Here is a 72,089-nt window from a genome sequence, read left to right as displayed (position 1 = left end):
CAATATAATCCTTGCGGTCGCCATTACCTGTACGCGCATTCCAATCACCAGTTAACAATGTAATACCAAGATTTTCATAAAGTAAAATATCGTTTTGAACAATATCAAATAAATCACCATTGATAAAGTTATAAGCAGGGGAACCTTCCACCCATATATATACACCAGCTAAATAAATGTCATCTGTAAGATTAAAAAATATTTTATCAAGTTTCAACCAAATGATAGTGTCAAAATGATTCTGTACAACGGTAACCCCTTTACTTATTTCATTTTTAATGTATACTAATACCCCACCACTAGATCGCTTTGCTCGCCGGTTCTGAAATTTACGATAGAAATTAAAAGTTGTATACCAATCTATATCAAAATTAGAATTTTTATTATCCCAAGTCTCAAACAAAAATATAATATCGTTATTACACAGTTTCTTTATAAAATCATTGTCCTCTAATTTAGATCTATTAAGTCCATTTACATTCCATGATAATATGGACAGTCCAGCCTCATCGAGTCCCTACTTCCGGTTCCCGTTCTGCATCTGGCTTCTGTCGGACTCTTTATCGCTTACTGGTACCCCGTCAATAAAAAGCGTGTCGTAGGCTAACCAAGCTTGACGACCTTGTTTTTTGGCATTTTTAAGTTTCGGTAAGAGTGATTTTCTCCGTGCTACAATTTCTGGTGGAAATTGCTCGTGAAGATAAAATTGAGTGTCATTAAGCTTGGTTCTGAGGCGACGCACCATTTCTCTATCTTTGTAGAAGGCAAATTTAGCAACTATTTTGCGTGGATTACCGCTACGTTGATTATAATCTCCCATGCGATGGACACGTTCGAACTGTAAACTGTCCGCTAACTGCTGAGCGATGTTCAAATGGTCAACAAAGAATCGGCGTAAAGTCTGCTCACTATTTTCCCACGTTTCTTGTTTAGGTTCAGGAATATTTCCAAAAATTAAATTGTTACGCATGCTCTGTGACTTGACATAGAGTAAATCGTCCTTGACCTGAGCTTCAGTTTGATGCATTTGATCCAATTCGCTCTGTGCCTGACCAAGCGCAAATTCAAGACTATCCACCCTTGAGTCAATATTAGATACCTTGTCATCCATTTTTTGGTTACTATCATGTACAAAAGTCCATAATTTTTTAAGGTCGATCTCAAAACTGCTCACCTTTTGCTCAAGTATGTCCAAGGTATTGAGACGCTGGTCAACATGATTTAGCTTCAGCTCTATTCTTCGCAAATATTCAATGATAGCATCCGTATGTGTGTCAGTGCTGGTAGAAATATCCACCGGAATAGGGAGCGGGGGCACTGATGTCAACGGAGGTGTTGAATTAGGGGGCGGGTCACTTGAAGCAGCTTGTTTAGGGTCCATGATTAAGGAATAATTGTCAGTTTCAGATAATGATTCCGACACAAACACCGTACTATCCAGTGATAACGAATTATCAAACAACACGCTATTGGCGTTATGTAAAGTTTCTGCCAAACTACTATTACAGTCTAATTTATCCGGGGGCGACCGGCCATGTCTAGGATTTTTTACCTGTTCCCCACCCGTATTGTCACTGCTATGTTTACGCTTTTTATCCGATTTATTCCTTTTTCTATTTCCCATTTGAAGTTTTAAAATATAAATAATAATACACCATCTTTTACTTCCATAATAACATATCTAAGATTGTATTTTAACACTAAAATATCCAAATATTTGACAAAAATTTTCAGCGAAAGAAAAACCGCGTCCATTCAAAATTGATCACGTGACACATTACTTATTTAAAGCTGTTGTGTTTGTATTAAAGTCATACAGATCATTTTAAAGCAAATTTTTCCTTGATTGTATCACATGTTAAGTTATGATGAAACAAAAGAACAATAACAAAGAAAAAAACTTGTTAACTATTTTAATTAAAATAGAGAGACATCTGGCTATGTTTTGTTTTTCTAATAGTAAATAACTTTTGAACTTTTTAAAACATTGTAAATGTTAGACTTCGTGCAATCGTGCTATAAATGTTCTGATTTTTTACACTTATGTTATAAAATAGTTATTTCCCCTTTTAAGTAGTACATGAAATTATAATTTGTTACATTTTGAATTACATATACACAGATCATATCAAGTAAACTATTAGTGATTGAATTTTCAATATAAAGAAGATTTCAGGCATAAGACTTTAATAATTTTGCTTTTGATAATTATTCTTTATTGATATTTATGAAACTAAATCTTTAATATTAACATGTTGATACATTGGTTGTTTTGAATAATTATAATTTTAGTATATAAAGTTACATTTCATTGGTATGATTGGTAATGCACGGAGGTAAATTAACAACATTCTGTGCTTCAAAATTAACTCTTTAAGGTGATTCCGCTTTGTCAGCCATGTTTGTGTTCACTTAAGTCTGTCCAAAGTGAAAGTAGGCCAAAATTTATATAACAACAAAACTCTTATTGTAAAATGATAATCCATTTGAAAGTACACTTCCAGGGACAATTATAAACAAAAATAAAAATGATAACAATACGAATATTTACCTTGAATGCTTTTCATTTCTGAAGACCAAAAACATTCTGTTGCAATGTTTTATGCACATTTCATGAATGGCAAAATCCTTTTTAAAGTCTGTTTTAGTGCAAACAAAAGCTATTTTTTTGCAGCAAATACAAAAATCTTTCAAAACTTAACTCCAAATAAATCAGTATCTCACGTCCTTCTAAGCATATGGCCTCCATTATTTTTTGTAAAAAAGTAGTGCACGAAAACAATCATCATTAATAGCCTTATGAACTACAATTAAAATGAAAACACAATCAAACTTTAAAATCTAATTTTTTATGTTTAACAGTGAAGTCTGTCTGCTTGTCATGTACACAAGAAATAGGCAAATGATGTTTATTTTCATGGTACTACTTTTTACACATGTCATGGTGGCCATGTTTTTTCAAGGTCAGATAAACTATTTTCCTAAGATTTAAGTTTTTTTTGTATTTTCTGCCAAAAAAAAGCAATTGTTGGCACTAAAATAGACTTTAAACTGGATTTTGCCATTCATGAAATGTGCATAAAACTTTGCAACAGAATGTTTTTGGTCTTCAGGAATTTAGCCCATTCAAGTTAAATTTTCTTATTGGTATCATTTTTATTTTTGTTTAAAATAGTCTTTAAAACATGGAACTGAGAGTGTACTTGCAAATGGCTCATCATATAACAATGTGAGCTTTGTTGTTATATGAATTTTGGCCTACTTTTACTTTGGACAGACTTTGTGAAAACAAACATGGCTGACAAAACGGAATCACCTTAATGGTATGACTTGTGACATGTTCGGGGTCCGTACTGCATTTTGTGGACCCTCATTTAGCATAGACTATAGATAGATAGATTGCATCATTTGTAACAGTAAGCAATTCAGCAAAAGAGTGTATTGATCTCCCAATAAATCAATTAACAATTGCTTTTATATATCACCAATATCAAGTAGCTTTTATATCTTTGACTCGCATAGTGAATTTCCTCATACCTGCCTAAAAGCCAGGTAACAGTCTTCTATCAGTATTGAAAAAAAAACACTTTTTTTTAATTTGACATGAAAAAAATGCATGTAATATTATTATATTATAATATTAGTCCCTTTTGTTACTATTTGTATATTTGTTAGAATTATAATAATTAAAAAACAGACTTTGATATTTTTATCATCTTATGTTACGGACTACAGTAGTGACACAAACAGAACTCAGTACAGTCATGTCACATAACATTTACAAGTCTTGTATTTCTTGTTTGTATTCAATGGAATTATTTTCCTTACCAGTTAGGCATCAGTGAAAGCATTTTTTCAAATTAAATATCTGGCCCCTCTTTTTAATTATTGACAGTGCATAAGATAAGTATTATTATGCAAAAATGGTTTACAAAACATTCGGAAAAATCTACAATAGTACTTCATCTGAATATAACATGACCTGTGCATAGGAATAATTTGGTAAGGTATCTGTAATGAGCGCATTTTTTTGGCGCGGAGCTTCGCAATTGCTGCATTCCAGCAACATTTGTACTTGTATTCTCGTGAGTTGTACAAATTATAATTTTAACAAGTAAATCAAGAGAAGAATAGAACATCAGGATGGTTTGTTATTGGTTTGTTAAAATATAATTTTATTAGATGCAATACCATTTAAGATATCTTGGTAAAAAATATTAATATTTTTTGACTTTATGTCCTAAACTGAAAAGAGTGTTTTTATGCCCCCATGATAATGGCAAGGGGCATATAGTGCTACCGTTGTTTGTCTGTCCTTGCTGAACTATTGTTTGAAAATCTTGTCCGGCCCATAACTCTGCCATGCATCAAGCGAATTTGAAACATTTTCTCACAAATGTTCAGCATGATAGGACGATGTGTCAAGCGCAAGACGTCAAGCGCAAGACGTAGACCCCTAAATTCAAGGTCACAGAGGTCAAAAGCCAGCAGTTAGAAAATCTTGTCCAGTCCAGAAACAATTTACTCAAAATCTGGAAACAAAGTAATCCCTCGGAAGCATGAACCACAACAAAATGATATGAAAATTGCAGACTCGGGTTGATTGAGTCTGTACATGAGGTATAATGAATAAGTGCAACATCCCTCATGACCCCCCCCCCCCCCGAAATATCTTGTACGATCCCGGCTTTTTTCTGAGTATGACATGGCAGTGGTCATTTCCCGGAATCCCTATACATGTATATCTAATATGATTCCAGCTTTTCTGAGTGTGACATGGCAGTGGTCATTTCCCGGAATCTCTATTTTTGTTTATTTAATACGATCCCGGCTTTTCTAAATGTGACATGGCAGTGATCATTTCCCGGCATCTTTAATTATCTAAATGTGAATGTTTTATGGCAATGGTCAATTCTCGAGATCTCTATATGCTATATACTATCCCGGCTTTTCTGAATGTGATATGGTAGTGGTTAATTCCCGGGATTTCTATATATCTTATACGATCCCGGCTTTTCTGAATGTGGTATGGCAGTGGCCAGTTACCGGGATTTCTATATATCTTATAAAATCCAGACTTTTCTGTATGTTAAATGTCAGTGGTCTATTCATATCTAATAAAATCCAGAGTTTTCTGAATGTGATATGGTAGTAGTCAATTCCCGGGAAATCTATATATCTTATAAAATCCAGACTTTTCTGAATGTTATATGGCAGTGATCAATTCCCGGGATCTTTATATATCTAATAAAATCTAGACTTTTTCTGAATGTGATTTGGCACTGTCAATTTCCGGCATCTCTATATATCTAATACGATCCCGGCTTTTCTGAAAGTGATATGGCAGTGGATCTTTATTTATTATTTATATGTGAAAAATATTAAAAATGTATATTTTTCATTTCTATAATTTCAAATCAAATGTAGTCTAAAAGCCAAACAAAACACTCAGTATCTAACACATCATTTTTATTTCCGTACAAATTGTTTTATGTAGCACGGCTAAACTAAATATTAAACATAGGAATTGACCAACCGGAAGAAAAAGATATTATAACCATCAAAAATAAATATAAAAAATCGTTAATACTGTCAACAATTCATATCACACAAAAAGCATTAGATAATCGATTATTACTTGTTTAGTTTGACCTTCTTGAAGGTATTAACTTAACAAGTGATATACCCAAGATATTGGCCAAACAAATTTTAGCCAATTTGAGCAAAATTGAATATTTTGACCTTTAAAGTCAAGACCAAAACTGGAGTTGCACATGAACACCGATTTGGATAAGTATCATTCAATTCACTCGTTATTAACAAAATTATGACCAAATTGGGCAAAATTCAATACGATATTTTTATCAATAAGGTCAACGTTAAATTAAGGTCAAGATCACATCAAGTTATGTTGGCCTGGGGGTATTGTTAAAACGGTTATTATGTCAAATTACGAATAGTGCAAACATAATTAACAAGTGATAGTCAATTATAACCAATTTCAGTAAATTTAAGGATTTATGTATAAGAGGCGGAAGGTATCCGCTTCTTTTCTGAAACTGCTGAACAAATTTTAATGAAACTTGAAAAAAAATCCTTGATTTCTTCTTGTGCATATAGTAAGAAATATGAATTGACCAATCAATGACGTTGGCCTTGTTGTTCTCCATAATGGAGTTGATGAGAATTGTGAACAGCTATGTCAACCTGTTTCATCTCGAACGTATTATACATAACTCAATTGATATACATGTATTAAAGATCGAAAATAAACATCAGACTGATATACTTTAAAGCTAAAATTGTTTTCTTAATAATAATGAAATCAACGATATAGTTATGCAGTACGTCAATCATTACTCGATGGGCGGGATTTAGTTTCCGAATAATAATTAGGCTCCAGTCCTCTTTTATTATAGACAAAAGTAAAGTCGACATGCTCTGATACAGGTGTTGTCAAGATTATATATTTTTCCCATCCAAACCATGGTAAAACACGCCATGTCGCACTAATATATGTCAACATGGCCACATACAAATTATCACGGACCACGGCATCTCGGGGGGTCAATTCAAGCTTCCATAGATACAAGCCTACAAAACGCATTTAAATGTGAGTATACATACATATGCATAAAACTAATAGTTATGTTTATCTTCAAAAGTGTCCAAAGAAAGGGTATTTAAGTTCAGTAAGGTTATTGAACGAAATGATCAGCTTGTATTGTAAAAATATCAACTCAATTGATACATTCAGATCATATTAAACATCAGACTGATAAACTTTTAATATAGCCGAAATTGTTTTCTTAATAATAAACGATTCTAAATATTTAGTTTATAAATAAAATCAACGATATAGTTATACAGTACGTCAGTCATTACTCGATGGGCGGGATTTAGTTTCCGAATAGTAATTATGGCGTTCAAATGGTTCCCGTCCTTGTTTTATAATAGACATAAGTTATGTCGACATGGTCTGATACAGATGTTGTAAAGATTCTATGTTTCTCAATCAAAACCATGACAAGTAAAATGGTTTCCTGCGGGGGACATTTTTAATGATATAAAGATATTTCATTTAACTATTTTCAACATTGTTGGAGGGGGGGGGGGGGATAAATAAATGTTTGTATCAGGAGTATAGTTGTCAATAATCGACCAATATAGAAGGTATTTGGAAACTGGTGACCGTTGAAGACCGGAGAAGGTCGAAAATGAAACAATTATTCCTTTTTAAGAAAATGATTAAATAAGCCAACCATTTTATGAATAATTCCGAGGAAATAAAAATAAAGTAAACACACAGAAAATATCTCTATTTATTATAGCAGATGCCACTACGAATATTTTAATTTAATTTGTAGATTTTCAGTATAAACAATTTATTGTTGGTAAAATTTGAGATCATAGATATTAAAGAAACATTGATAATTTTCAAACATATCATTCAAGTTTTTCCACCTTAAACGGTAAAATAATTATAGAAAATTATAAATATCATTTAATAGTTTTTTGTTCTTAATTAGGTGTAATTCGGACTAATTCCCTAGAGGTAAATCAGTAACGTATCGGCAAACGGTATTTAGCTAGGTTTTCGAAAAGGTCAATTAACCAATCATGTACGGTTTACAGATCACATGCTCCTCCATGTACCGAAAACAGGTCACGTGCTTCTCCATGCCTCAAAAGTTAAACGCGTACCAATACCCTGCGGTCTCCAGACCGCAGGGAATAAAACACGCCATGATGCACTAATATAATTATATCAACATGACCACATATAAATTATCACGGACCACGGCATCTCGGGAGTCAATTCAAGCTTCCATAGCCAATTCAAACTTCCATTATAAGCTATTCAAAACTAACGCTCGTTACAATGTTTTGTATGAATAGTGATAGTAGTTCGATTATTCTTTAAGACATGCATTTTTCTTTATCGAAATTTTTTCTTTATACACATATTGACATTTTTGTAATGTAAATTTGAATTTATGTTTTTTTTTTCCTTTTTGGTTTCATTAAAATTCCGAAAACCCGAAAAAATTTTTTGTTTATAATTTTTAAAACGTGTAAAACCCAAAAATTAAAGGGTAATGTCCAAAAAACTTTAACGTTTAGAAAGGGGGAAAGGAAAATTTAAGTCAAGAAACTGGTTCCCTCTCCAGGAAGGGATGGTTAAGAAAAATTTCCCCGTATAAATAACTTAAATAACGGGTTGGGGAAAGGGTTTAAAAATGAAAAAAAGGCAAAAACCGGGACATAAAAATTTGGAAAAATCTTTTTTAAATTTTAATGGTCTTTTAATGCTGAAAGTCTTTTCATATTTTAGCATTTTATGACACGGACACTTATAAATAATGGTTTGACCAAATATTGATGGCACTGCCTTAATTACTGATTGTTATTTGAATATGTCCACGTTTTGATTTTATTTAATTATTTTTCTTTTTTGATTGTCATACTAAGATAGTAACAACACTACATGTATTTGTTATAATCACAAGTAACATGTCTTATACAATTATAGACCGTTTTTGTTTCAAATAATGAATATAGCGTCTTTCTATAACGTGTGTTCTAACGCACTTGTATGAATAGTAATATTTTCTAAAAATTGTGCATTCAGAGTGAGTTTTTAATGTTGATTTGCGCCAATTAAATTGCAATTTGTTTTTAAATTTTCAAGATATGTATTGGTAAGAATACGAATGTTGACTTATCTATTTTAGTGTTTAACCTGCGTAGAATGTATTGTATGTGTTTATAAACCGAATAAGCAGTTAAGATCAAAGCAAATAATTATCAAATATGTGAGTAAGTTAAAGTTACATTAAATAAATATGTAAAAATATTTTGCCGTCGGCCTAAAAACAAGTATAATACAGTTTCATAAACCTTTTTAACGGTTTTGTTGTAAATCTCATATAATGTTATTCATAAATTAGGACTTTTAACGGAAAACCCTACGGTAACACTAAAGTTCGTATACGAATTTTAACATGCAAATGAAGACCAATAATATCTCGTGTATGCGCTAACGCACAATTGTTATAATCTTGCTACTCCGGACAACACAGTAAAATATTGATTTTTCCTTCGTGAAACACCTTTAACCGGTTTTCAGTTTCCGTGCACTACGGCCTGTGGTTCAGATCATAAAAAAGGCATTCAAATTTGTTATGAAAACATCCGTTACCAATGCGAGAAAAATATACCGTTAGATTAGAACTGACCTGCAACATAGTCCATGTTATGTTGAGATTAATATTGACACGTACGGATGAAAACCGAGAGGCGGAGATTCTCATTTCAAAACAGGAAATACATTATTATTGTACTTCCGATTTCGCCGCGATGAGGTTGCCCATTTTTTATGCTTATATAAAACTTATTTCGGTTGTCTTGACACCAAAAGAAAATCTGGAGTTGATATGAAACCCAATTTATTAATAAAATGTCGCCATTTCTGTTTTTATGAAATTTATTTAGTGTAGTTTTAACATGTACAAGTATGTCGTATAGCTGCGGCTTTTTGTTATAATCGGCCATGCATGAAATCTTATACATATATAACGGTTAACAGTGTGAGTTACTAATTTTCATAAGTATATGATTAGTTTGAATTAGTCACAAAATGAACTTCCATAAAAACACATAACGTGTTAATACGTTGACATTAAACTGAAGACCAAATGCAGATTAAATAATATTTTATGCCACACTTTTACTACAGATATTGATCTGTACTATAATGTAACAATTTCTTTTTCTTTTCTTTTTCAACATTCCATTAATATTGTTTCTTAAACACATGCTCTTTTTTCATTTAAATATTATGATTCTTTTTCATCTTCCGTATTTGTTCTTTGTTTGTTTAGTTATACTTTTTCATATTGTTCTGTTTTTAAGTTCGTTGTTTTTTTTTTGTTTTTTTTTTCTTGTCTTGTCTATTGTAGACTGTTATATTATATATGTTTGTGCTGTTACTTGTAGTCCATGGTCGCATGTTCAAAAACTATGGTTAGTTTATTACCTAATGGGTAACGATTTAGCTTTTATACAGAGCGACAATTGGAATTTTTAACTGTACAATTTAAAAGCTTTGTAAGAATGAATTATTTCTATCTCAATTATTCTCTTATATTTCGACTGAAAATTTCTTTGCTTACTTATTACTCTCAAGTTATATTTCAGTATGTTTATACAGAAAATTTCAACTTGCGTCTTAAATCTAGAATTTGTATTTTTATAAATGATATTATTGATACATTCAGGAGACGTTGAAATGAATCCGGGTCCTCTAGTTCAAACTTCTGATGAATCAAGCATATCAATTCTACATCTCAACACTAAGTCTATTAGACAAAACATTGATTTTGTAAAGGAAAACTTGTTAGACTTCTTTGTTTTACTGAAACGCACCTTACAGACAGTATAGGAACCAATGAGTTATAACTAGAGAGTTCACACACTTGTGTTTATCGTAGAGATGTAACTGCTCATTCTAGTGGGATTTTGATTTATGTATCTGAACATTTACTTTCATGTAGAAAGCAAGAGTATGAAATGCATTCTGTGGACGCAATATGTTTAGAAATAAAGTTTCGTGCAATTTCCTTTTTACTTTGTTGTATATATAGGGCTCCCAATAAACCCCTAGCTTTCTGGAATGATTTGGAATAATGATTGACAATGCTTTCGATTAATATGAAAATATAGCAATTGTATGTGAAATAAAATAGACAATACCTATCTTAAACAAATCATGTTTTTATACAATCTTACGAATGTTATTTCGTCACCAACTAGAGTAACAAATTCAACATCTACACTTGTAGACCCTATACTCATATCTGATTGTTTTATATGTTTAGATAGTGACGTGTTACCAGTTCCTGCTAACATTAGCGACCATAAAGCAACAACTATATTTTCAAAATCTCCTTAAAGATGTCATAAAACAATAAAAAGAAAAGTTTGGTTATACAATAAAGCTGATTTTAATAGTTTAAATAACTGTATATCAAATGCAAATTGGTATTTTATTAATAATATGAATATTGACGATGGTGCAGTTCTATTTACAGAAAAGTTAATCGAAATGTCTGAGAAATTTATTCCACATAAAGAAGTAACAATTCGGCCGTATGATAAACCATGTTACGACTCTAAAATCAGATTATATTCAAGAAAAAGGGATAGAATAATGCTGACTGGATTGCTTCTTGGTCAACAATTGTGCAGGAAGCGGAAATACAACAAACCTTCCGGCCACAATAAGTCATAAATATTTTACATGTATGAAATATACGCAATTGCCTGACCAGTTCAACTGTCCGAATATTGACCTAGTACTTATAGTAAACATGAATATACATAAGGCATACTGTTATAGTGTTATACAAATAACGATGGAACAGAATCATTTTATTTCTCAGACTTATAGAAGGCTAAATGCTTAAACCAATATTTTGCGTGCATTTCTCATTTAAACGATACGGACAAGACCCTTCCCACTTAAGATGATTACACACATTATATTATTTCTGAAAAAGTTATAACCGAAAATGAAATAATTGATATTATAAGGAATTAAGATATTATAAGGCAGGCTTGTCATAAATTGCTCAAAAATATATGTAGTACTGTGTGCAAACCCGTATGTTTATTACTAAATAGGTCACTAGCAGATTGTATATTTCCTTCCATATGGGAATCCGCTATTGTGATGCCTCTTTTTAAGAAAGGTGATACAAATTTAACTTAAAATTATCGTCCGATTTCATAATTAAATTGTATAGAAAAATTAATGGAAAGAATTGTTTATTAACATATATACATTTAATAGTCAGTAATTTGATTTATTCGAAACAGCCAGGGTTCCTTCAAGGTCATTCAACAATTTTTCAATTATTAGATATAAACCACCAAATAGTTAAACCTTTAGATGATAGAACATTTACTTGTGTAGTGTTTTGTGACATATCAAAAGCGTTTGACAGAGTATGGCACAAGTGTTTACTTCTGAAACTTTAGAAAAATGGTATCAAAGGCAACTTGTTGAATAGAAAGTTATCTAATTAATAGAAGTCAAAATGTGTTTGTAGGGTCTTCTTTATAACAACCACTGACTGTAAACGCAGGGGTCCCCCAATGCTCGGTGCTTGGGTCACTATTCTTCCTTGTTAACGTTAATGATATTGTAGAAAAGCTGTTATGTATAACTCGTTTATTTGCAGACGACACCTCTTTGTCTTGTACAACATCATCAATACTAGTATTCGATCAAGAGAGAATTATTAATCATGATTTAGCTTTGATAAACTTGTGGACTAAAAAATGGCTTGTAGATTTTTATCCTAACAAATCAGAAGCGATTGTTTTTACTTTACAACCCAACGTTAACAAACCAAAATTAAAATTTGATGGCATACCAGTAAAATTTGTTGAACGTCATAAAACATTGAGGTTTTACTTTTAGTTCTAATGGAAAATGGCACAATCATTACAAATGTAACATTATCGGCTTCTAAATTACTAGGTACAATGAGAAAAAACCGAAATATTCCCTTAATAGGGAAACCCTAAAACCAAATTTATATTTCATTTCTTAAACCTCTTTAAGAAATATGCCTCTATAGTCTGGGATGGGTGTACAAATTACGAAAAAAGATACGTTAGATAAAATACAGCATGAGGCAGCCAGAATCTTAAGCGGTCTAACCCGTTCAGATTCTCTCCAAAATTTATATAAAGAAATTTATTGGCTCTCAATATCTGATAGAAGAACGTACCAAAAACTTATTTTAACATATATTATTCATAATGGAGACGTTCCTGATTATTTAAGTAATATTTTTCCAGAAAGAGTTCATAATACAGCACCATACAATCTTAGAAACTCAGAAGGCTTTGCAACTTTAAACAGACGAACTCATACATTTTCTTTTTCTTTTGTGCCTTCGTCCGTGAAGCTATGGAACAATTTGCAAACTGAAACAAGATCTTTAAAAACTCTGTCATCTTTTAAATCTCTATTAAAGAAATCAACCTTTCGATTTACACTGCAGACTGAGAAATGCATGCAGTAACTTAAATTTTCCTCTTACTCTGCAATCATTTGTCACAGGATGCAAATTGTTCATGCGGTTATGAGATAAAAGTTGTTAACCGTTTTTTATTTATTTGTCCGAAATATCGGATCTTTTTAACGAATTAAGGCAATTTCACCCTTTAAATCTCCAATTACTTTAAGTTGGTAACGAAGAGTTGTCTTTAGAAAATAAATAAAATATTTTTGACTGTTCAACATTTCATATAAGTAAGCAAACGCTTTTGATTTTGTAATCAAACCAGCACAATCTCAATTAATATTAATGTATTTTTCTTTCATTTTTGCGAAATTAAAGACAAGATTTTTTCATTTCTTCTTCTTTCTTCTATTTTTCATTTACTCAAAATCTATTTGCATTCTGTTTGTTTTTGTTATATTTGGCAAATGTACATGTTTTCTAAGTCATTGTAACGTATATTATATAAAAATCAGTTAAAAATGTTAAATACTATTCAAGCTAGAGAACATGTACACCCAATCAGTTTTATTATTCTTTCTTACCTTAAATCATTTTTTAAGCCAAGTACTATATATGTGTGAGTTTTGTTACTTCTATCTAACTGATAGTCATTCTTGTAAAATATGTTATTGTAATTTATTGCATCAGGGAAGACCCGTTGCTAATGTTGAGAGAACTTGTGTGTCAATCCTTTGATATGAATATGTCATATCATTGATTGTAACTGTTTACATGTATGTATATGTCTTATTTTGTGGCAATAAAATATGTTTAAATCAAATCACGACTTGGTAACTCGTGGCCACGACATAGTATCTCGTGCGCACGAGATAAATAAAAAAAAATTCATTACGCACTTTTTTCTTGTAGTAGCGTATTAACTTACAAACTTCTTTCATAACGGTAAAATGACGTCATCTTAAGAACCACTCATTCATAAAAGGCGGGCGGCATTGACGTCATTTTAAACACGCGACTTGTCTTACATGGGGAATGGGGGTGTAAGATAGGTTTTTTCTACCACCGGTGTAAACGGTAGATAATCCTGTCTGATATGCAAAAATATAAGAATCCTACACTGGCTGTCGGTACAGACCGGAATATCTAGCTCGAGGGTAACTGTTTACGGCGGAATTTCCACTTAACAGTTACCCGAGAGCTAATTAATTTCAATTTTCAACATAAATTACGAAAACTGATATTCTCAATACGCACTTTTACTTATAGTAGAGTATAAACTTACAACTTCATTCATTACGGCACCTTGACGTCATCTTAAGAACGCAATTTATTCATAAAAGGCGCGCGCGTTAATGACGTCATTTAAAGCACGCGGCTTGTCTTACATGGGGGAAGTTAGACACGTTTTTCTAGCACCGGTGTAAACAGTAGATAATCCTGACTTATATGCAAGAAAGTAGAAAGTTTGAACATAAATACTCAATGTCAGGGTGGTGAACTTGGTAAATCAGTCGGGATTCCTTGCGTTCAAATATTTTGTCACAAGTTTCAGTTCCACAAACTGTCTTTTTTATTTATTTATTTGTTTATTTATTCATTTATTTATTTAACAGCAGACGTAAGAAGTGTCATACGTTTGTTAGAGTGACTTACTATCTAACAATAATCTTCACTTATAGCGAACACGGTTATTGTGAACTTCCGGTTAAAATGAACAACCCTTCTTTATTTAATATAAAATATACGTTTTCGATGGCACGGATTAAAACTCGACCGAATGTACTGTTTATTGTTGTATGTACTTCAATACAGAACTTTGTGAAAATGAATCTGATAACAGTACGTCATAGTTTTCTAGTTAGGATATTTTAAGGATGAGTTATTGTCACCAAGATAAAACGGTTATTCCTTTTATTCTATTACTTCTTTTCTTATATAGATTTGCTCGCTTATACTCGGTTTACAACATAATCACGCATGCTATTTCTTGCTGATCCATTGAAAAACTACAAAGTACGTTTGATTGAAATAAAAAGAAATCTATATCTTTCATAAGTAAAAGTCACCATTAAATATTCAATATAAAAGGAAGGAAATATCGAAAATCTTGTTTATTCTTAATCATGGTAAGAAAACGAAAAGCACTGAGTTTAAAAACAAAATATGATATTTTATGAGAAAATGTGTAAGGGAGTACAACTAAAACTTAAATAACAAATGATTTTCAAATTCAAAAAAGTACGCCCTCGGGCATTGTGTTTTAAAAAAGAAATAAATGACTTATTTGTCTTAATCAAATGCTCTTCAAAATGGCGGACGATGAAAAACAGTTCGTTATACGTAAATCTGTTCGCTATAAAAACTCCTGATACAAGGGACTTATTCGCGATATGCTTACAGGGAACTCCGGTTATAATGAATTAATTTTGAATGTCCCAATGAGTTCGTTATAAGCGGAGTTTACTTTAAATATAAAATGGTAATACTGCAAAGTGCATTCGGCCAACTGATCTAAAATCGCTGCAATGTGTAATTTATTTATCAAATTGTCAATTTGCGAAACTTTAGAGCATGGAAGGTTTTATTTTCACTAAAAGTTAAATGATATACAGGATATTTGTTTGTTTTTGTGTAAGATGAAATTTTATTTCATCGAGTGAGCTTTAAAAACAGTATTCTCACGAGTGGTGTAGCCGAGTGACAATACTGTTTAAAAGTTCACGAGATGAAATAAAATTACATCTTACACAAAAAACAAACAAATTTTCTTTTTGTTTTATGCTTAAAATAATTTAAAACGAAATTTCCTCAATATTAACTTAAATATTAAAATCTGTTTTCCCCACTGGTAGCCTCTATTATGTACATGTATAAGTCGAATTTCTCATAAAATACAAGAAGTCTTGGGCTGAAAAATAATTTCGATAATCAACGCTAAATGGCGGTGATATGATTCATTTTATTAAAAAAAATATGAATTATCGCTTGTTTTAATAATAAAAACAAACAATTCTAGTAGGAGAAAAAGTCCAACCATACATCCATATTTCTGTTACTTACTACGAATTTATATTAGACCTGGCTCTGTTAAATGTAAGCGACTGCCATTTTTAAAAGTTGTGTATTTCACGGGAAGAAAATAATTGCGTTTGATTCAGAGGGATTTCATTTGGATTTGTTAGTCATACACCTTTTTAAAAGAAAGAAAACTTATTTGAGGATTGTAACAGACAATATATAAGTGTTGACAGATGTGTAAACATTAAAAAAAACGACTAGGAAATTGGAAACTTGGATTTGATGAAAGGCTGCCTAACGAACGCTGGGTTGTTTACTTATTCTTCGGGCTGATTGCTGTCATTGCTTTTCAAGTTTTCATAAAGCATACGGCGGTAATTGCTCATAGGATACTTTAATATGCCCAAATGTCATCAAAAACAGTTTTGCATGTGGAAGGAATTATTTTTCAGACTGTAAAAATGAAACAAAAAATTAAGAGACGATATTTGGTGATTGGTAATTTGGATGAATAGAAGTGGTTAAGTTATTCATCAATTTCAGCTTTGCTTTTCTCTAAACAGCCTGACATTGTCAAAATTATCAGCAAAAATGAAATTGAGGTGCCACATGGGGAAAACCTGAAAAAAGTAGTTTCGTCATTGAAAAGTGTGAAATTATATTTTGATAATTTTCACTGTGAAATTATCAAATATAATTTGTACGGATAAATCAGTAAATAAACTGAAAAACATAAAATAAAACGTTACCAACTGCGTTACAGCGACAGTGATATTTTTTCCAATATAATAAAGATTTTATACCATAATAGTGGTCCTAACCGTCATATCACTCTTTAATAGACCCTTCTCAAATAATATGCATACCTGGAATTCCAGAACCAGAACGAGGTCTAAGTGGCATGAATGTAAACACACTGACCACTCTTATCTCACTATATAGCCCCGATGTAGGGTGTTAATAAAAAAGTTCTAACTATCCCTATGTGCAATTCTATTTACCATTATTTAAAAAAAAAAAAACAATGGATAACTAACTTTATGGGATAAGAAAGGATAAAGGGCCATTGTTTAAGGTAAGCATCTAAAAATAATATTTTGTAAACTCTGACCAGCATATGAACAGAATAATATTTTTGTAAAAATACAGTTTTTTTTAAATTTAGAATAAAATAGTGGGAGAGTGGGCTTGCTTTTAATCTAACAGTTATATCAATTGAAACTTTACTTTAAATTGTTACAAGTTTAAATTTATGTTACAAATACAGGATTGAAGCTGACTTCTAGATATCATATCATTCCTAATTATAAATATATGTTGTATATTTTTAGGTAACTGATTCTACTATGGTGTGTCCAAAACATTCCAAACTGAGGATTACAACTGGATTCTACTTAGAAAGAGACTGAAAAAAATAATTCTATTACATCAATGTTTAATTGGGTTAAACAAACAACTCCAAAAAGGCCACTTAAAAGAAAAATTCTTTCACCAAAGAAAATGCTCATTGTAGCCCCATATTATCATAATATTTGTGCGACCATTATATACCGTATGTCCGTCAGATGTCAAGAGATCTCCTTGAACCTTTTGAAAATGGTGATGATGTGATGGATCACTAAGGGTTTACATTAAGGAAGATACTTTCAAAAAAGGAAAAGTCATTGAATATTCCAGCATTTGTAAAAAAAGGCAAACTTACACTAGAAGAAGTGAGAGAGACTGAGCAAGTAGCCAAACCAAAGGAAGTAAAGAGTATCTTCTGTTTGATGCACCTATTTCATTATCTCTTGTTGGATCTGTCAACCAGTTATGGACAGTAGCGTGTATACTAGCTAAATTAATCGGCCCGTAGTGTAATCATTGATAAAATGTAATAGTCTGTCTTATGTAATATATTGTTAATCTTATCATGTATATTTATTGGTATTTTAATAAATAAAAGGATAACAATAAAAACAATATCATAAGGAAGTATTAAAGTTTAGTCTTTATCAAAATTTTTGAAATAAATAATAAAATTCTTTCTTTCTCTGTTATCTATGGCATTTGCCATATATTGAGTAACCATTATCTGCTGGTAGTTCTGGACTGGAAGTACAAATTACAATTCATAAAGTAAATGTATACACAGAGTTTGGCTAGGTATTAGTTTATTTCAGATACTATGGTAAAATATCTTTATAACTGAGTCAATACATCTTTGATAAAATCTGCCCAATACACATCTGATAAAGATTTTTCACAGGTCATTAGGGGTTATCTGTGAGATTCAATTTGCAATTACCTTTATGTTGGCATCAAAAATACGTAAATTAACAGAACAAATAAGATTATATAAAACAAGGCACCGCAGATTAATATATGAAGCTTATATTATGTTAGGAAATATGTTAACGACAGCAAAATTGAAACCGAAAGTAAAATATCTCTCCTCTTCATAAATGGATACCTCACAAATATAATTGAATTTTTTATAGAGTGATTTCTGTCGTGATAAACCTTGATTTGTTTAATACATAACTCTGCAAATGAGAAATTAATGTCAGGAACAAAAGATAAGTCAATTTCACTATATGCACAGCTCATACTGGCTTATCAGCTTGCCAGTTAAGCCTCGTTCTGGTTCATTTTCTAAAAATAGCTGTATAATATTAAGAATGGTCTATTATCCTGTCAAACATTCTCCGTGTTCAAAGTCTATTGAACAAGCTTGATAACAATGAAGTTTTATCAATACTACTGACGAAACCCCTAGAATAAGCTTGTCGTCTCCTCTGCTTTTCCAAGCTCTCATTTTTTAAACAGAACGAAATACCTCTTCGACTGTTATTTCGGAGTATTTAAGTGGTCACTATTAATATATTGCACACTTAGGTGATAACTGTTACATATAGCACACCATAATGGTAACTGTTCTATATCAACGACACACTTAAACAGTTACTGTACTACTGTTACTATTGTAACTGTTATCATACAGCACACTTTATGGTCACTTTTATCATACATCACACTTTTATTGTCATTGTTATCATACAACACAGTTTTATGGTCACTGTTATCATACAACACACTTTTATGGTCACTGTTATCATACATCACACTTTTATTGTCACTGTTATCATATAGCACACTTTTATGGTCACTGTTATCATACATCGCATTTTTATTGTCACTGTTATCATACAGCTTACATTAATGGTCACTGTTATCATAAAGCACACTTTTATGGTCATTGTTATCATACAACACACTACTTCCGTCACTGTTATCACACATCATATATCACACATTTATGGTTACTGTTATCATACAACACACGTTTATGGTAACTGTTATCATACAACACACTTTAATGGTAACTGTTATCATACAACACACTTTAATGGTAACATAAACTGTTATAATACAGCACACTTTTGTGGTAACCGTAAGCATACTTCATACTTTTATGGTCAATGTTATCATACAACACATTTTTATGGTAAATGTTATCATACAGCACACTTTTATTACAACCGTTATCATACAGCACATTTATGGTCATTGTTATTGTACAGCAAACTTTTATGGTTACTGTTATCATACAGCACACTTTTATGGTTACTGTTATCACGCATCACACTTTTATGGTTACTTTTTTTGCTTATTTTATAGCCGATATTCGGTCATATTCTCAATTGAAAAATGTATAAATTATTAAGTAAACAGTATTATGTCATGCTTTGTTTTCTACTGTTCAACAACACATCGATGAAATTCCTAATTCCATGGGTATGGGTGATGTTCCCAAAATCCTGGAAAAAAACCCGGCTCTTTAAAAAAGCACACTTTCAATTTCAATGGTTCAATTCTTGGACAGTGTGTATCATAATTCTTAGAACTGATTTGATTACAGTTTTTATGTTTCAATCATTCTTCAGATGAAACAAGGCAGGACAGACAGAAGAATGGAAACATTTTTCAGAGGTTTTTAGAGAGGAGACGTTATAACCGGATGAAAACAAGTAAGATTTTATTTAAATACGCTATGCGAGTGGTTTTCCAGAATTGGGATAAGTCAAACCATTGTTAGAGACAACCTCCGATTTAAGACCACACTGTGGTCCGTACGAAAACCGTACTAGTCCGTACTGATACGTAGGCCCAAACTTATCAAGGATTCCGACGGTTTGGTACCGAGAACTACGTATTTGTACCGAAAGCCCCTACGTATAAGCTACGGTTTTAATACGGATTTAATACGGCATTGTCACGGAAAGCCACGATCGGAATACGTTGTACTAAGGAGAGGCAGGGAATAGCACGGTCTTACACGGTGAATTGCGTTGCAAAACGAAACGGTAAGGAATGGTACGGTCCACCACTGTTTAGTACGATTAAATAAAGTATCATGTACTTTTTAAGGGCATAAATACTACCTTCTTGTTAAAAACAGACATATTTGCGTGAACATTCAATAAATGATAATTGCCATTTACTGGCTGCAGGTTTATATTGAAATGGCTCAGAATGCGGAGGCAGTGGTCGAGCTGCTTGATGACATGCATAGAGGTAAAAAAGATTGATATCGTACAACAATTCATAAGTAATAGAATAAAAATTAATGTTACATATTTTACAAACATTGGATCGTGAAATTGGAGTAAATACGTACATAAAACGAAGTGTCCCATAAGCCTCGGACGCTGGCCCTTGAGTAATAATAAGATTGATTAACAAGTTTTTTTACATATTTTTAAAACATAAACATTCACGATAATTTATGTAATTGTAAAATAAACAGCAAATTTTAAAATCAAAAGAGAAGCAGTATTGATCAACATTTTTCATTAATGATTACTAGTCCATATCAACTCAGGTAAGAGAAGGCAGAGAAGATGGTGGACTACAGATAGGCTTTTTTTACGAAGGCCTCTTCATGTTTAGTATGAGGCTCTCATGGGCGAACTTGTTGGGGATCCGGCGTCCTTCAAGATATTCACTTTTATCGGACCTGATATGTCTCGGGGGTCGGACGCGATGAGGCCGAATCCTTTCCGCCCAAATCATTAAACTCTACAATTCGTTTTCTATGAGGCATTTTGAAAATGAGCATGCAAGAGGTTGTGGGCGGATATATTAGGTCGTATAGATCCGTGGTAATTCGTTCTTCTCCTTATCAATTCGTTCTTTTCTGTATCAGACCGTATTTATTCGTACTAACCCGTGCTTATACCGTAGCAGAACGTAGTGTATCCGTAGTGCGTCCGTCCTGATTCGTGTCGCTCCGTATCAAACCGTGTCGGTCCGTAACAATCCGTGTCTCTACCGGGGCTTTTGATGGTAAATCCCTCTAACTCCGTACTGGAACCGTAGCGGACTACGGAATTTTACATTTCCGTAGTAATCCGTTAACGAATAGACCGTAGCTCTGACGTGGCATTATCTGTGAATATGTGACCGGGGCATTACGGACACCCATAATGTGTAAAAGTTACATTTTTGTTGTTGCAAAGTTGAGGTGAATTAGCTATATTTTTCAAAATATCAACCGTAAAAATGGCGATTGTCCAATAACTGAAAGATATGTAATAATAATAATAATAGTAATAATAATAATAATAATAATAATAATAATAATGATAATAAAAGTAATAAAAAAAATAATAATATTAATAATAATAATAATAACAATAATTTTAATAGATAAAAACAATGATAATAATAATGGTATACAAATGATAAGGATATACAATATAAACTGCCTAAAATATATAAACTGACAAGAATACGGACCAAATACAAAGAACTGGGTACACAACCAGTTTTTCGATTAACCTTTTGGAAATACAGAAAGACAATCGAAAATCTGTGAAATATATGTAAGGATTATATTGACCTTACAGAGTAAACACGACATACAACGACACGACGGGCATCGATCAATGTCGTTACGTCACTTCCTTTTTGGTTTGTTTGAATTATACAAACTGCCCAAAATATATAAAGATTAGGCTGACTGAGCATGATATTTGTCACCGATTTGGGGGCTTAGGTGGCCAAGTGTGTTTAGCACGGAGGAAGAAGTGTTACACGAGGGATGGAGTTCTTATGGTAACTTGTCAACCGGAGCTCTTGTGATAACTGTCACGGAGTTCGTCGGAAATCTATTGTATATACTGCAAAACAATCGTCAAAAATGGTAATTTTCATCTTTAAAAAGTGAGTTTGAGGTGCTTAATTAAACTTTAATGATTAAGCTTGCCTTACGTATTGTATTATATGTCAAAAACTAATTCACAGTCCATTCTTCATCGCCTCTTGCTTAAAATCTGGTAGTTTTTAGTCAAATTTTCAAATTATTTGCCAATTCGCAAGTATTGACCTGTTTATTTCAAGTCTTCATCCTTGCCAAACATAATTACCTAATTATAATGCAAAATTGTAAACATAAAGCCCCGGCTGACAAATTTATACCCGATTTTTTTCAAACGTCCAGGAGTTCTTGTGATAACTCAAAATATGTCCTGGAGTTCTTATGATAACTTTGGTTACCGCCAATGCGTTTCTTGTGCTAAATCACGGCACGTTTTAGCGTTTTTATTATTCAATAAGGTTATAAATACTCATGAAATATAATACGTCATCCTTTGCAATGTGGATAAAAGGTTGGTCTTGAGTGTCTGCAAAGGATAAACAGGTGATAGGTTATCATCTACAGTAAAGATTGAATCAGCGGCAGTATCATTGCCTAAAACACAAAAAATGTCTCAAAACTTACACGTTGTTCTCAACCATCTTTCTTAAGCAGTTAATATATAGTTGTTCATCGCTTATCTAAGGGCTAAGTAATTTGTATCATTTTATACCATAATAAACAAGTACATGTATAAAACCAGGATAATTTCTTCAAACCTATGTTTCCAAAAAGTACGACAATATAATAAAAACTCAACTGCGGTTGGCTCTATAACTACCGATCTCTCGAACAAATTTGCAAGTCCCTCCGGGTTCGAGCGAAATAAGTTTGACTAAAATATATTTTTGTTATCAATTACAGCAAAATTAACAGAGTTTCCTCCACTAAGATTACATAGGGGAAATACCCATCAAACATCGGCAGAAAAATATACATGAAGACACCATACTTGAGGGCATTTTATCATGAAAGTCAATGCTCTACATCAATCCTTTTTCCAGTCTACGAAATCTGCGTCAGCAAAATTACCATAAAAATGAATCGAGGGATCAGAACTACTAGTAGTAATATCTCAATATCATCTCTTCAACTAAAATACACTCAAAACCAACATTATATATTCTAATTGTTGTGCAGAAAATGAGCGTACTACATTTCATAATGATTTACAACCTTATTGAATAATAAAAACCGCTAAAAGTGCTGTGATTTAGCACAAGAAACACATTGGCAGTAACAAAAGTTATCATAAGAACTCCAGGACATATTTTGAGTAATCACAAGAACTCCGGGACATTTGAAAAAAATCGGGTATACATTTGTCAGCTGGGGCTTTATGTTTGCAATTTTGCATTATAATTAGGTAATTATGTATGGCAAAGATGAAGACTTGAAATATTCAGGTCAATACTTACCATTTGGCAAATAATTTGGAAATTTGACTCAAAACTACAAGATTTTAAGCAAGAGGGAATGAAAAATGGACTATAAATTAGTTTTTGACATATAATACAATATGTAAGGCAAGCTTAATCATTAAAGTTTTATTAAGCACCTAAAACTCACTTTTTAAAGATGAAAATACCATTTTTGACGAGTGTTTTGCGGTATATACAATAGTTTTCCGACGAACTCCGTGACAGTTATCACAAGAGCTCCGGTTAACAAGTTATCATAAGAACTCCATCCCTAATGTAACACTTCCTCCCCCGTAATAAGGTCGATGACATCACCGCTGTTGGTTCGGATCCTGCGAGCAACTTTTGACACTTTTATGTGAGAAAGTTATCAAGCAAGCTTCCGTAACAATTGTGGTTGTGTGTTTGAACATTCGTCGCCCATTAGAAATGATTCGTACTAATAACCTTGAAAATGTGTACGTAGCTGAACAACACATTGCAAAGCGTATGAACGGTGGCATTAAAATGACCTTTTCATTTCTTATTTTTTTTATACTTTTTTTTTTCGTACATTTTTGCTTTTTGTTTTCCATACATATTTTTTTTTAGTTTTGCATACATATTTTATTTTAGTTTTGAATACATATTTTTTTAGTTTTGCATACATATTTTTTTAGTTTTGCATACATATTTTATTTTAGTTTTGCAAAAATATTTTATTTTAGTTTTGCATACATATTTTATTTAAGTTTTGCAAACATATTTTATTTTAGTTTTTCGTACATATTTTATTTTTGTTTTTCGTACATATTTTACATGACGCCATTTGCAAATTAGAGGTTTGGATAGTTACACCATTTGTAAAACACCATTTTCAAACGCTTCGCCATCTGTAAATTACAGTACCCCATTTGCAAACGCCATGCAAATGCCAAAATTTTCGTTTTTGGAGGCATAAAAAATAACAAACAGTTTTTAGTATAAATATATATAAATAAATATATATAGTCCGCGGTGACGCAAAGAAAGGTTCTGCATATGGTCTCGATGTGGTTAACGTTTACTCAAGGTGCATGAAAATCCCTCATGGAGTTTAGGAGATAAGGAGCGGGCATGAAACCCAAGTCATAATTCTTTGACCTGTATGTGTGACCCCGACCTTGAGCCGGCACACCTGCCATATAAGTTCTGCACATTATCTGGATGTACTAAACAATTGAGCTAAGTTTCATAAAAATCCTTTACAGCTTTAAGCATTTTTCTAAACCAGTGGGATTATAAGGACCTATCTGCATTTTTGTAATACACCAGTCATTTTTAACCACCTCCCTCGCCCCGGGGGAGTGCAGGTTGAAAAAAGAATCGTGTTTTGACGTTTGCGCTATTCCGGGGCATAAGGCAGGTATGTTATTATCTGAGTATCCCCCGCAGGGCGAATAATGTACCAGAGGTCGGCTTGGTTTAAAGTCAATGCCCCCCGCACCCCCGCTATTCTCACTGTGTGGGGTTGAGTGGTGCATATTCATGGAATGATAACTGCTCACCAATCAAGCCTTTTTCCAAGGAGAGGACTACCATGAGCTATGTAGCTCTCGGTCCAATTCCTTTCTGCTTAAATTGTAAATTAGTAACATGTATATATTACCTTGAATAAAAATATGTTTAAACCAAGCCTTTTCCAAATAGGCACTAATATAATAGTATTTAATAGTATAAAAAAACAATAATTATGTAAAATACATACATAATTATAATTTAGAAAGTGGACCGACCCTTTTCGGCTTAATTAATGTGTGAAGGCTACTATTTCTTGAATTCATACAACTAAATTTACAGGATAGGCTCTAAATACTTGCTGTACAGACCTCCCACGATGACAGCACTTACGAACTTTCGCTATAGGGGGCAGGGGACCTAAAAATGAACAATTTTGTATTTCAGTGTGACCAGAAACACAATTCCAAATATTTCAAAATCTGTTTCACAGGCAGATAACCAGTTGAACAGCATTATTCAATGATATATGACATACATTGAAGAAAATAATAGTTTGCATGCATTGCTCCTTAAAAGAATGACTGACAGCAATTTATATTTACCCCCACCCAGCCAAAATCACACCTAAAATATACAAATATGGGCAATGTTCATGAAGGTGCAGCATACTCCAGATTCCGCCCGATTCCTTAAAAATTATCGCTAACACGCAGTGCAAGCTATGGCATTTTCAAAAATCACCAATTAAGTGTCTGTCATTCGTTTAGATTTTTCACAAAATTTATCCGAAATTTCTTACTTGTTTTGCGCCAACTGTCAAAGCTTGATTTTTAACGTTTTCGCCTCCATTCGGAGAGTCAGAAATAAAAACAAAGCTACCAAAATGCTTAGTTTCGGGTAAAAACCCAAAAATACTTCTCATTTCCTACACACAAACAAGAAAGAATTACAATGACAGAGAAATATCAAAAGTTTCCAGTACCTTCAAAACACCATGGCTGAGTTATTAAAAAAATTTGACCGGGGCCATCATTCGAATATGTCCCCTGCCCCTATATGTATATGCAGTATTTCGATAGAACGGAAGTCAGTCCGTGAGCATGCGCTTTGCCATATCTCGTTTAGTTACCGTTCACGTTTTCTACGTGGTTGCTACGAAGCGCCATGTGTCCGGCTGATGCTGCACTTAGTGTACATGGCTTTATTAACTAATATATCAGTCAAAAAATTAAAACAACACCTATAAACTACACATACATGACATAGTTGTTTTCCATATTGATATTTCGCCTTTTCAACTGATAGTCAAACAATATCTCAATATTCTTTCCCATCTAATATATTGTATACATGTGATGACAGCTAGTTAGCAGGCGAACGCTGTGTTAGATTACTTCCGGTCAAGAAAATACCTTTGTTTACCATCAAAACTCATATTTTTACCATAGCAACCATATATAGATAGAAAATAAATTATATAAGGTTATTGAAAAAAATGTCACTTTCTTATCGAAAAATCGAGTTAATAAATACAAAGTCTTTATTTTGAGTTCATTTAAAAAGGGAACAATTTGGCGGAATTTTGGACAGGGATAACATTAGTTATCATTCGTGGCTATGGAATATGGCCGACTGAAATCATGCAATCGAGTTTGTAAGTGGACAGATGACATATTTCCCAATTATCCCTTGATAATGTGTTTAATGACAATTAGGGCTAAAAGGTAAACAATATAGTTTTCCAGAACAATTAGGACTGAAAGGTAAACAATGTAGTAGGATGGGGTAAACTGATGTTAAAAAACTCTTCAGAAGACCCATAGTTGTGGTATGTTTGAATCCCAAAGTATTCAGAAAATGATTATGTCACGGTATTGAACTGTTGTCTAATCAGCGGAGGTAGTTTGTAGGCGACCGGATAGCTAAGTCAGTAGAGCCGCAGTACGGGATACGGAGGGACCTCGGTTCGAGTCTCGGTCGAGCTGCACATTAATCTCGCCCTGTGACAATTATATAGACTTTACAAAATGGAGTTGTTTTAATCATTACTAATGAAGAAAAAAATATTTTTAGTGAGTAAAGTATGTACGGGATTAAATGGAAGGGAGAAACCTAATGATTCCTACAATGCAGAATTATGGTCTGAATGCAATTGTTGATTGTTTGGAAAATTGTACATCATATCTCTAATTAGTGTTGTACAACTTAATCCTACCGTCTGTGAGGCCTTAAGGCAATCAAAAGTACCATTTAAATAAATTGATACTAGTTTGTTGACAGAAATGTATGACATAATTATGTGCTCGTTTACATATATATGAATAAGTAAGTAAAAGTAAGTGAAAGTAAGTAAGTAAGGTAAATAAGTGAAGTGAAGTGAAGTGCAGTGATGTGCAGTGAAGTGAAGTGCAGTGCAACTGCAGTGCAGTACAGTGCAGTGAAGTGCAGTGACGTGATGTGACGTGGCGTGACGTAACGTAACGTAGCGTAACGTTAATAACGTAAGTAAGTAAGTAAGTAAGCAAGCAAGCAAATAAGTAAGTAAGTAAGCGAGTAAGAATGTGAGTAAGTATGTAAGTGAGTAAGAATATAAATAAGTAAGTAGAAGTCGGTCAGCCAGTCAAAACAAAACCACAAAAAACACCCTCAGAAAATATGAAAAAGATCACCAAGGAAGGGTGGCATTCATTGAACGCATCCCCAAACAACACAGGACCAACTGCATATTGTACAATAAACCTGCAATATGTCATGTTTTTCTTTCGTATTTATAAGTTATGAAATAAAACAAATTTGTGTGTCGTTTATTTGTATATTATAAATATAAACATGAGTAATGAACCTTGAATGTCATTACACTACAGACACAGACGCTAACAGGTAGCATTATATGATGATTGTGTTGGTGTGCATAAATTTGTCACCCACTGGTCCCTACCAGGGCTCTTGTTTCGCTCCTCCTAGCCCAAACTATATTTTAGCCTAGCTAGGCCCCTTGAAGTTTAGGCCTTATAAAATCATGTTTTCCTTCATTTCCTACAATGTATTATTTTCAGTCCTTAAAATATTTCATTGCTTTTACCACTTGGTGTCTTCTACCTTCTAAATAATAAGCACCCACTTACCTGTTATCTTGTATCCGCCCCTGTGGCTATGCTTGTCAAAGATAATAGATTTCTATTAAGGAAATTATGTTTGTTTCAGTTGTCCGCGCATTTTCACAAATGATGGGACATTTTAAAAAATCGTATACTTCTGCTTTTGATCAGAATTCTTTAGTACTATAATGGTTAAAAATAGTAAGATTTTAATTTATTGAATTTCGATTTATTCTATATTCTAAATATTTTAAAAGATGTCTTAACAGCATGCTCTTTGCCACCTAAGTGATAGCAGTCGTTCAATTTTAGCTTTAATTCAATATACTGCAGTTGATTGTTTCATATATGGATTTCTATGTTACACATGTGTTATTATAATTTACTGTTATTAACGGTTTCGATTAGATATTTACTCTATCCAATTTTATTTATATATGAAGCTGAAAAAAGTCAAAGTTTAGTCTTTGCTTGAGTTCAAGCTAACAGGTGGCTTGAGAAGAAAAGGAGTAGTGGGGGAAGGTGATTTTGTAAGATCTTTAGATCTTTCGTAGGCTTACTGTATTACTAAGTGAAGTAGAAATTCATAATTATGTCAACTTTGAGTCACTCTGTATGGAGGCTATCGTTGCCAAAAATCCAGGCTTGTTAATCTGAGTTGAACAGTTTGTTTACTGACAATTTACAATTGTATTTCTTTGTATGTAAACTCCAATGTGGCATTCTTGGATTGAGTTTGCCGATTTAACGTTGTAACCATGTATTTCAATAAAATACATTTTTTAAACGACAAAACATGAACTGGTTTTCTGAGAGTAGCAATACCAAGTGTTTATCATAACATGCGGAATACTCATTGTTCGTGTATACGTCGACAAAACAGAAGTTACTTTCTTAGCTTTACATTGTCAAACCATCATGATTCGGATCAGCATAATTCAGCTGTAGGAGATAAAATAAGCTCCGCCCATTTTCCCGCCCACAACATCATCGTAAATAAATGTATGTATCCGCTCATTTCCGGTATTTACAGTTAGCGACTGGTCAGAGATCACAAGAAAGCAAGGAAACAAGAACACGCACTGGCGTAATTTCCGTTTACCAAACCTTGTATGTGTTTAGTTATTCACCAAACATTTTTCACTAGCATAATTGCCATTCTATGCCTTAATTTGGACTTTTTTTAATTTACTTAATTTTCGGACTTTCATTAGATATGTCAACACATATTATAATTTTGTGCAAAATATACAGTGAAACCCTGATATAAAGATTTGCAGTTTTATAAACTAGACCGCAAATGAGATCTGTAACTGAAAATTATAAACTACTTATCATCCTGCTCTAATGAATTTACATGTGGGTACTTCTGTTTTTCAAAATTAAATAAAAACAAAACGAAACAATAAACTGCAATAATACAATGGAACCGATAATATATATAGAAAATTGCTGTTTTTACAATCGCTACTTATACTCTACCACTTATAATCTCTACCTTATATCATTAGGAATCAAGCAATGCAGCAATACAGCAGAACCCTGATATATAGTTTAATTTAATAGTGTTGTAAGTTTTTTACGATTTTTTACTGAATACTGAATATTCTTAACTGGTTTTTACTTTACTTATCGTTTTCACTGACATTCACAATCAACTCGTGAAGATTTTTCACATGATTAATAAATGCCCATTTTTATTCAATTCCCTTTTCTTAATTCAACTCTTTTCATATCGATCTTGTCTTTTCTTTTCAATCCGACTCCTTTCAAAATGACCCTGTCCTCCCTTTTCTTTGGTCACTGTGGTATTTGGAATGCCTCACCGTACTCACTTTTCCACCCCAGTATAACATAATGAATATTGAGATTATGCTTCATAGAATGAGGGTAGGTCTACTTTCCGCTGTAAATATGAAAATAAAAGGACTCAATCACTTCATAAACTTCGAATGTATTTGCTGGATGTCAATAATTATCCTTTTATCTGGTGATGTTCATAAAAATCCAGGGCCCGACAATAACATAATTATCAACTCTACTGCATCAGGTGTTCTTATCAATTTCAAAAGCTCAATCTCTTTTGTTCACTACAATGTTCAAAGTTTTTTCCACAAAAAAAGATATTCTCAAGGGTGAATTGTTTCAATTTGATGTCATGTCCTTTACCAAAACATGGTTATCAGAAAATATAGAAACGGAATCACTACTTTGTGATGATTTTTGTTCTCCTTTTAGAAGCGATCGTCGTGGAGATAACCATGGACGTGTACTTGTTTATGTTAATCAAAGGTCTGCAAGCTCTGCGGTATTTTCTGATCTTTGCAATCTAAATCGATCTGTATATCTGTATGTATTTTCCTGTTATAAGTTTATTTTTATATAATATAATTAACCTTGCAGGGCACCAAGATGCAGCAACTACGTTTGGATTTTTTATTATAACAGTCTAATCGTACATACAGAATTTTGCATGACTATAAGTTGCATGAAAAATCATTTATGTTCATTTTTTATGACAGCCACACTTTAAATAATCTTTTTATCTTTGCATATCGTGGCTACTTCCTAAAAAAAACACTTAAGAAAATGTTGCCTCGACTGGGATTTGAATCCCAGACCCCTCACACCCTAAACGAGCGCGTTACCCCTGCACCACGGAGAAGTGTAACGGGATAAAATCAAATTATTCAAATTTTAGAATTTCCATGCAGAGTTTTTCGAGGTATTTTGTTATAATAATAATAATAATAATAATAATAATAATAATAATAATATCTTTATTTAAAGAAGGTTACACATTAAGAACATACAATAACAATCATATATATCTTATTTCCAATGTGGCCTTCTGAAATAGAACACAACAACAACAACAACAACAGGATATGCATAGGTAGAAAAATGAATGTATAATATGTAATTTTTAGAATATTACAACTCATATATTTTCGACAGACACTCAACAATTTGTTTAAACATATACGAATATTGCATCATTCGTTCGTTCGTTCATATATTTATTCATTCATTCACTCATTCATTCACTCATATGAACATCAAGATATGCTTTGTATTTTTCTTTAAAACATTTAAGGTTATTAGCATTACGAATATTTAAAGGTATATTGTTCCAAATGTTCATGCCATAATAAGAAAATGTGTCTTTAATATAATTTGTTTTAGGTCTTGTCCATAATACTACAATATCTTTTCGTGACCTAGATCCTAAGTTATATATTTTGTTGTCGGATAAAGTCAACAGTTCTGTCTTATAAGTCGGTGTCATGTTATTTAAAGTTTTAAAAACAAGCACCGCCGTGTGGTATTTACATCTGTCAAGGAACGGTAACCAATTAAGAGTTTCGAATAGATTTATTGACGGAGATCTTTGAGGTTGCTGTAAAATGATTTTAGCAATTCGTTTTTGTAACTTACAAACATTATTTATGTAGTTTGTGTTTCCTTTACCCCATATAATACAACAATAGTCCATAATGGGCAATATATATGCATTGTAAAACAATAATTTCATATCAAAGTGCAAAAAATACGATATTTTTTTCAATAAGGCAATTTTTCCGTTAAGTTTTCTACAAACATTGTCAATTTGCAAGTGCCATTTTAAGTTGTTATCTATGCAAATACCCAAGACTTTTTGATCAGTTACATTTTCAAGAGCTATTTCATTTATCTTAAGAATTAATTTTCTCATAATATTTACTTTTTGTCTTGTTCCTATTACCATACATTTTGATTTATCTGGATTTAAGGCCATATTATTTATTTTGCACCATTTGTCAATGTTATTTAAATGATCTTGAAGTTTTATTTCTACTTTTGATATATTTTCTCCGGACTCATAAAGAGTAGAATCATCTGCGTATAAATCAATTTTTATATCATTACCTATGAAAGCTATGTCATTTATGTATATTAGAAATAATAAAGGTTAGTATTGAGCCTTGTGGAACACCGGAAATTATTTTCATTGGCTGAGATTGAAGATTACCTATTTTAACCAGTTGTATTCTGTTAGAAAGATATGACTTAAAAAACTTAACGGCATTTTCAGAAAAATGATAAAGTTTAAGTTTATGCAAAAGTATTTCATGGTCAACCAAATCAAAGGCTTTCTTTAAGTCTAAAAATACAGTCCCGATAATTTTTCCACTGTCAACATCTTTTAACCAAGTATCTATTAAACTAATGAGTGCAGTATTACATGAATGATTTTTACGAAATCCTGATTGTTTATTATGAATTATGTTCGTTTTTTCAAAGAATGAGTGTATTTGTTTGGCAATATGGCGCTCAAATATTTTGGATATAGTTGACAAAATTGATATCGGTCGATAGTTATTTGCTTCATTCTTATCCCCCGATTTAAAAATAGGTATAACTCGAGCTCTTTTTAAATCATCTGGAAAAATATTAGATTTAATACTATTATTGATAATTGATGCAATTATTGGTGTAATATAATCTCCACAATATTTGATGATGTTTGGTCCAATTCCATCTAATCCTGTAGATTTTTTAATATTCAGTTTTTCAATAATAAGTTTTACTTCAAACGGTGTAATTAATTCAATATTAAATTCATGATATATTAGCTTTTGGTCTAAAGTTTCTTTTAATTTTGAAAAATTTGTATTTGAAAACTTTGTTTTATGTATGACATTCGAGATATTGACAAAATACTTGTTTAATTCATTTATAATATTTACAGTTCCGTAAATTTCTTTATTACCTGTCACTAGTCTGTCTGGCATTGTAATACAACCTTTTTTATTTAGATTTGAAACGTCCTTTAAATTTTTCCATAAAAATGCCGGGTCTTTGTTATTTTTAATAGCATTGTTAAAGAAATCTCTTTTACTTTTTTTAATCATTGATGTTATTTTATTTCTGAGCAATTTGTATTGTTCATGTTTCCCTACTTTATGATAGTAATCGCGTTCATGTATAAGATATTTTATCTCATCAGTAAACCATTCCGGGCGGTGTTCACGTTTGATACGTTTTTCTTTTATTGGTGCATGCTTTTTCAAGATAGTATTTAAAATGGAGTAAAATAAGCTAAGGGATTCATTCGGATTAATTATATGCTCGACTAATTCAAGATCGGATAACGCAAGGTCTACCTGAAAATCAATTTTATTGAAGTTTTTAAAACATCTATATTTAATCAATTTATGTTCATTAATCAATCGGGTACATGCTTTCGTTGATCTTGAAATACCTATCGGATAATGATCACTTAATGAGGTATCAGAAACAAACGATTCAATAATATATCTGCTGCTGTTTGTATAAACATGATCTATAATTTTTGGGTACGTTTTGTTATCCTAGTAGGATCTGTGATAAGTTGTTTCAAACCATATTTCGTTATCAAATCACCCCATTTTGTATTGTCATATTTTTTCTTTTTATTCATTGGATAAAAGTTTATATTGACATCTCCTAGAATATGATATTCTATATTTGATATATCTATTATACTTAGTTGTTTTTCATAATCGTCAATCCAAGATTGGTGTACATTTGGTGGGCGATATATAAAATTTAAAAGAAAAGGTTTGCAATTTGGGTAAATAATTTCCAACCAAACAGATTCTAATTCGTCCGTTTCTATATCGTAACGGCGCCGATATGGCACCTTGTCAGCAATATATATTACAACTCCCCCGCCTTTGTGACAACTATTACGGTCCTTTCTTTCGTGTGTGAAATTGTTAATATTTAATTCATCGTCTGTTGTATCATCACCAAGAAATGTCTCAGTAAACCCGAAAATATCTGGCGAATTTAATTTGTTTAATAGATTGTATTTTATTTCGTCTATTTTAGGCATTAAGTGATTAACGTTAAGGTGTGCAATATGTAAACCTCGTTTTTCAAACTTAGAATTGAACAATTTATTATCAGGAAAATTTGATTTATGGAGCGTAACATTATTTAGTACTTTGCAATTATATTCATCATTTCCGTATTTATTGTATGGCACTGATTGTTCAAAAGTAACAATTTGATTACCAGATGCAATAGTGTCTATAAATTTTCGTTCTTTTACTATCAAATCGATAATTTTTCGCGTATTTAAACATATGTGTAAAATATCAATTGTGGAATACAACATAAAATCGTAACATACATTATAAATTAATATATTAGTTTGAAAATCGCTATAAAGATCTTGTTTGAATATAGATTTATAAGTAGTTACCTTATTATAAGTACAATTGTATATTTCAAATTGCTGATTTTCAAAATTTGAGTGCCTGTCGGATATTTCCTAATTCCTATATATTCTGAAGCTATTCTGTCCATAATAATAATTTTCACTTCCGGGTCTTCTGTCGTTCCAAGTCTGTCTTCCCCCATAATGCATCGCGGCGTTTCTCGTCTGCACAGAACAGTCATCCGATATGTGATCACCAGTTATCCCACAATAACAGCAGAATATACCATTTTGTTGAATTCGTATTTCCCTTCCCGCGGAACTCTGTGATACATGTGCGTTTTCAACATGCCTTTTATGTTTTATTATTTGTACGCACTTATTTATAGTAGCCACTAATGTCCTGGAACCATGCATGTTTAGGTGTATTCCATCGCTGGAGAAATAATGCTCCACCGTATCTCCATTGCCGTATACAAATGCTTGATATGTTTCAATCAAATAAGCCCCAGTTTCCTGACATATCCGACGAATATTCCGATTTAACTGGCTAATATCTACATCCTGTCTGGGACAAACAGTACATAGAAAAACTCTGCGTTGTTGTTCTTGCAGCTTTACAGTTATTTCCAACAGTTCCTGGTAGGACGTCTCGTGACGTTTGCCGCCACTAACGTCATTTCCGCCTACATGTATTATGACGTTAGAATATGGTCCCATATCCATATTGTCAAGGCTGTTTGAAATGTCTTTTATTTTCGCTCCACTGCATTTCTTGATATCTATTTTATCATTCAATCCTTTTTGTTGAATCCCCTTTATCACAGAATCACCAATTATAAGAGTCTTTTCTCTCGGTGGTGTTTCTTTCTGCACTGTTGACGTAATTTCTGACGAACGCCTGTTTTCACCGGACTTCTGTTTTTGTGTATATGCATTTTTGACTGTATCTGTGATTTGTTGCAATTTTCTAGATAATGAATCGTTGTTTTTTTCTATGTTTTGTTTCAATATATTTGTAGCTGTATTAATTTCTTCAAGCTCTGATTTTGTTTCATCTTTAATACAAGTCACATGGTTTTTAACACTTTGAATTTCATCTTTGATTTGACCAAATCTCCTTTCTGTGTTGATTATATGATTTTCAAGTGTATCGCGCAAAGAGTTCATACATTCGTTGATTGATTCTAGCATGCACAGTACCAAGTCGCCTTTGTCACCATTAGCTCCAATTTCTTTGTCATCATTAAATGTTTCACTAATACTGTCATTTATGTCTAGTTTTGTTTCTTCTGCATTTATGACTGATTTTTCTTTCAAAATTTGTTTACGTTTCACGTTAGATCTAGTATTATTCGTGCCATTCTCATGCTGATTGTTGTTCATATTATATTCTTGTAATAGATTTTTCAGACAAAGATTTATCTCTCCTACTGACGTATTTTCTGTACTCAGTTTATTTTCGATACCACTAATAATCTGAGGGAAATCGTATTCCATGAAAATGTGTGACTGTTTTCCATTTATTAAACACGACGACTTTGTATGGTACATGTTAAGTGTGTAAACAGTTGACTTACCGGATGTTACTTTGTATTTTGTTTCGACTGTATTTCCTTTTTTGTCTGTAACAGTAATTATTTGATATTTATATTGATCAGATTCACTAGAGTAGAACTGCTCTGCTGAAAACTTCAAAAGTTCGTATGCTCCCGTATTCAAACAAATCTTCACTCCTCCACCAGTTTGTATTATCTCCAAATCTGTACGATTAGTATCACTCAATTTTTTCTCTATTGATCTTTTTTCATTCAAAATATAGTTTCGTTCTTCTACTTCCGGTTCTTTGCTGAGTTCCTGAATTCGATCATTTATTAAAATCATATTCATCCGCGTGCATTTATTGACAATTCTATAAGCCAACGTTACTTTTAAACTTTAAATGCGTTGTTAAAATGTTGACGATATACCTGTTGTTTAACATTGATGTTAATAATTTAGCGAAAATCTTCTCGCCAAAACAATCCGACATGTATATATTCCACTACTCGACAGTCAGATTTATTTGTGTAATACGCTCTGAGGTATTCGGTAATCGACATCGCTAAAAATAGCATTTTCGATCATTTATTAAAATCATATTCATCCGCGTGCATTTATTGACAATTCTATAAGCCAACGTTACTTTTAAACTTTAAATGCGTTGTAATTTGTTCGATGCTTGTAACAAAATAGAAATATTTCTTTCTTTTACATCGATAGTTTTAAGCTGTTTTTAGAACTACTTGTTGTTAGGTTTGTCGTGAAACTTCTGTGTCAGAGATTGAATGTCAGCATTGTTTTTGCTGATCTTCGATCAGAAAATACAAAAACCACATTTCAGTTCTCAGAAGAACGGACTTAGAAATTCAAGGAGTTGAAAGTATATGGATTGAACTTCTCTCCTACAAAACAAAAACATCTTTTTTTGCACATTTTACAGACCGCCAAACTCTTCTTCACTTGTTATGACAAATATTGAGAATTCTATAGGGTAAGCATTTGATACTAATATTGATAATATATTGATCACGGGTGACTTAAATTTAGATATGCTTAAGTCTTCCACAAGCACAAAAATAAATAGAATAGCTTCACAATATAACATGACATAAGTTATCAATAAGCCAACACACTTTACTGAATCTTCTCAGTATCTTATTGATATCTTTCTTTTATCATCAACATGCGTGGTGACTTTATTTGGTGTAGGTTAACCGTTTCTTGCCAAAAATGTAAGGTATCACTGTCCTATCTACTGCTGTTTAAAAGCTTCTAAACCCCATCGAAAATGCTTCAAAGGGTCTATTTGGAAATTCGATCAGGGCGATTATAATAATTTTAAAATTGATGTGTGTACTTTTAACTGGAACTCTCTCTTCCATGAAGATATCAACATCTTCTCTTCCAATGTAACTGATAAAATCTTAAAACTCTCAGAAAAAACATATTCCTCATAAATCAATGACAGTTCGGCATTCCGACCACCTTGTATGCACAATGTTCTAAGAAAATTCATGAGAAAGCGCAAAAGAGCATATGACAGAGCAAAAAGAACACAACAAGAACAACACCGGGACATATACAAACAATTAAGAAATAAAACTACTGAACTTCAAAGAAATGCCAAAAAGATTATACGATAAAACTTGCAGAGAAAATAAAAAATGAAAACATAAGCTCATCTGATTATTGGAAACTACTTAAACAATTTATTACACCAACATCACATAACACTGGAATGGTACTCCTATTACATCAGATATTGACAAGGCTAACCTTCTTAATAACTTTATTTCAAACTCAAACCGAGCTAAAAAAAATAACAACAAAGACCTTCCACACATTGAAAACAATTCTGACAATCCTAAACTTAGTCACATCTTTATCACCATAGATGAAGTAACTCTAATATTAAAATCTTTAACATTAGATAAAGCGTCTTGTCCAGATACCGTTAACAACAAAATACTAAAAGAACTTGCTGACGAATTAGCAAATCCTCTCTGTAATCTTTTTAATCGTTCCTTATCTATTGGAAAAGTACCTTCTCAGTGGAAGTTAGCACATGTTTGTGCAGTATTTAATAAGAATGACCCTCAAGATGTATCAAACTATAGGCCAATGTCTCTTTTTAGCACTATCAGCAGGGTCTTAGAAAAAAATATTCACAAACATGTCTTTAATTTCTTCGTTTCAAACAACTCTTTAACCTCTTTGAAATCTGGATTTGTACCTAATGATTCTACTACAAACCAGCTCGTATCTATCTATAAAAACTGGAAACAAAGAGATCCCTCGGAAGCATTAATCACAACAAAATTTCATAAGAATGGCAGACTCGGTTTGATTGGGTCTGTACATGAGGGACAATGAATAAGTGCAACATATTCTGTCAAGCTCTTGATGCCGGAGAAGAAGTTCGCGCCGTCTTCTGTGATATTTCAAAGGCGTTTGATCGTGTATGGCATTGGGGTCTATTGTATAAAGTGAAGTTGACTGGTATAGCAGATCATTTACTTGATTGGTTCTGTGATTATTTGTCAGAGAGAAAACAGAGATTCGTACTTCCTGGAGCCATGTTTGATAGTATCAATATTTCTTCTGGTGTTCCACAGGGTTCCATCCTTGGTCCTCTTCTTTTTCTTGTCTATCTTAATGATATTGTTTGTGATAAAAATTCCACTATTAGACTATTTATTGATGATACAAGTAAGCTAGTATATTATTTTTGAATATCCGATAACAGCTGCGAATATTTTGAATGATGATCTGAATAAAGTCACTAATTGGGCAAATGAATGGCTGGTTACCTTTAACCCAAATCAAACTGAATCATTATTAATTTCTCGAAAAGTTTCTAAGCCTATCCATCCCCCCTCCCTCTAGAAATGAACGGTACTCAAATATCGGAAGTCATAACTCACAAACATCTTGGTGTTACTTTTTCAAATGACGGCACTTGGAATCATCATATTGACACTATCAAAACAAAAGCATGGCAACGAATAAACGTCATGAGAAAATTAAAATGTATTCTTGATAGAAAATCTCTAGAAATCATATCTTTTACGTTTATAAGACCACTTCTTGGATACTCAGATGTCGTATGGGACAACATAACAATACATCAGGAATATGAAATTGAGAAAATACAGCTTGAAGCTTGTAGAATTATCACTGGGGCCAATAAACTTGTTTCTTTCTCAAACTTATACACAAAAACTGGATTTGAACCGCTTAAAATCAGGAGAAGAAATCATAGACTTACTTTAATTCATAAGATGAAAAACAACATAACTCCGTCGTACTATCCAAGTTAGTCCCTGATAATGTTGGCGATACTACTACAAATAATCTTCGCAATTCTGCCAATTCTAGAACTATACATTGCAGCACCCAGCTTTATTCAAATTCTTTTCTTCCACTTACTGTTTCTGAATGGAATCAACTCCCAAATGATTATAGAAGCTCTACATCCTTAAGTATTTTTAAAAGCAAGTTAAACTCAAATTCACAAAAGATCCCGAAGTACTATTATATTGGCTCGAGAACTGATCAAGTATATTACACACGACAATGTGAATGTGGGGAAATCGAAGACACGTGCCATTACTTCTTTAAGTGTCCACGCTTTAATGCACAACTTGCTGAACGTCTTGACAATTTACGAAATATTACAACTGACATCCTATTCGGCGATGCCAATTTCTCATATGAATCAAACACATCTATCTTCTTACATGTTCAAAATTACATTCAGAAGACGAAAAGGTTTATTTTAATAATGTCCTTTATCCACCTATCTTCCTTTCTATTATCATTATTATTATTATCATTATTATTATTATTATTATTATTATTATTATTATTATTATTATTATTATTATTATTTTAATAATTTAACTTAGTACTAAAGATGGTGGGAACTGATACCTCTGACACCTGTGCATAGAGCTTATCGTGATGTCAGGGGTGCTCCTGGATCCCGCCCACCACGTGAGGGTCGAGGTTCAGGAGTGTACCTAGCACGAACTGGGACGCGTTTCGTCAAAGGAAGACCTTATTGAAGCTTCTAAGTCCCAGTTCGTGCTCTGGTAGAGTTCAGGTCCACGAGCAGTCAAAGGCAACTGTTTCTAACCGATCTGAATTCTAGTTTTGCAAAATAATTTTCTTTCATTATGATAAATTCTGTACTGAAGTATGCATGCAGACGCTTTCAAAATGCATACATATGAACTTAAAATGTTAATTGAATCTGGAATCTGGAATATCTTGTTTGTCTATGTGTTTAAGATACTTTGTAATAAACTTACAAGGTATTATGCAAGTAAGGGTGCTCTTCATTTCGTTTCGTAAGAGTTACCGTTATCTTGCTCCCATAGCCTTTGTTTTATGTGTTTCCTTATTATATGCTATAATAATTATAGCATATTGTCACAATATGCTGTAAAATAAAGCATTTATTTTGGTGGAAAATTGTGAAAGTATTGAAGGGTAGATGGATTTCGTAAGCATGAGGTCTATAAGAAAGTATCATGTATAAATTAATATTTTAAGTAAACAAAAACGTTTTACTCTTTCTTAGTTACTGTAGCACAAAAGCGCTGAAAATCGTTTCCTTGAACGGCTTTCATCGTTATGTATTCTTGCTGATGAATGGCATTAAAAGGAGGTGAACGGCAGGTGACGTTACTAAAATTTTGATGACACTCAAACTTAAATACCCTTTAACTTTAACAGAAAAGCATTTTTGAAGGTATGGTTTGGAATACATCATGACGAAAGGTTGAAGTTTACGAATCGTATTATAAAAGGATTTATTATCTTAAGAAAATATAAGTTTTTGTGACTTAAAAATAAAAATGCCACATCTCATCTGATAGTGTGGTTATTTTCAGTCAAAATTTACGTGAAGTAAAGCTTGCACAGGGCCTGAAATTTGTAAGCATGCTCCTTTGGATGTTGACTATGAATCCATAACATTGATTTACTCGAACACAGTTGGGATATGTTAAAAATAGATGAATACTTACAGTCCGGCAATTGTGTTTCCTGCGCCGACATGTATAGACTGATACAGCTGTCGACGCTTGAACTGCTGTCTGCCCATTTGATTGTACGATGTAATTTTGATACGACCAAATACTAATACAGACCAAATTCTGGCTGTTGTCTTTCCTAGTAGTAGAATTTACTATTACATTTATTTTAGTAATCTTAATTCTAGCGTATGACTTGAAAAGAAAAAAACCTTTTAACAATTATTATAGTAAAATTAAAACCAAAGTTGTATGTAATCTTTCGTACATAACTTTTTTTTTACTTTTACCATACTGTATAGATATATTTTCCCGTTTTTACCATTTTTTTAATAATAATATTCAAATAAGTCCAAAGTATATGTTGATTATCAATTTATGTATACCTTGTTTATTTTATCTCTAAGATAGCCATTGCTTACAAAACTTAATAAAAAGTCTGTTTTTGATCAGAAAGACAGCAAGTCTCAGTAACAGCTATTGGCAGCATGTATACACAGATTTTACAGCTGTCACTGATTTAGTAAAATGCATAAAAGGGGTTCGCTGAAGACCTTTATCTACGGCAGCTTTCATATATTTAATAATAAAAGCTATGACTTAAAAATATCTCCCAATGGAGGTTAACAGAGATGCTAGGATACACTGAATATTTATTTCAACATTGAAATGGGACATTTTCACAAGTTTTTGGTTATACAATGGAATTATCGATAGTAAACTTTGAATAGTTCCGTGATTATATACACTTGGTGAAAAATTTGGGTTTTTCAGAAAGAAAGCACAGGCATAATGTTCAGCTCTCTTTATTCATATAACTGAAATTCACGTATAGTGCTGAATGTAAGAATAGTTCATCAATTCATGAAGGCACATAAACCATGTCGGCGAAAGAAGCAGTGGTTTGTGTCCTTATATAGGGGAAACATTCCCGTTTGTTAATACAACAACTTTAGTTTTTGCATATTATTATGCTAATTATCAGTATAAACATTGTTAAATTATGATATTATATCTTACCAAATTTTGCATTATTTGAATATCCTGTGCTAGAATACGATATAACAAAATCTGAGAATATTCAAAGCCAACCGTAATGCAGTTGATGTATGTGACGTTTTAATTTGAAATAGTTTTGTACTCATTATTATTGTACAGTAAGTGTTACCTCTCTTGTATGTACTCTTTCGTACATAACTTTTTTTTACTTTTACCATACTGTATAGATATATTTTCCCGTTTTTACCATTTTTTTAATAATAATATTCAAATAAGTCCAAAGTATATGTTGATTATCAATTTATGTATTCCTTGTTTATTTTATCTCTAAGATAGCCATTGCTTACAAAACTTAATAAAAAGTCTGTTTTTGATCAGAAAGACAGCAAGTCTCAGTAACAGCTATTGACAGCATGTATACACAGATTTTACAGCTGTCACTGATTTAGTAAAATGCATAAAAGGGGTTCGCTGAAGACCTTTATCTACGGCAGCTTTCATATATTTAATAATAAAAGCTATGACTTAAAAATATATCCCAATGGAGGTTAACAGAGATGATAGGATACACTGAATATTTATTTCAACATTGAATGGGACATTTTCACAAGTTTTCGGTTATACAACGGAATTATCGATAGTAAACTTTGAATAGTTCCGTGATTATATACACTTGGTGAAAAATTTGGGTTTTTCAGAAAGAAAGCACAGGCTTAATGTTCAGCTCTCTTTATTCATATAACTGAAATTCACGTATAGTGCTGAATGTAATAATAGTTCATCAATTCATGAAGGCACATAAACCATGTCGGCGAAAGAAGCAGTGGTTTGTGTCCTTATATAGGGGAAACATTCCCGTTTGTTAATACAACAACTTTAGTTTTTGCATATTATTATGCTAATTATCAGTATAAACATTGTTAAATTATGATATTATATCTTACCAAATTTTGCATTATTTGAATATCCTGTGCTAGAATACGATATAACAAAATCTGAGAATATTCAAAGCCAACCGTAATGCAGTTGATGTATGTGACGTTTTAATTTGAAATAGTTTTGTACTCATTATTATTGTACAGTAAGAGTTACCTCTCTTTATATTCTGCTCTCGTGAAAATTCCTCTATTTCCGTGATAATGCCATATATGGAAGTTGCAAAATCGTTTACAAATGTTAATCGCATTAGAATGTAAACGGAAAGTGTGGTGTTGTCAACCGGAGAGTGTTACCTGATGCAGTTACATTCTTAACATCATGATGTACGGAATAAAACGTGTTGTGTACGTTCTATCGTTTACATTTCTACATGTCACAATTTGAAGATCTACCTTTCTAAATACAGTTTGCAATTTATCTAAGTTGCATTTTAACAGTTCCATTTTATCAAATCGAGATATGCACCAGTGCAGTATGTAACTTTCGGATCCACAATTAGATTTTACTAATCTGTTTAGTAGAACCGAAGTATGCATTGTCAAGTTTAAAAGGCTGGATTTTTGGCAACGAATAGCCTCCATAGTTCTGTATCTTGACAAACTACTGTTAGTACATGTAAGTATTGTCAATAGTGTAAACATTATTAAAGCGGTGAAGGTATATTAATTTGGCTGTAATGACACCACAAACGATAGTAACAGCATCATCGCGATGTTTCACAATATAGTAAACTATTCATGATCCTTTTTCTTTTTTTGGAGAAATCGATAGGAATTAGTTCATGTATTGGGCATTTATTTTCCCTTGTTTTTTAATTTTCTCTCCTTGATTAACAATTGTTATACATGTATTATCGTTCTTAGTTTTTTAATGCAATTAAGAGTGAAATATAAAACAAAATAACAAATCTATATTATATATAGAAGGAAGAATGTCTCTATTAGCTCGCCCGCACACTCCACTCCCTCCTTTGTTTACATCCTCGCTTCCAAAAAGTGGAAAAAAAAGTTTGCAAGAACATATCGCTTTAGTATATACCTAATGAGAAGATTTATACAGTGCAATCTCTACAGAGTGGTCGTTTGTTAAGCAGCTACCTCTTTACTACAACGGTCTAAAAATCTTTTACTTCCAGGGGTTCTACTCAGGTACCCGTTCGTGCCTGAAATAATGCACGGAAGGGCACCTGAGGTCTTCCTCCACCAGTAAAACTGGAACGTAGCGATATGACCTATACTGTATCGACGTGACGTAAAACCCAAAACAAACAAACAAACTTCCAGGGGTTTGCTCTGCAGAGGCTGTAGCGTATTTTTTATACTGTCATATTTCTTCAAATTCTTTTTTCTACATAATCATGTATTTTCCTGAACTTCTTATTATTTCTTGAATAAATCAAATATGTGATCGACATAGCTGATATGTCCTGCGAATTAACATACTAGTATTGTAAATTCTTTAATTATTTTCACTTGCATTTTACAATCTAGTTAGTATGACAAGTTTATATTTGGTCCAAATTTCCAGCCTTACTAACACCGTCGACAAAGTAGATCACCCTGCTAACTAAGACCTTAACATGATAGCCCCCAAACTGTAACTCAATAAAAAGCGCGACGTATTTCCAAGTCAAAACAAATCCCGTTTTATCCGGGACTATACGAAAAGTTGTGACAATTTCAAACTGTGGTGCGGTAGACATTTTATTGTTGTTGTTGTTTTTTAAGAAAACATTTAATCTAATATTATCAAATACATTTCTTCTGTTTTGATTAAATAAACGGAGACAGAAAAGTATCAAACATAATAATTATTATACATCCTGATATTACTATCCTGATGAAGGTCATTATATGACCGAAACCGGTAGATAAATAAAATAACGTACGCCCACTCTGATGTTCCTGACGTGTTGTTTTTCATCCCTTCCTTGATTGCTTAATTATTTATTATTCATGTATACTGATAATATACTTTATAACTCTTTACTAACCGTTTGTTGTATGGTTACCACATTCATATAAGCATCATACATGTACTTTCAACTAAATATAACTGTGACATATATAAATGTTATATTAAACTACATATCTATTTCTTCAGTATCATGTACAAATTCGTATCCTAAATAGGCAACATTGAAGTTAGTCAGTACCTGAATTTTCTCTGTACTTATATTATATAGAAAGATGCGTCACTGAAAATTATTTTTCTACTCTCTTTTCAGAACTTCAAGGCGACCTGATAAAATTTTATAGACAAAGATGCAGTTCAATACCTCTGTCGCCGCTTCTTGAAGAAGTAGAGACACCTTTAGCTGGGTTCTACGTGATGCCAGATATAGTCGACGTAAAACAGAAGTCCCTAAATTCCAATGAAGAGGAGAGAATACTCGTCGAGTCTTTAAGGAACCTGTTTTCATTTGGAAGTCAAGATCAACAAGAAATATATTTATCAGCTGATGCAGGCTTTGGAAAAACTGCTTTCTCAAAATATCTTGCAGTCACGTGGTGTCAAGCTCATTGCCACGATGAAAACTACGCCTGCTTTAAAAAGGACGAGTTAAAAACGTTATTAGACTTTAAGTTCTTATTTTTGATTTTCTTAAGAGACAGTCCCTCTGTTTGTAAAATTGACGATATGATTGAACAGCAAATTACGAAGAAACTTCCTACTTCTGCAATACTAGATGAAGTTTTACGTAGAGAAAAATGCTTGATTATATTGGACGGTCTTGATGAATGGACTCATCCTGATAATAACTGCAGCGAAGAAACAGAAAAAATCCCACATCGATACGTACGTGACAATTGTGTGATCCTAACGACAACTCGACCGTGGAAGCTTGGAGTTTCAAATCTCAAAACAAGTCAAATAAACAAAAAAGTAGAATTGGTTCAATTAAGTGCAGATTCTACCCGGCAACTTGAAGAAAAAATGCTATAAGAAAAATGACTGGTGTCCGTGACGATAGAGTACTGAAGAGTAAAAGACAGGTCTTTGATAAAGTGATACGTGACCGTCGCCTAGAGCACATACAAGGGATTCCGCTCCTTCTCATGTATATAGTTTGCCTATGGTGTAACAACATTCCTATAGGAAATTCAAAACATAAAATTTACACCAATATCATTGAATTCCTATTATCAAGAACGTCAAAGAAACACCCGGATGTTCAACCATCTCGTGAATCGTCTGCCAGTGAAATTCCAGAGTACTTCAAAAATCATGAATTTTGTAAAAGGTTTTACAGTCTTATAACATCATTAACGGAACTGGCTTACCAAACATTATGTAACGAAACAAGGGAAAACATGTTGGTATTTGATAGAACGGTTGCTGATATATATCTCAAAGCAGACGACATGAAATTAAGTCTTCTCTCAGGAATACTGTCAGAAAGTAGCAGTAAAAATTTAATCGAAGAACTTATCAAAGTATCTTTTTCTCACAAAACTGTGCAAGAATTCTTTGCCACCATATATATTACTTCTCACAGTGTTCTAGAAAATTGTAGAAATGTTCAAGATATTTTGGACATGTCAAAGATTTGTGAATTTATGAGTGGAATGAATGCTGCCTGGATGTGTGAAATATCAAATGATTTGATGTCTGTGATAAATGAAGACGAGAAAACACGCGACTATAGAACTATGACAGGTAACGAGGGCTTGTACAATAATCCATTGTATAACATACAGGAAATGTTCATGTCCTGTTTGCAAGAAATGCCTGAAAGTGAAAATATTCACTTATGTTTACAAGATTTCTTCATTGACCGGCACACCGAGCACAGTGAGCAGTTACAACGTTTGTTGAAACAAAATAAAACAAACATAAAATCACTGTATATAAACACCAGACGTACTTCCAGCAGTTTACATGAAATTATAGATTTATTCTCTCTCACAGATCTCAGTCATGTACAAAAACTTTATTATAATGGTGACTGGGTGAAGGAAGATGTTGAGATAAACCGGATATTGTTTCCCAGTTTACAGGCCGTAACTTTGCGGTGTGGTAAATGGACAAATTATGAAAAGAATCTGAGTGAAAATTTAGCGCGATTACAAAACTTACAATATTTATATATTGAATACTTCACGTTATCTAACAAAATACTGGAAAAAATTTTCAATTTTATCTCCGGTCAAAATTCAATGAAAGAGTTATCATTGGTGAGATTAGAGTGTGATGAATATGGCTACGCTGACTGTGAGAGAAGGAACTTGGACTTGTCTCAACATTCAACTCTATCAACGTTAGACTTGCAGGGGCTACCTGGGAGGCTACAATTAAATATATCAACACCGTCATTAGTTAATGTTACGTCGTGGGACATCAATCTAGATGAAAGTTCATTATTACTGTCACGTGACATGTTAAATATTGAATGTGTGAGGTTAGGGCATATAGAAATGTCTGCAGAAAGTTTACAGAACTTTATTACCGTGCTTGAAAATCTGCCGCAGTCTGTTACAGTACAGATGGAAACCATTAAACCGGAAACAGAATATGACCGTGTTAGAGAAAATATTCGAAGTTCACAAACTTTTCATGTGATACAAGACTGCCAGTGGCTGGGGTTTGAGATCAAAACAAGAAAACCAAGTAAAGAATAAACAAAGGAAAAACATTGTAAAATAAACTGATGAAATAACTTCAATGTATTTAAATGAAAACAATTTAAAAATGGACACTTAAAAAACAAAATGACGGTTTCTTCTATGTTATACATGTACTGTATAGTTTGGTCATTTAATTCACAAACATTTAAGTTTAAAGTTTAATTAAGTGACAGTTGTTTATAAATAAATAAATAAAAACATTTTAAGAGGAGAAATAATTCAAGGACATTTTTTACCGGAACTTAATGGATAACTTGGAATAAGGATTTGGAAATATTTTACAGGTAAGAGATTTTATATTGAATTTTTTTTATATATATTATTTCATTTTACACAACCTAAGTATTGAAATAGATTTTTCTAATTGAATTATAAGATTTTATTTAAATTCAAAAAAATAAACTTTATATAATAAAAAATTCCAGTACCACATCAAATATTTTCAAAGTCCATTGACATATGGCTTTGTTACTTTGCACATTTATTCACCATCTGTAGACAGAAGGAGGTAACTCTTTCAAGCATTTTGACAGAATAATGCTCCTTTTTAGCTCGACTGTTTTGAAAAAAGTAGAGGTATTGTTATAGTCGAGGCGGCGTTGTAGTTGCCGTCCGCAAACTTGTACGAGTACATGGATCATAACTTTTTTATTTCTTGGTGTATTGTCTTCATACTTGGCCACAACACCCCTTGGGACAAGACCTTATAGTAGACCACACTAACCTTGACCTTAATCCATGGTTAACGCTATAGCCAAATATAATAACACAGTAAGTACGAGAACAAACAAAAATATTTTATTCTGAAATGAATTTGCGCATACGGCTGCTACGACTTCATACTTTAACCAGCATTACAATTTCTTTCAGGAATATGTTTAATTTGTTAGATCATTCGTGAGAAAGACAACCTGATTACCGTTTTGAAGGTGACTTTTGTGTTTCGTCAAATAAATATGTGCATATAACACATTTAAAATATTATTTTTTCGTATTCTGTATTCCTAGAACATTTGTCAAACTAACAGTGTCGTATAACAATAGATGGAAGCTGGTAAAATAGGATTTAACTACTTTTAGTGAGATAACCGCCGTTACTTTAGTGCTCCATTCACGAATTTGGCGTTACTTCGTAAAAATGGTCTCAATTTCGTTTTTCGTGCAAAATTAAGGGTAATAATTATGATTCAAGTAGATTGGAAAATGTCTCAGGTACACCGGAAGTAATATGTACGTTATTGTATTTTAAGATATCGACGAAACTAAAAATAGCCATCAATACGCTAGTCGGGTCGTCATTTTCACGAATGATCTTGAAAAATAAACATTTTCATGAAAATATTTTTGCTGAGGTTTAAAGTATAATGTCCCAGCAACCGTATGCGCTAACAAATTTCTTTTAATTTGATGTACAATAAAAATATTGGTCCATTTACTAATTGCGGTGCTCGTTTTAGCCACTAAATTGCACAATTCTGCGTTACTTTTGCACAATTTCTATGTTATTTGCACATTCCTGCGTTACTGGATATACACGGTGCTAAAGTGTAACGTTAATATTAGCGCGCTTTTATGCTATGTTTATATATAGCGCAAATGACGTCACGTCAAAGTGTTATTACACTTGTGTAATATCCTTTTTTATATAAAAAGGCTTTATTGCACTTCTGTGCCGCTTTTTACGTGATAATTTATTTTATAATCAGTCGCAAATCACAAATTCTATATGATGTGTTTGCAGTTTTTATTTGGATAACAATATTTTTTTCATTTGCAATACAAGAGGTCAGTGTATCTACTTAAATATTCTCTGGTCCGGTTCCTTAACTCTAAGCCTCCTGACGGTAACATATTCTATACCCATGTGACCAATGCAGACCACGATCAGCCGGCATATACATGAATATCTTAAAATGTTGCCGTAATATGGTGAATGGTTCCGTCCAGACTGAGTGACTGACAAGTCTATTAAAGTCATTTGGATTGGTTAGCTTTAAAATTGACAGGAAGCTAGAAATGTGTCCATAGGACACGAATGCCCCTACACTCCGCTGTTTTGTAAATCTTATGACTCTATGTCAAATATTTGTTTGGTTTCATGTGCCACAAGTTGAAAACTAAAAATCTTTTACTAAGTAAAGGGAAAGAACTTTACAAATACTGAATATATCCACAAGCGAATCCCAAGGTGCATAAATACACATGCTGACCAACATTCTTGTAAACTTTCAGGCCTACAGGTCAAATACTTTTTGAGCTATGCATGAACAAGTTGAAAATTGCAAATTTATAATAAGTCAAGGGCAATAACTCTAACAAAGCTGAAAAAAGTCAACATGCAAAAATCCCAGGTACATTGCTTCAAACTCATGTTGAACATTATTGCTGTAAAGTTGATTGATTCTAACTCAGCCTTTCAAGGAACAAATAACACAACATAATGAAACGGTTTTTACTAAGTCAAAGGCAATAACTCTACAAATACTGGATAAATCCACAAACAAAATCCAAGGTACACAACTACATATGCTGATCAACATTTCTGTAAAGTTTCATGACCCTATGTCAAATACTTTCCGAGCTTCATGTGACACAAGTTGAAAATTGCAAATTTTTACTAAGTCAGGGGCAATAACTCTAAGATGCTAAATATATACACACGAAAATACCCAGGTGCATAACTTCACATGCTGATCAACATTCCTGTAAGGTTTCATGACTCTCGGTCAAATACTTTTTGAGCTACGTGCGACAAAAATGAGAACGGACAAACGGACAAGGGTAAATCTAAATCCCCCCCCCTTAAAGTGGGGGCATAAAATTCAGGTTATTCAAAACACATAACATATTAATATACAGTTAGAATAGGGAAATCTTACTACAGTCATGATCTTATAATTATGACTTCTTGCTTTCCTGTATTTCAGAATATCAGCTAAAATAAACCTACAATGAGGACAAATGCAACTGTTTGGCTTTAAATTTTATTCATCAAACTCCAGATGATTATCAGTGGGATGTTCTGAATGACAAAAGATCTTACAGCTCTTCCATAGTTCGATACATGTATAATGATTTCACACCTGATACCTGGCTGTATTGGGACAGACGTGGATTAAATTTGTGATTAACAGCAGCAAAAAAATCCCCATACCATAATTACTTGCAATTGCATCGAATTACATTCTGGTTCCTGGCTAAATGGAAACATAATAGAAAAAGTTTGCATCACAAAGATATCTGGTATCTGTTTTGTACAATTAGAATTTGAATATCAAAGAACAATTGCACCAAGACCACTGTCAAATATTTCAGTATTCCTTTGAATAAACTTTTATGTTACAAAGATCATTGAAATAATTTCATTTATTTAGATATACAGTACATGTATAAATCTTTTTCTGCAATTTAAGAATAACAAGAATTGTTAAATATTTTTTTAGTAAAGGCCTATTACGCTTTAGAAATTTTATCAGTTTTATTTTATTTTTCCAAACTTTTTATTTTAGTTCTTGTGTTACAGTTTCCAAAAATTAAACCTTTTGCCATATACGTAATTTCTCTAATGCTGAGTTTGTTATGTTGGGAATTGCTATAATTAAAGTGAATTAATATTAGTATGGAAGTCAAAATACTACTTTGTTTACAATTTGCTACCTTTTAATAACACATTTCTACAGGTTCAGTGCTATTTTCACTTGTTAAACATCTAATATGGTCTTGAACCATAATATCAAAACATTATTTAACAAATGCTTCACTTTTCTAGAGAATATTTATTTTCTGAGGCAAAATGTGCCTTGTTAAGAATAGCGTAGTGTTTGTTAATTAACATTAAGGGAAATTTCGTCGCTCTGGCCTGGCACAGCCCAGTGACAGATTTAGTATCGACAAATTTAGTATCGGTCTAAAGACTGTAGCTGTTGTCAGAATAAGGAAACTACATTTGTCTGGTGCGACACATTCTTGCAACTAATTTAATGGAATGCTGACTTAATAAACACTAACCTATTTAATGGTTGCCATTATGTTTTAAATCTTTACTCAGAGCAAGTATGACATGCTGAGTTAAATGGATAATACTTAAAGTAACAAATGTGTTGATAAAATAAACTAAAATTTAAATTGTACCACTAAATTTGAAACAAAAAATTATTAACAAAATCTTATAAAACAATATATAATTTGAACCACTTATTCTAGTATTATATGTATTATAAGTTTTGTAAACATGTAAACAGTTATTGAAGTGTGTATGATATTTACAGAAATAATTTTCAGCAATTTCGCTCTTATAAGTCCCCTACGGGTTTACCGGAGATTACTTTAGGTTTACCCTCCGTCCGTCTGTCTGTCCGAGCTATTTAAGAGAAGAAGGGGCCATGTAACTGTAAACAGAACAAAAGAGAACAATAGAGTTCATTCTGTAACAAAAGAATAAGGGGCCATTGCCCTTTATTAAACAAAAGAAAATAACAAAAGAAATGGCCCCTTAGTCCATTTAAGTGGCACATCCGTCTGTCAGTCCGTCATTCCGTCCGTCCACAAAACTGGATCCCGCGATAACGCAAAAAGTACTAAAAATATTTTTATGAAACTTGATATATGGATAGATGGCAGTATGGAGATTATCCACGTCTTTTTCTTTTCTACCTATGTTGAAATTTCTGGTTGCTATGGCAACAAATAGACTAAAAATATGGCAAATTTTACACATAAACTGGATCCAGTGATAACGCAAAAGTACTGGAAATATTTGAATAAAACTTGAAATATGGGTAGATGGCGGTCTGGAGATTATGCATGTCTTTTTCTTTTCTGCCTATATTGAAAATTCTGGTAGCTATCACTAAAAAAACAATAGACTGAAAATATGGCAAATTTAACACATAAATTGGATCAAGTGATAATTAAAAAAAGTATTGAATATATTTTTATGAAACTTGAAATATGGGTAGATTGCAGACTGGAGATTATGCATGTCTTTTTTCTTTTTTTCTAATTTTGACAAAAATGGTTGCCATGGCAACAAATAGTCTTAAAACATGGCAAATATAACAATATTTGTGATTAGTCAAAAAGAGCTTAAAATTTTTATGAAACTTAAAATATGTATAATTTGCAGTATGGAAATTATACACATCATTTTAATCTTGACTATAGGGAGCATATTGAGAGCTGTCTTTCTTGCCAAACGTCGGCAACCTCGACAAGATTTCTGATTCTAGTTTTTAGGCTGTTTCACTATAAGTTCTTTATTTCTTAATGTATTCACTTCACACTTCAAATATAAGTTTCTGGTCACCAACAACACCATATGTGACAAGGTTTACAATCAAGCACAAAAGAAATATCAGAATTACCTCCCTTGAACTAAGAATTTTCATGAAAAATGTTTTTTAACAACTTCTGTATTTCTTATATCTACAACAAACTTCATATATATGTTTCTTATTATCACTCAAATAATTTGTGAGACGGTTCAATAATATAGCAAGACTATTTCCAGAATTATGTCCCCCTTGAATTTTTATTTTTTTTAAGAAATTTGTATATTTTACTCCAACTTCTTCATTACTCATAGGATTTACTTCAAACTCCCACATCATAATTATATGACAAGGTTTATAAATCTAGCATCCATATTTCCAGAACTATCTCCTCCGTAAACATTGAATTTTTCTTATTCATTGTTTTTAACTTTCTTGTTTCTCCATGGATTTACTTCAAATTCAAAATAAACATTCATTAACAACACTTACATTACTAATTGTTCCTGTTACACTCACATCATGTATGACAATGTTCATAAGTATTGCATCTTTATTTCAAGAGTTATCATCTCTTGAAGAATTAAGCTTTTAACAATGTTTTATTTGGTAACAGGGATGTTTAAAAAAATAACTTTAGAGTGTCCTTCAGTCCGTATGTCTGACTGTTCATAAGAACTGTTTCCTATGCTCACTTTTAAAGAACTTTTCCAACGAATTCACTTAAAATAGAGAAAATTTGAAACATTAGTGAATGGCCAATCGCCCTTCAGAATTTTTCTAGGGTTCTAACGGTAGGGGACTTATGGATTGCTTACCATACTATGATAATTGCTTGTTTTTAATAATTCCGTTTTCTGAACAAACGTTCACGTAATTTTTTTTTATTATTTTGGCGTTACACGGAAATTATGTATATGAGGATACATTATAATTCATTATGATTTTGACAGGTTATAGCTTTAAGTATAAAACCCAAGTCACCAGATGATGGTTATATAACAACATTTCATGCACGGCCATATAACATTTCATAAGTCTTTATAACCAAATTTTGATATTGCTGTTTTTGAAAATGTATTTAAAAATAAAAAAATATGATTTGAACAAAGAAAGTAATTAACACATTGCAAACGATGTTTACAATTCCATATAATCCACGTAAATTACCAAAAAGAACTGAAAATATGTTGCAATACCCCTTCCTATGTTAGTAATGAAGCAGAAGTCTGTACTTAAATTAGTCATTAATCTTATAAAACATGTAAATTATTAATTGAATCTTAAATCTTGTTACTTTACTTAAAATGTTAGACATTTTTCTCAAGTTTTATTTTATTGAACTATTTTAGCTCATCTGGAGGCATTCAGCTTTAAAGAGGCGAATGGATTTTTATTGGAATTTGTGTAATAGATATGCTTATTGTATAAATTTCTCTTAATATCTGAATAGAATGTAAAATAACAAGAGGAAACTTTTGCATTTGAATTTAATATATTTTCACGAAACATGATAAGCGGTTTGAATTCAATACACAATACACAATTTATCACAGCCATAACTGTCTTGAAAAGACAAATCAATAACGAGGTAATTTCTGATAATAAAATGAATAGCTGAAGATAGTTTTTGCGAAAGAGAAACATTTTAGAAAGTAGTTACTTTCATATCTATTTTTTATATTTGTTTTTTTCACAAATATGATATATATTTGGCTGATATTCTATATTTCATGGGTAAATAAATTCTTTTAATTCTCCTATTATTGGAAATTATTAAAGTGACACGCCTCCAGTTTATATAAATTAACCCCTTAAAATGGCCCCCCCCCCATTTTTATCTGGAGCGTAATACATACTTACCTAATGTTGTTGACATACAGTTTGTACATGGAAGTTTTTGAAACTTCATTGGATGAAACAATTCATTAAGAAAGAGTGCAGTGCACAAAAATTATATTTCTTCCCAATATACTTTTTAATTATTTCCCTTTTTGTTTTGAAAGTGTCCGTAATTTTCATTAAAAGTTTGTCTTCTTTGTATAACACAAAATGTATTTGATATGTAGACTGGAAACTTCAAAAGTACTTTTGTTCTATATGAATTTAGATGTTTTGGAAATTTCAATGATGATATTTGTTTTGAAAATGTCCTTTGTTGCCATTTATAGTGTGTCTTCTTTTATAAGAACACAAACTGTATTTGAGTATTTTTTTGAATTGTTGCACTTTGAATTTTTTCATGCTTTACCATTTTGTTATAATTTTCATGTTTTATTGTTGTACTGTTTCTCTTTGCATTATTTTCATCCAGAACTTAATACATCAAAGCTTTAAAGTTAAAGTTACTTATTTGAAACGATTGAATGATTATGCAGTTGACAAGAATGTCAACTCTCTATTTTACAATATGAATGCTTTTTTTTTTATTTAACCCAATAGCCCAAAATGTTATTGAAATAATTATAACGGCTTGAATTTTTATGGATGAATATCTCTTATACTAGTAAAATAGAGAAAAACGGAATCCTTAAACAACGCCCAAAAAATCAAAATTAAAAAAAAATGTTGTAGGCTCGGAGCTTTTAAGTTTAAAACCCTTGCCATGTATTGGAAGTTTAATGCACAAGTTTTTCAAAATTTTATTTCGAGTGGCGGAGAAATTTTAAGTCTGTTATCACTGCCTTTTGTATATTTTTTCTGTAAATTACATGCTTTTTAATGGTTTATAGTCAGTTTGACTGATTTCCGTGTTTTCTTTCAGTTTGTCAATCAAATGATGACATCACAGTACTATTTATGTTTTTTTTAATTTTCACATTCAAAAATAACTAGACAACAGTTGCAATATCTGTTTAGAAAATTTTGATGAGAAAAAAACGTCTGAAAACATAAATTAATATATATACATGAAACATTGTACACATGTAATACTGCATTGTTGATATACCGTAATTATTGGACTTTATTTCACCAAAGGAGATAACTATATCATAACATTGTTGTTTTTAAGATTACATTGTAAGTACTGAATTAAGCAAAAAGGATACTGAATTCAGCAAATAGGATATGTTAAAAACATTTTATTCAATTGTTTGATAATTTTTGTTACAAAATATTGTTTTCAATATATTTAATGATAATAAAATTATGTATCACAGTTGATTTTTCTCATCATCAACGCCTATAAGTACTATGATGGTCTTAACGGTAAAGCGCCTGCACTGAACCCTGAAATTAGGAGAAATTAATATTCTATGACATCAGTACTGGTAAGTCCAGGAAATCGAATAAAAACACTTTAAGACAGAGTCTGCTTGAAGTAATGAAATAAATATTTTTTGCAAATGTCTTTTAAAAAAGTCTTCACCTTAGCCAGTTATCCTGGGGTTTGTCTGTGAGAAATTATCGTTTTATGACGCCAGTAATGGATAGTCAAAGAAACCAAGTCAATAATGGTTTAAGAAAATTAAAGCTTCCTAGAAATTGAACTTAAATAATGCACTGAAAGGAAAAGTGTAAAATATCATGTTACTGCTTATTGGTATCTTAGATACACAAATATTAGATGTGAGATTTATCTAAGAGTTTTATAAAACAAAGTAATAAAAAACTTTGGCTTTGTATATGACATCGCATGTATCTATATTTGTATTGTAAAATATTAAAGCTGGTCATGCACATTGTGCAAGAAAAGAAAGACGTTGTTACATAAACATTTTGGATGGTTTAAGTAAAAGGATAATTACAAAAGTTTTGACTATGTCAGCATCCTGATATACGAAACAAAACAATGACGTACCTGGCTGCATTTTAAATTCAAAGTACTGAAGTACAGTGGTTGGCTATCGGTTACTTTATTTATAGGAAGCCTCCGTTGCCGAACGTTTAAGGAAGTGGACTTCAAACCTTGTGTGTTTGAATCTTGTCAGAAACTGTACTATATTCTTTGATGTGAGATGTTAAGAAGCTATTCCCCTAGCTTCCGGAAGGTCGATGGTTCCACTCAGATTCCCGCCAGTGTCTTAATTAATGCACAAGAGTCACCTGTGGTTTTCCTTCTTTAGTAAAGAAGGAAAGTCCCAATATAATCTTAATATTGTCGGTGTGACATATAATTCAACAAAAAAATTGTTACTTTATGTTTCACTTGTTTTTCGTTTTGAACAATGTTGTCAGTCTTAAATAAATTAATACAGTCTGCATAATTTTAAGGAATGAAAGCGGGTGTGGGAAAATTTTGTAAACTTGACGCGAGTACGATGTCCGATGTTATAATTTCTTAATAAAATATTTGTTTAGTCTGTACATACTTATTTTTAGAAGAAAAAAAAGATCCTGTATAAGTGCATTGGAAAGATCAGACGTGAATATTTTCAAAATATTCTCACTCCAAAACTAATACAACACGATTACCAGTCCTGTAAATGTCCTAAATGAAGTTTATTACTTTACATGATGAAGAAAAGCGACGAATAGACCAATTATGCACAGTACGGTATAATTTCCTTGAAAGTAGTCCTTTTAGGACTATTTCGAAAATTCCTGATGCAAATGCTGACAAGTATGATCTTATGTTTCTGGCAGGTTTCCTTGGTAACGAGAAAAAGACAAGATAGCAAGATAATGGAAGTATAGAACATGCACAGCGACAGTAAGGCGAAAAATCACCAGCTGAAAAACAGACAAGAGGGACAGGATGGTCCTCGATCGCTCACCTGACAAACCAAACTCATCAAATCAATTACTTAGGCAAGCATCCTGACCAAGCTGGATGACAAATTGTGACAACTAGAGTGTTAACAAGGTTTTTTCCATATTTGGGCAGTGTGACATAGTTTTTGACTCCAGGTGACCCATATTCGAACTTAGAAATCATAAAAACAAAACTTGCAGACCAGTTTCCAGGATATTTGGCTAAAACAACAGTAGCCACAAGAGAGTCAACAAGATTTTTTTTAAACTTTTAGCTCCTGTGACCTAGTTTTCATAAAAAAAATGAGCCAATTTTGAACTCATTCGAGCAATTAACTAGACAAGCATCCTGACCAAGTTTTTTAAGACAAATGAGTCAAAAATGTGATCACTATAGTGTAAAAAAAGGTGTTTCCATATTTGGGTAGTTTTTGACCCAAGGGGACCAATGTGGCCAGTGTTTAAATCTGCGAGAGCACAATAGGGTAACATCAAGTTAAACTTAATTAGGTAGTTAAGTATAGCAAAGAAGATGATCACAAATGGAAAGGTCAATATGTATGAATGAGCAAGTAATTTGGAAATTTTACTTTAAATTACCAGATTTTTTTTAAAGCGATGAAAAATGGACTTAAAGGTTTTTGGAAACATAATACAATATGTTGGGCAAGCTTAATTATCAAAGTTTAATTCAGCACCTCAAACTCCCCATTTATAGGTAAAATGACCATTTATCACGTGAGTATATAGATACGTTTTCCACAGAAATCCGTAACGTCTTCAAGGAACTCCGTGACAGTTATCATAAGAACTTTAAACAAGTTATCATAAGAACTCCATCCTTCGTGTTACAGTTCCTCCCCCGTGTACTACCCTATGTCATTAAGTTGAACTGAATTGATTATACATTTATTTGAAGAAAAATGATTGTTATTAAAACTTTATAAATACCAACAAATCAAATGAAGACTCTTAAGTAAAAAAGTACATACATGTATATCATCAGAAAAGAGAAATGTTTAACAAAAGACACATAAAAAACTATTGTTATTGAACATTAAACTTTGTTTCATGTGTTTATGAGTTTAAGGATAGGTGTTAACTTCTTTAAATTAACATTTTATAGTTTAAGTAATTTTCTTGTATCACTCCTGTTTCTTTTTAATCCCGATAATAACATAAATCGTTATACACGGATTTTGACACAAATATGTTATTTTCCTTTTCTGACACATTGTACATTGATTATTTCGTTTAAATATTTATATAAAAACAATTTTAAATTTACAATGAAAAAAATAAATAAAATTACAATGTTACCCCATAGAGTATTTACAGACAGTATTCGTTTTCGACGCACATGATATTGACTGTAATATCACATTATAAATACTAGAATATACGCTCGTACATACATATATTAACATAGTTCAATCTTAAATAACATGATAACATTTGATTGTTTTATTTTTATTTTTTCACATTATTTTCTGACCCAAGAAGGTTTATTAATATGGGGTAATAAGTCGTTTATACAAGGTATTCCTGTGTGCTGTTTCTCTTCTCCCTTTCATGTTTTTCGATAGAAGAGAAACATATTACAAGGGAATAGTGACAATACGAATGTCAAATTGAATGAAACATAGTTGCCTTGTGGTTAAAGTTATTAGATTTAATAGTATGAATGTCAAAATGAATGTGATATGTTTTTGTTGCGATTTAAATTATTTCATTTGGTAGTTTGAATATCAAAATGAAGGTATTTTTTTGTTTGGGTTGAATTTATTACATTTTATAGTATGAATGTCAAAATGTTGCGGTTAAATGTATTTCATTTGATATTATGAATGGCAAAATGAATATAATATGTTTTGTTGTGGTTAATTTTTTTACATTTGATAGTATGAATGTCAAAATGAATGTAAAGTTTTGCTTGCGGTTAAAGTTACACCATTAAATAGTAAAAATGAACGTCAGAACGAATATATTATATGTTGCTTGTGGTTAATTTATTTAATAGTATAAATGAACTCAAAATGAATATAATATATTTTGCTTTAGATATGGTACTATGATTGTCAAATTTCAAATTGTCAAAATGAATGCACTATATTTAGCTTGTAGTTGAATGTATTAGGATTGATAGTATAAAGGTAAAAATTATTGCAATATATTCTGCTTGCGGTATTTATGTTAAACTGAATGTAATATATTTTGTTTTCAGTTAAATCTACTAGATTTGATGGTAGGAATGTCAAAATGAATTCAACGCATTTTGCTTGCGGTATTTATGTTTAAATAAATGTAAAATATATTTAGTCTTCAGTTAAATCTATTAGGTTTAATAGTGTGAATGTCAAAATTTGTATTAGATTTGATAGTATGAATGTCAAAATAATGTATGCAATGTGATTTGCTAGCAATTACATTTATTAGATTTGATTGTAGGAATTTTCAAAATGAGTGTAATATTTTTGCTTGCAGTTTAAATTAATTAGATTTGATATTAAGAAATATAATATATATTATTGATTTGATAGTATTGATACCAAAATAAGATATTTTTTTTTATTTTCTGTCTCATCCTCTTGTTCCAAATGTCACCCAAATTTCCTTCATAACTCATTTCAGAAAAAGTAACTTTCGTAATTATTTGACAATGACTTAAAAAACATAATTATTTTTCTGTCATAAAATTTTAATCAATAACATTTAGTTTTTTCTCAAAATATTCACATCTTTAAATGATATGTAAGAGTGTATGTTAGGTACCATTATAATATTCTCTTTCTGATATGTCATGTTGAAATATTTTGGTTTTTGTTGTTGTTGTTTCATTCACTTTTAAATCCTGATAGTATATAAAAGTGGCGTAATGACTGATTAACATTGATTTGCACCGAAAGTATGTCAGATTTCGTTTACTTGCGATTTAACTTAATAGCGATCATGCTTAGATTAAAATTTATTATTGTTTTTTTTTCTAACATACATGTAATGTTATCAAGCAATTCTGATATTAATAAAAAAATGTCATAGTTCATTAACAATAGATAAAACATCAGTTTAAACAATATTTAGTAGCGGTCATGTAATTCACAACTTAATCCTCTTTGCAGGAACACTTTATTAGTTGCTTTGGTAGTATATAAATTTTCTTCATCGATTCAATTTAATGTCTAAAACTACTATCTTTACTTATAATAATAACGGAATTTCTGGAAAAGACAAGAGAATTGCTATTTTTCAGCGGGAATTCTAGTAATCAGTTAGGCGCATCAATTATTTTCAGAAATGGTTTAAATATTCAAATTTTAAATACTTTTGAAACTGAGATCGGACGTGTATTAGCACTTCATGTAAAGATTGAAAACAAAGAGGTTTTTATCATAAATGTATACGGCCCAAATGAAGATGATATTGATATTTTCTGTAAATTAGAAGCCTTTGTTTAAGACAGAAGTGATCATCTTTTTATTAAAGGGGGAGATTTTAATGTAGTGCTAGAACCTAATAGTGACAAAATAGGTGGTAATCCTCATACACATTTGAAATGTTGAAAAAATAAAAAGTTTACTTGAAACTTTTCAACTTAATGTTATATTTCGGATAAAAAAATCCGTTCACTAAAATATTTATTTGGCGCTCAAAAGTACGATTAAATATAGCGTGTAGATTAGATTATTTTGTTCTTTCAAATGATTTGGTATATATTGTTGAAAAATCCGACATAAAGCCTAGTTTAAAATCTGATCACTCAATAGCATATGTAACTTTAAATTTTGATCCTAAAGTGAGAGGACCTAAACTTTTTTTAAAGTTAATAAGAGTTTACTTTAAATGTGGAATTTAAAGACAGAATTAAAAAATGCCACAACTGAAATACGTTCTCTTAATACAGACACAAACTCTTTAGTCAGATGTGAAGTTATTAAAAGTACAATACGAAATGAAATGATTTTCAAAATATAAAAAGAAAACAGAAACAGAACAAATTCAAAAAATTACGACAGAAGTCGAAAAAATTGAAACTGAGCTAGCCTGCAATTTTGACGAAAATTTAAATAGAAATTAAGAATTTAAAAACCTAGAATTAGAACAGTATCATAATGAAAATATCAATAGAATTATAACGAGAATAAACAGTTTTAAATTAGACAACAGTGAAAAAAACATTAAATTGCTAAACAAAACTTAGAGACTAGAAATGCTGAAAGAAAACTTGTGAAAATTTTAAATGTCAATGGTAATGTTACGTCAAACCAAAGTGAAATTCTGAATGAGCAAAAACATATTATGAAAGTCTGTACAGTGAAAAGATACAAAGAGACTCACCATATAACTTATATGATGAAAAAGAAATCCCTAAGCTAAACGACAACGAGCAAGTATTATGTGAATGAATTATTACAGAAGGAGAGTGAATCGAAGCAATTAAAACCACGAAAAATAGCAAAAGTCCTGGATCAGATGGTACAAACGTTGAATTTTATAAAATGTTTTGGAAAGAAATTAAAAATGATCTAATAAATTCTCTTAACTATTCATTCGAAACTGAATCTTTATGTCAGTTGCAGGCACAAAGTTTAATAACCTCAATCCCACAACCTAAAAAAAACATTTATCACTTTTTTTCAACTGGCGGCCTATAAGTTTATTAAACGTTGACTATAAAATACTGAGTAAAGTAATTGCTAATAAAATTAAACGTGTACTAAATAACTTGATCGCCAAATAGCCGAAATGGATTTATTAAGGGCAGATACATTGGTGAAAATATATGATTGTAATCGAGTACGCAGAACAAAATGAAAAACCTGGTTTATTATTATTTGCTGATTTTTAAAAAAGCTTTTGATAGTTTGAATCATAATTTTATTTTAAAAACACTCGATCTATTTAACTTTGGACCACATTTAAAAATGTGGGTAAAATTGTTATACAAAAGTTGTATTCTTTACAATGGTTTCTTGTCGGACTCATTTAATATCAGAAAAGGAGTCCGACAAGGCTGTAGCAATAAGAGAAAATACAAATATTAAAGTATTTAATATATTTGATATAGAAGTAAAAAACAGCATGTTTGCTGATGATGCAACAATATCATTAGATAGTACAAATAACAGTTTCAAAGACATGTTAAATATATTTGAACATTCATCTCGGGTCTAAATCTTAATTATAGTAAATGTACAACTCTAAGAATAGGCCTACTGCGAAACCAGCACGACCTTATATATTGTAGAAAAAAAATATAGCAGTATTTCGTGGACATCAGAAAGTGTAAAACACTAGGAATAAAATTTTATTCTAAAACTGACCATATCCTCAAATTAAATTATGATAATAGATTATCTCAATTCCAAATAGACATAAACAGATGAAAAGCTAGACATCTCACAACAATTGGTAATATCTCAGTATTGAAATATTTAATAATTCCTAAATTAACTTTCCTACTTTCTGTTCTACCCAATCCTCCAAATAATACTGTAAATACAATTTAGAAACAATATTATGAATTTATATCGAGCTCAAAACGGGATAAAGTCAAACGGGATGTGATAATACAGGAGTCGAAAAACGGAGGTCTAAATATGATTGACATTCCTATATTTTTGAACTCAATAAAATCGAACTGGATAAAAAAGAATAATAAACGATACAAAAAATGGGCTGTGGAAAGAAATAAGAAAGAAAAATATCAACCATTTAGGTGGAATATCTTTATTTAAATGCAAAATAAACACAAAAGATATATTAATATTTAAAACCAAAAATAAATTTATACACGAAGTATGAGTAGCTTGGAGTGAAATCAATTTTAATGAAAATCCGCAAAAATATATCAGAACAAATTCTTATATAAAAAATTGCAATAGCCTTCTCTATTTCAGACAGTGGAGAAACAACAATATATACCATGTAAAAGATATTTATGATACAACCGCAAAGAATTTTAAACTTTTAGTAGTCAATTTAAATCTAAGTATAACATTCTTTATACTGGGTCTTTAAATTACCATAGACTTATCTCTTCAATTCCAACATGTTGGAAAAGAAGATTAGATAATATCATTCCATCTGTAACAACTGAGGAAATAATAAATGTTTATGAGCTTTGAGAAAAAAAAAACAGAAAAACATCTCCTAAATAGAAAATTCACACAGGTTCAAAAAGAAAAATACCAGAATGAGAAACTGAAATCCCAGTTAAAATGGGAGGCAGTATTTCCAAATAAAAATTTCAATTGTGCAACAAATGTATTTAAATGCGTTTGATATTTGTAAGGATAATATTTTGCAAAATTTTTATTTTGATTTCTTACAAAGAAATATTGCAACTAACAAATTTCTCTTTAGATGTAAATAAGTGGAGTCTAGCCTTTGTGATTTTTGTAATATGGAAATAGATAGCATAGAACATATATTTTGGACCTGTCAACACTGGAATGAACTGTTTAAATGGTTGGTTGAAATTGGTATAGATGCAACCCAAGACAAATTTTTGTCCTTTTTTTATTCACGGAATAAAATTTTATCATATATTCTCTTATTTGCCTTGATGATTTCCACAGGAAGCGGAATAACTTTCTAATAATGTTATAAGAACTGATTGATGATATATCAAAAGTATATTACCAAAGCAGCCTTTCTTTCTTAATATTACCTATTTTTATCTTATCGTAGTTTGTTGGAAAAATGTGTTTTTGTTTACTACAGTTTCTTTCTCTTGCAAATTATCCTTTTATATTTTAGCACCTCCCCAAATTTTTCAGCATTTTTCCAACTGACTCAAGAAAATTTTAATAATTGATTGAACAAAACTTTATCTTGTTTAAAATATAATATCCTTTTTCTTAACTTTTTCTTAACGAAATTCACGTTTAAGCTCTTTGAAATTGTTTTAAAATGTCTACAACAACATAGTTATTAGTTTGTAACGTATGTAATGTAGTAAAATAATTAATTGAAAAATGTAAAATGAATATATTATGTAAAAAGGAAAATGTAAATAAACGGGCCTTAAACGTGGTTCCAAAAAAAATATATTGGAAAATGTAATGGGGAAAATAAAACTACGCCTTTAATACCCTATTTTTTTCAGATTGTACGTTACAGGTAATTTCCGATGGATATTGAATAAATGTGTCCCAATTATCATTTATTCTTCGTAAATGATAAATCCTGGCACTTTGAAAACTTATTTTGACGTTCACATGTTCACTCACTGTATACCCTTTGATGTGCATAATGTCAGTATAACATATCAGAACAAATATGTACTGTGTATGATATTCTTATAATGTTACTTTATTAATTAAAAAAGGGATGCGATTGATTTTTTCACAGATACAGAGTTTTTCAAAACAAAACAAAAAACAAATAGGATATTACATTATTAGCGACAATATGTCGTCGCTTGAAAAACGTTTTGTTCTAAGTGCCATTTTGTCGTTTTTGAGAAAAAAGCATGTAAATATTTAGTATTGCATAACTTTTTTTATTTATTGTCGGATTTTGAAAATTTAAAAATTACTAAACGTGATATCGGGAGAACAACTTCATATCGTTACAGATATGTGGATTTAAATATTTCCTTGTTTAAAACCCTAAGAAAACATTTGGAGAACAGTCCTTGTAACTTTTTTTCAAAAATTGTGAAAAAATCAAAGTGTCCAATGTGACTTTTATGTCTTTTAAGTTGAATTGATTAATGTCCCATAAAACAGTATGTTCTATCTTTAAAGGGCTGCCAATAATGTAGTATGTGCCTTTTATTAAAGAAACTTTAGCACATATAAACATTTCCTACTTACGAATTTGTTTGTTGAAATTGTATGATCACAGTTGTTTATATCCGAAAATACACATCCGAAATTACTTGCAAATCAAGATAGATTTATTTTCTGTTTAATCACATGCAGTTAATTCATAGGACATAAGAATAAAATGTCAATGATTGGAGTAAATTAATGAATACATAATATCATTCAATACTTACATTCAGTATTAATATAATTATGAAATAATCAGCAAACGTTGTATAACCAGCTAACTCAAAATGTTTCGTACAACATGGCGGGTGTCCTGCCATCACTTGATTTAATGCAATGTTTTGATACGGTATTTTGGATTTAGAACAGTTATTTGCATATGCCCCCACAGGTCACGTGACATTTATCGATTATATGATTGGTCCAATAAGTTACAACAGTCTATTTATCAAAACATACTGAATTTGTGGAGTTAGAACAAGATGATTCTGTTGTAATTCATTTATGAAGCTCTGAAGCACAAATATAATATGCCAAGGAGATCGAACAGTCAATGACGTACAACGTTGTGTTATCAACTAGTTTTTGGAAAATTTGGAGATAGGACATTACAGTTTTAAAGCGACGATGTTTCATACGTAAATGTAAATGACAGAAAAATCCAGATATCTAAGAACGTCATGTCTTGTTATAAATTAGTATCTCGGCGCATGAGGCTAAAAACTTTGACTTCTGGGCTATTCCTATTTTAAATAAATAAGTTTTTTAGCTTACAGGTATATATATATATGAAAGAAATTTATTAGTATTTTGTTACTCTTTCAAAAGAAAACATTTCATTCAAAATTTGCTACATTAATAACAGGGCGCTTTCGTTGTCAATTCGTGCTGTTGTTCATTTTTCAATAATTCAATGTGATAGATAGCAAATCTCTGAATTTTTGTTATAGTAAATATATGCAAATACATCATGTTAGCTCTACATACCTTTTAGCTTCAGAGTATTTAGAGTGTCCTTCATGTAAAAGGAAATTGATAGCATGGAAGCACAAAATTATTAGTCAATTAGACGTTCCAAAACAACAAATATTTCATGTATTCTGATGGCATGTGATAAAAATGTTGTCAGACTTCTACGTGAAAAAGGTCTTAGAAACAGTTCGTCACAGATTAAAAAGCTACACGAGGGACATAGCGAAGAGTGGCTGTCAAAACAACACATTATCCTTCAGACTGCATGACACTGATGAGAGCATCTTCAAGTGGACTTGTTGCGACCTTAACCTGTAAAGACCCACCAACCAAGATCAAAGTGTCACAATTCGCTGGCTAATGGAGGTATATATTCAAGATGTTTTGTTTCGTCTTGAGGAGACCAAGGCAGAGGTCACATCTGTGTTTTGGCGAGTTCTGAAGATGGAAAAGATTGTTTTGAAATTGGCTGGCCCAGTTCGTGGAACAGCTCTTTGGGCAAAATATGAGTATGGGCAAGTTCTCATGTCATTGTTGACAGCAGGACAAGGACATGGACTAGGAGTAATGGCCAACGGTTTTATGAAAAGGTACCGGGATGCTGATGTTGTTTGCTGCCCCGAGGTCCTCTATGTACACAGAGACTGCTGTGGTTCCTCCCCAGTTAGAACACTCTTTCATGAGTGGAAGGACATCCCAATTTGTCTCAATATTTAGTATTTCATGAGGAGAATGTCTGAAGGATGCTCTACTGATTCACATCCACTCTATGGATTGTTCATGAATGGTATCAGTAGATTTACCTTCATGTGGGAACAGGATACTCTGGAAAGTCTGAAGTAAGCCATGCAGGGGGAACTGCAAATGAATCAGATCTTCTTGAAGGATAATGCTAACTTGATGAGCCACATCAATAAACCAGAGCTAGCTCTCCATTGTCCACGTACAACTCGAGGTGCAGAAGCCACTGTTCAACTAATTTCCAAACTCTTGAATAGGTACAGAGATGCAAAGATCAATTACTTAAAGTTCACATGTCAGAATGACAGTCCCAAATCCATTTCATATAACTGAAAATAAGTCATTAAGTAAAATAATTTTACAAAGAAAGGGTAAATCGTAATCCCCTATTGTGGGTGCACAATATTTGCAATTCTCATGTTTCAAAACATAACAATGCTCTGTGTTAACTAAAACATTGACACAATTCATACACGGGTTTTATTTATATAGACTTAAACAGAAGTATTTTTACCATATAATTCTGGTTAATGTGTTTTAAGATTACCGTTTAATACAAATATTAGCTATCACTTCAAAGGTTATAAATGTGAAGTAATATAAACGTAATCTTGACAATTAACGCTAATTCATGACAATTTTAAGCAATGCAATGACATAATTGAAAGTCAATGGTGGAATCTTACAACTTGATACATATAAGTAGCACAATCACTTTGACAGCTTTAACTCCTCTAAATGTTAAAAAAACACTCGATGTTGAGTCGGTGCTTGAGTGTGTTTACCGGTGTCTCAGCGCCTAACGTAGTTCCGGGTGCCTAAACGGTAGAACAGGTAGAACACATTTACAACTATCATCTATGTAATGGCTTAATTTGAACCTGGTTGCAGTATGTTTTCAAGTTATTTTAGGTTTCCATTTTTTTTAATTAATGCACACTTTATAAATACTAACTGTACATTATTTTTGTGCAATTCTACAGATAATGTTTATCAACTTTATATCTAACGTATTTCATTTTCAACTACCTGGTTTTGAAGCATTTCGACTTTTCCAAAAAATAGTATGTAATTTTTAAATATGACCGATTGCTATAACATTTTAGTGTAAAAAAATAACAATGACCATTCAACAGCAGTCTATCCATAATCGATGTTCATCGCCTTTCGAGCGAATGGTTTTAAGAACATATGTCTTTGGCTATTTTTAAATTTCATCATTTTCGTGTTTTAATGTTGAATTTTGCCAGTGCCGAAAAGAGTATGACAAGTCAAAATAACAAGAGCGATCAGTGATCACATGTTTCGCCTCATGATGGCCAATTTCATGTTGGGACAAGTTTTGTGACAGACGGACAGTGCATAACTACACTTGGTACTGATCATTCCTGTAAAGTTTGGATAAAATTGCACCAGTAGTTTATGAGGAGTAGTCCGGACAAGCTTTTGTGTATCTGGCAACACACAGAAAAAAACACCTTTTTTATCAAAGGGCCATAACTCGGCAAAAAATCATTAAACCGGAAAACCCATGCAATATGCGCAAGGACTTGAGCTACAGATTAATCTTGTAAAATTTCATTGAAATTGCATTAGTGGTATAAGAGAAGTAGTCCGGATAAACTTTAAAAATAAAAATTATAAAAGGGCCATAACTCAGACAAAAATCATTGAACCGGAAAATGCTGACAATATGCACAACTAAACATGGTACTGATCAATCATGTAAAGTTTGGATGAAATTGCACCAGTAAGTTATGAGGAGTAGTCCGGACAAGCTTTTGTGTATGTGGCAGCACAGAGAAAAAAACACCGTTTTATCAAAGGGCAATAAATCGGCCAAAAATCATTCAACCGGAAAACCCGTGCAATATGCGGAAGGAATTGAGCTACAGATCGATCCTGTAAAGTTCCATTGAAATTGTATTAGTTGTATAAGATAAGTAGTCCGGAAAAACTTTAAAAATAAAAATTATTAAAGGGCCACAACTCTGACAAAAATCATTGAACCGGAAAATGCTGACAATATGCATAACTAGACTTGGTACTAATCATTCCTATAAAGTTTGGATGAAATTGCACCAGTAGTTTATGAGGAGTAGTCCGGCAAGCTTTTGTGTATCTGGCAACACACAGAAAAAACACATTTTTATCAAAGGGCCATAACTCGGCCAAAAATCATTTAACCGGAAAACCCATGCAATATGCGCAAGGACTTGAGCTACAGATCAATCCTGTAAAGTTTCATTGAAATTGCATCAGTGGTATAAGAGAAGTAGTCCGGACAAACTTTAAAAAGGGCCATATCTCTGACAAAAATCATTGAACCGGAAAATGCTAGTAGCCCTTAAGAAAACAAAGAAAATAACAAAGAAAATAGCCTCTAAAGCCAAAATGATGGAACGTCTGTCTTTTCGTCCTTCACACTTTCGTGTCCTGTCCATAACTTTGTCATATATCAAATTTATTTGAAATAACTTGCCACAATTGTTTGTTATAATAAGACGATGTGTCATGCGCAACAACCAGACCCCTATCATCAGGGTCAAGGTCGCACTTGCTCATTCAAGCTGATGTGTAATGCGCAAAATTCGGTCACCTACCTCCAAGGTCAAGGTCACACTTGGAGGTCAAAGATTAACATAGTCTGTTATAGGGTATATTTTGTGTCCGGTCCGTACCTTTTTCATAGATCAAAGGATTTTGAAAATACTTGGCATAAATAGTCACTATAATAAGACGATATGTCTAGTACAACACCTGCACCCCTACCTCCAATGTCAAGGTCAAACTTAGAGGTCAAAGGTTAACAGAGTCTGTTATGTGCAACACCTGCATCCCTTCCTCAAAAGTCAAGGCCACACTTAGAGGTCAAAACTTAACATAGTCAGTTACAGGGTATATTTTGTGTCCGATCTAGAACTTCTTCAATGTTCAAGGGATTTTGAAAATTCTTGGCACAAGGAGTCACAATAATAAGACGATATGTCTAGTACAACACCTGCACCCCTACCTCCAATGTCAAGGTCAAACTTAGAGGTCAAAGGTTAACAGAGTCTGTTATGTGCAACACCTGCATCCCTACCTCAAAAGTCAAGGCCACACTTAGAGGTCAAAATTTAACATAGTCAGTTACAGGGTATATTTTGTGTCCGATCTAGAACTTCTTCAATGTTCAAGGGATTTTGAAAATTCTTGGCACAAAGAGTCACAATAATAAGTTTGTTTGTTTGTTTGTTTGTTTCATTTTACGCCTTTTACCAACAGTATTTCAGTCATATAGGCGGGTAGTTTCCTAACCATCGTTCCTGGAGAGTTACACCAGTACTAGACTACCTTCCTCTACAATAATAAGACGATATGTCTAGTACAACACCTGCACCCCTACCTCCAATGTCAAGGTCAAACTTAGAGGTCAAAGGTTAACAAAGTCTGTTATATTGTCTAGAAACAGGTGGTCGTTAGACCCCTTCTTAAGAAGTCTGGTTTAGAATTACAATTGTCAAACTACAGGCCTGTAAGTAACTTATCGTTTCTTTCAAAATTGATAGAAAAGGCTGCACTCTTCAGACTAAATAACCATGTCGATACCCATAATTTGTTACCCAAAAATCAGTCAGCATACAGACGTCATTATTCATGTGAGACTGCTTTACTCAGACTTGTCAATGATCTTCTAGACTGTATGGAGAGGCAAGAGGTGACAGCTCTAATCGCAATAGATCTAAGTGCAGCTTTCGACACCGTTGACCACAACATTCTACTCGACGTATTACACAGTCAGTACGGTGTAAATGGTACCGTGTTAGCATGGGTGGACTCGTACCTGCGACCTCGTAGTTGTCGCGTTAGTGTTAATTCTACTGAATCGACTCCACGATTGCTGGAATGCAGTGTACCTCAGGGGAGCTGTCTTGGTCCGTGGCTCTATCTCACATATGCGGGAACCCTATTTGATGTGATACCACCAACCATATCTTGAAGACAGTGCTGTAATCATCAATGACTGGATGAATGCCAATAAACTCAAAATGAACACCACTAAGACAGAATTCATTATGTTTGGTAGTAAAGCCCAACTTGGTAAATGTTCAATTAAAGAAATTGATATCGCCGGTGATAAAATTCAAAATGTCAGTGTTATAAGATACTTAGGTGCCAACTTAGACGAGGGCCTAAGACTCTCAACACATGTTAAGACCAAGTGTAGAACTGCCATGTTAAATTATTTGAGAATAAAGAGCATTCGCAAATATCTGACTCAGGACGCCACAAAAATCCTAGTTTTGTCGCTTGTAATCTCACATTTGGATTATTGCAACGCTATATTGTTTAGCATTTCAGAAAGTGAGTTACAGAAATTACAGCGTATCCAGAATATGTGCGCTAAACTTGTTTTGCAACGCGGAAAATATGATAGTTCCCAAGACTCTTTGTTTGAACTGCATTGGTTACCAATTAAAGCTAGAATCAATTTTAAAATACTATGTACAATGTATAACTGTTTCATGGACAATGCTCCGGTTTATCTAACAGAACTGTTACACAAACCTGTCATAAAAAGACCAAATCTCAGATCTGTTGATAATATTGATTATTGTTTTGCTTTCCCCTTTAACAAAAGGAAAACATTAAACGACAGAAGTTTTAGTACCGTTGGTCCAACTCTCTGGAATGAATTGCCTCTGTATATAAGACAGTCTTCGACTTTCGACATGTTCAAGAAAAATGTCAAAACCTACTATTTTAGAGATTTTTACGCATTGTTTTAAGATTGTGTTTGGGCTGTAAACTGATCGAGATATGGAAATGTGTTTAAAGTTATACTTAAATAATCTTTAATTTTTATTTTCTTTTAAGTTATTTTTTTATTATTATTTTTTATAACTATTATTTTTTTTAAGTTTTTAATACTTTATATTTTACAGTGCTAATTTCTTTTACTTATTTGTTGTAGTTCATTTGTCATGCATATCTGATATCTGATTTTTTATCTATATGTACATACTTTTATTATCCTTTTGCCATTGAATATGTATATAGAAATAGGCGTTTAAATAAA

At 32.0% G+C, this 72,089-nt stretch overlaps 1 protein-coding gene across 1 annotated transcript; it reads left to right on the top strand.

The window, feature by feature from the left end:
• Positions 1–19,981: 19,981 nt before the first annotated feature.
• Positions 19,982–47,849, top strand: LOC132723824 (uncharacterized). Its single transcript, XM_060708614.1, has 2 exons — positions 19,982–20,068; positions 45,171–47,849. Exon 2 carries the CDS (start codon positions 45,895–45,897, stop codon positions 47,563–47,565), a length of 1,671 nt encoding a protein of 556 aa, XP_060564597.1. The 5' UTR covers positions 19,982–20,068; positions 45,171–45,894; the 3' UTR covers positions 47,566–47,849.
• The last annotated feature ends 24,240 nt before the right edge of the window (positions 47,850–72,089 follow it).

The sequence above is a fragment of the Ruditapes philippinarum genome, unplaced genomic scaffold, assembly GCF_026571515.1.
Source record: "Ruditapes philippinarum isolate M1 unplaced genomic scaffold, ASM2657151v2 ctg175_1_1_1_1, whole genome shotgun sequence".
Taxonomy (NCBI): Eukaryota; Metazoa; Mollusca; class Bivalvia; order Venerida; family Veneridae; genus Ruditapes; species Ruditapes philippinarum.
Note: the sequence above shows the minus strand (reverse complement) of the source record. Positions and strands in the feature narration are given on the sequence as shown.

Bases quoted from the DNA above. Each gene is read 5' to 3' on its own strand.
- LOC132723824 (XM_060708614.1), top strand. From the start codon at position 45,895: ATGACTGGTGTCCGTGACGATAGAGTACTGAAGAGTAAAAGACAGGTC.